Raw genomic sequence first — 72089 nt, 5'->3', positions numbered from 1 at the left:
AAGGCCACCTGGGTAAAGTAATAACAGGATACAAAACAAAAAGTCTCTCCCGCTGATTAATTTTGTTGTCATCAGCTTTGAGCTATTAATAACATGAATCATATTGATTCGGTGTTAAAAGATTTCTAAATTATTTACCTTCTTGTTCACCGAAGGCGGACAGGCACTTTTTCTGTCAGTTGCCTTTTAATTAACTGAGCAGTTTCCAAGGCATCTAAAGTTTCTACTTCAGCCCTGGTTAATCTCCAGAATTTAGTATCAACCTCGCTATCCAACAAACATTTAATATGTGTATGCTGCAGGGGCACGTTTTTTAACTGTTCTTATTTTCAAGATTAACCCAACCAACTTGGATCAGATTCTCTTCTCTAAACCAAGTATTGCATCCAAGGGAATGGGATCACGTGGGTTAGTATAGTTCTGAGCTAGAGGCTCGACTCTCCATGCCTGGATTTTCTGTGAAGTCAGACCCTCCTGGGACACACAGGGGAGGGCAAGCCCGCCCTCCCACCCCGTGAAGATTGGAGGGACACAAATGCCTTGGTGGCCCAGATGACTGATGTTGACCGAAAGAAAGGAGATAATACCTATTCAAGGGAGAACCGTAACCGCTAATTAACCTCTCCACAAATAACCCTTCCTCAGGGCCAGAATGGATGTGAGTGTGGGCGTGCTAGACCCGGGGAGGGCGGGCGATGGGCAAATCTTCCTGAGGGTGAGACCTGGGCCTGCTTGAGCCGGACAGCCTGGAAGGAAGGAGCCAGACGGAGAAGGGAGGAAGGTGTTATAAAGAGGAGAGATCGTGGGTGACAATGTGTGATGTGCCATATCCTTAGCAGGACATGTTAAAAAAAAAACAACCGCCTGAGGTTCTATGTGGCTAGGGTGAAGAGGGAGGGTCAGGGGAAGAAGACGAGCAGGTGGGTGGGACCACATCATCAGGAATATGGTCAATGTTTATCAGGAAGGTGAGCGCCATCAGGACAGGGACCTCTTTGTCTTCCCAGTAGTTAGAGCAGCGTCCGCCACATGGTAGGCGAATATGCTCTCAGGTGAAGGGACGAGAGTCTGACTTTCTATTCTATCCCTATTGTAATCAGCAGTTGCCGATGGAGCCTGGGAGAGGTACTGACCTGTACAATTTCTTAGGAGGAGCAGAAGAGAGAATATAAATGGAGGTGCTCTGTAAAGTAGACGCTGCAGGAGACCGTGCGGAAGCAATGCGTCCTTGTCTGTGTGTATAAGGAAGCCACTAGCTGTCTTGCCAGAGGCACACAGTGAACAGCTGTTTTCCCACCTGACCTGTCAGTGCAGACTGTCTGATGCTTCTCACAGCCTAGAATGTGCATTTTTGAGGAGAGTGATATAAAAGTTCATAGCAGGTGCTCAGTAAATGAATGGATGTGTCAATAAAGGATCAACTATGTCCATGCTGATTCACCCACCAAATATTTTCTTTTTTTAAAGTTTATTTATTTTGAGAGAGAGGGAGAGAGAGAGAGACAGGGTGAGCAGTGTAGTGGGTAGAGAGAGAGGGACACAGAGAATCCCAAGCAAGCTCTGCACGGTACCATGCGGGGAGCCCAAGGAAGGGCTCGAACCCATGAAACCGTGAGATCATGACCTGAGCCTAAATCAAGAGTTGGACGCTTAACCGACTGAGCCACTCAGGTGCCCGTTGGTCAACAAATACTCTTACTGATTGCCTACCCTGGGCCAGACTCTATTTAGGCCCTGCTCTCCATTTGTCTTAGTTCTTTTATTTGTTTATTTATGTATTTATTTATTTAAAATACATTTTTTAATGTTTATTTATTTTTGAGAGAGAAAGACAGCCTGAGTGGGGGAGGGGCAGAGAGCAAGGGAGACACAGAATCTGAAGCAGGCTCCAGTCTCTAAGCCGTCAGCACAGAACCTGAAGTGGGGCTTGAACCCAAGAAATGTGAGATCATGACCTGAGCCAAAGTCAAACGCTTAACTGACTGACCCACTCAAGTGCCCCTTACTTTGGATTTAATATGCTTTTTTTTTTTCGAGTTTCCTAAGGTGGGGACTTAGATTATTGATTTGAGGTAGAGGGTGACACAGAATCCAAAGCAGACTCCAGGCTCTGAACTGTCAGCACAGAGCCTGACATGGGGCTTGGACTCACCAACGGAGAGTTCATGACCTGAGTCAAAGTTGGATGCTTAACCGACTGAGCCACCCAGGCGCCCCTGGTATTATTATATTAAACAAACTTTTTTGTTAGATCAACTATGAATGAGATCTTTCTGATCTTTATTATTTTGCTTCTCCCCAAAGAACTTTTAATGTTTCTTGCAAAGCAGGCCTACTGACATACAAATTCCTTCAATTTCTGTTTGCTTACGAAAGCCTTTATTTCTGCCTCATTTTTGTAGGAGAATATCACATGGTACAAAATTCTAGCTTGGTGGCTTTTATTTCTCTCTCACACTTTAAATATTTCACTCCATTCACTCTTCTTGCTAGCATGTTTTGAAAAAGTGGATGTGACTCTTATCTTTATTTTTCTGATATCTTTTGGGATTTTTTTCTTTATCTTTGATTTGTGTAGTTTGGAAAATAATCTGTCTAGGTGTAGCTTTTAGGGGATTTTTGTGGTGGTGTTCTCTGAGCTCCCTGGATTTGCGTTCTCGTGCCTGACATTAATTTGGGGGAAATTCTCATTCACTGTTGTTTCAAATATTTCTTCTGTTCCTTTCTCTGTTTCTTGCCTTCTGGTGTTCCTACTATGCATATGTTACACTTTTTGTAGCTGCCTAATAGTCCTTGGATATTCCGTCTGGTTTTCTGTCTTTGTTCTCTTTGATTTTTACGTATTTATTTCTATTGAGAAAGAGAGAGAGGATGTGTGCAAGCAGGGGAGAGGCAGACAGGGAGAGAGAGAATCCCAAGCAGGCTCTGGGCTGCAGGTGAACACATGAAAGCATGAAATCATGATCTGTACCAAAACCAAAAGATCAGAGATTCTTTCCTTAGCTGTGTCTAGTCTACTGGTGAGCCAATCAAAGGCATTCTTTATTTCTATTTCAGTGTTGAGTTGTTGTTTTTTTAAATATCTAGTGTTTCTTTCTGGTTCTTTCTTAGGACTTCTGTCTCTTTATCTTGCTCAGCTTGTTTTGAGCATATATTATTCTTGCATGCTGTCTACTTTATCCATTACAGCTTTTAGTACATTAGTCATAGTTATTTCAAATTCCTGGCCTGAAAATTCCAATAGCCCTGGCATACCTGGCTCTGATGTTTACTCTGTCTCTTCAAATTGTATTTTTTGGGGCACCTGTGTGGCTCAGTCAGTTAAGCATTTGAGTCTTGATTTTGGCTCAGGTCATAAGCTCATGGTTGTGGGTTTGAGCCCTGAGTCAGGCTCTGTACTGAGTGTGGAGCCTGCTTAAGATTCTCTCTCTTTCTGTCTCTCTCTCTCTCCCACTGCCCCTCTCCCACTCATGCTTTCTCCCTGTGTCTCAAAAAGAAAAGAAGGGAAGGGAAGGGAAGGGAAGGGAAGGGAAGAAGAGGAGAGGAGAGGAGAAGGGAAGGGAAGGGAAGGGAAGGGAAGGGAAGAGAGAAGAGAAGAGAAGAAAAAAGAAAAAATATTTCTTTGCTCCTTCCCCTTCCAAAAGGACAAGGAGATTTTTCTCCATATTTATTGAGAGAATCTGGTCAAGCTCCTGGAGGTAAATCTCACAAACTATGAGGCCCCTCTGTGACTGGGCCCCCCTGAAGTCTTTAACTCTTAGAGTTGTCCACACTAAGGCTTCTACCACTCCTTAGTCACAATTCAGGTTTTCCTCATCTGGCCCTGCTTCCCACTGGTGTTTCCACTTAAGAGTCTCCACTCTGAAAAGCCACGATTGCCAGTATTTATTTATGTGTCTCTCCAGTCTTGGGGGCTGCTGTTTGCTCTGCATCCTCACTTCTCCTACAGATGCTGAAAGAGTTTTCGCTCTAAGGCCACCAGCATCACAAACGTTGACCACTCCTGCCTCGAAAGTCTCTCCTCTGTGGGCTTCCATAACCCAGCTCTTTAACTAAGTGATTTATCTTCTCTTCCATCTTTTTTTTTTTTCAAGGACTCACCTCTTTCTTCCTGTCCCTCTCCTTGAGAGAAATCAGGTTCTCTCAGCCTTGGCAGTATTGACATTTTGGACTAGAAGATTCATTGTTGTGGAGGACTGTCCTGTGCTTTGCTGACATGAGCAGCACCAGTGGCTCTGTCACCAGAGCTAGTAGTACCAACCCCCACACCCCAGAAGCGACAACCAAAATAATGTCTCCAGATCTTGTCAAATGCCTCTGGGTGTGATNTGGAGGACTGTCCTGTGCTTTGCTGACATGAGCAGCACCAGTGGCTCTGTCACCAGAGCTAGTAGTACTAACCCCCACACCCCAGAAGCGACAACCAAAATGTCTCCAGATCTTGTCAAATGCCTCTGGGTGTGACGTTTCCCCCAGCTGAGAGCCACTGTCCTTGGCCAAAGGTCTCCCTAAGGTTAAGAAATAAAGACCATCCTGTGGATTTAGTATCTGCTGTGTTAGAATCTCTGGCTCTTGAGCTTTAGCTTATTTCCGGCTCCCCAGAAGACTGGTGGACCATCATGTCTCATTCTCATCTCACATTCAACCCAAGCGAAACCTAAGTCACCATCGATAGCCTCCTGCAACTTCTCCAGCTCTGGTTACTCTCTCCCCATTTAGTCTGGTTTTAAAACATTGTCATTTTCTTTTTTTTTTTTTTTTATTTCTAGGAGAGAGAGAGACAGTGTGAGCAGGGGAGGGTCAGAGAGAGAGGGAGTCACAGACTCTGAAACAGGCTCCAGGCTCTGAGCTGGCAGTGAGCACAGAGCCCGACGCGGGGCTCGAACCCACGAACCGCGAGATCATGACCCAAGCGAAAGTCGGACGCTTAACCGACTGAGCCACCCAGGTGCCCCAAACATTGTCGTTTTCAAAGCCTCTTTTCCCATAAGCCCCACATTCAGTCACACCTACTAAATGTAGGTGAACAGAAAACTGTTATAGTTTTCTATTGGGGTCATTCCTTTTCCCTCTTCCTTCTCTAAGCCCACATAGCTTTAAAAGTGCATTAGCATTATTATGACAGTCTAACTCTTCAGTCTGGCTCCAGGCATCCTGTTTTATCCAGCACATCACAGCTGAATATGTTTTTAAGTAACTGCTAAATTTATGGCTAGCCCAACTTTCTTTCCAGAACTCTACGCTCACTCCTGCACCCAAGTATTTTTTTTAATTGTCATCAAATACACAGAACACAAAATGTATTCACCTGAACCCTTTCTAAGTGTTGGGTTCAGTGCCATTAAGTACATTTACAGTGTTACACTACCATCACCACAGTCTGTTTCCAGAACTTTCTCATCACCCCACATAGAAACTCTGTCCCTATGAAACCATAACCCACTCTTCTGTCCCCGCTTTGTCCCTGGTAACCTCTATGCTCTGTCTGTCCCTGTAAACTTGTCTTTTCTAGGCACCTCACATATATAGAATCATATGATACTTGTCTTTCTGCGTGGCTTAGTTCACTCAGTATAATGTTTTCAAGGTTTATCCACGTAGCAGGTGTCAGAATTGCATTCCTTTTTAAGTTGAAAATGTTCCATTTTATAGATATCTAGCATTTATGCATTGACTATGCTGTTCCTTGTCCAGAGATGGCTTTCTCTTCCTCTTCACTTATCCACCCTTCAATGCTCTTCTCAAATAGCAATTTGTCTACAAAACCTGCCATGAAGCTCAAGTGCACATTAACTCCTATTTGGTATACGTTTTACATGGAAATTTTTGTAACACACAACTGATTACATATTTTCTTATTCTTGTGCCATATAATTTGGGAGTTTATGACTCTCCACTTCCTTTCAGTATTTTGTTGTAAATGTCTATTTCCAGTAGACTAGCGGATAGACAGCTGTTTCTGAAACACCGGTTGATTGACTGCTTGTTTTCAGGAAATAAGTCTGTCTCTTCGGAAAAGGTGTATATTCCAGAAGCTAGTTTGGTGTAAGCAAGCATGTGGTTCTTTTCATTTGATCAACAGACATTTTGCTAAGTCCGTCGTTATGTTCTTTCTTAGTCATTCAAAAAATAAAAGAATGTAGTCTGTCATGAAGAAAGTAATTCATTTTCTTCTAGCATTTCTTGAGGGTCCTTTCTCATTTCTGAATCTCTATGCTGTACGCACTTGGACTCTATCCCTTCCTCTTTGTTACTCTCTTCGTTTCTTATCCATTCTCCATCCCTACCCATAATGTACCCCACACAGCCACACACAGCCACACACACACACACACACACACACACACACACATTCCCATCCCTACCCTCCTGCTCACTCAATACTTGGGTTTATGTTGCCCTGAAAGAACACTTAGAGGCATTGCTAAAAAGATTTTCACTCTTATAGAAAACTGGGTTAATAGCAGTGGTTTTGTTAATCAGTTAAAGTAAGTACCTTTCTTTTTTCTTTTTTTAAAAATCTATTTATTTATTTTTGAGGGGGGTGTGTGTTTGGGGAGGGGCAGAGAGAGAGGGAGACAGAGGATCTGAAGCAGGCTCTATACTGAGAGCAGAGAGCCTGACACACAGGGCTTGAAGTCACAAACTGTGAGATCATGACCTGAGCTGAAGTCAGGTGCTTCACCCACTGAGCCACCCAGGCGTCCCCCCACCCCCAACTTTTTTTTTTTTGGTAAGTACCTTTACTTTAAAAAACAATTAATAGGAAGACAGTAGTTTCAACTCTTAAGTAAGCAAGTCTGGAAATGTTTGGTGGGGGGGGGGGGCTTTTATTATCTGCATCATTTGTTTCCATTTGTTTTTTTTCCCACAGTTTAGGAGAAATTCTCTTATCTCTTGCAATCATTTTTAGTAAGAGACGATCTTATTTTCCTTTCATGATGTGAATCTGTTCTTTAACAGCTTAATCATTTTTTAATGCTGTATATTCTCTTGTTTCTCAAGTATTTAGAATCAAATGAATGACACATGATTTTCCTATTCATCAAGATAACTGCCAGTGTTCTCTGAAACTTGAAAAAGCTAGTTCTCAATTTGTAACATTTTACAAATATTTCTTGGAAAGATGAGCACTAAATGATCAGCATTCCTACAAATGTATTTTAATTTGTTTTTTTGGCAAGAGGAGTCTTTCTCCCCCAAAGGATTTCTCTCAATCACTCAGTATTATGTTTCTCCTGGAAATTCCTCACCATAACTGCACACAACTGCATTTCTACATTAATAATGTTGCACTCACTTGAGGTCTGTGGTCTAAGGATCTTAGACCTCTCTTTAAGAAAGAAAAGTTACAGTTCCTTCTCTTAAAATGTTTGCAGAAATGGCCAACCATATGAGGAAAGTCATTTTGAATTGTCTTTTTGTAAAAAATTTTTTCATGTTTATTTATTTTTTAGAGAGAGAGGCAGAATGGAAGCAAGGGAGGGGCAGAGAGAGAGGGAGACACAGAATCTGAAGCAGGCTCCAGGCTCTGAGCTGTCAGCACAGAGCCCGACACGAGGCTCAAGCCCACGAACAATGAGATCACGACCTGAGCCAAAGTCGGATGCTTAACCGACCAAGCCACCCAGGCACCCCTGAATTTTACTTAAAAGGCTTTAGATCTACCTGATATCAAATAATTAGGGGCCCAATACATGATTCTGCATCTCCATACCTTTATACATGTAAAAATGTACATTTTGTTAGGTGCTAAGCTTTCCTCATGTATCCAAAAGACATCTAGTGATTAGTTACCATGTGCTAGACACTATGCGAGATACTGGAGATACAGTGATGGAGATGAATATAACCCTTATTCAAGATGGCAAGTTCAGAGGCAGATACAGAGAGGTGGACAAGTGCCTAACGGTGTGATAACTACTATGATATGGAAGTACAGGCTGCTAGGAGATCTAGTAGTACTACTACACTATGATAATGACCAACTCATATTCAGCAGTGTTATGTCCCAGCCACTGTTATCATTTAATCTTTCAATAACTCTGTGGTGCTGGTACTTATTATTATCTCCTTTTATAGTTGAAGAAGCTGAGGTGTAGGAAGATTAGGTAACTTCTCTAAAGTCTAATGACTAATAAGTAGCAGAGCCAATATTTAGGGGACCTAACCCAGATTCATTGATATCAAGAAAGCCTCGGGGCGCCTGGGTGGTTTAGTCGGTTAAGTGTCCGACTTTGGCCCAGGTCATGATCTCACCGTTCGTGGGTTCGAGCCCCGCGTCGGGCTCTGTGCTCACAGCTAGCTCAGAGCCTGGATCCTGCTTCAGATTCTGTGTCTCCCTCTCTCTCTGACTCTCCCCTGCTCACACAGTTGCTCTCTCTCTCTCAAAAATAAATAAAATATCTTAAAAATTAAAAAAAAAAAAAAAAGAAAAGAAAGCCTCCAAGAGGGAATGATGCAGAACTGGGGTTGATCATGGGTTTTTAGGGAAAAAGGTTAGAAGAGACATATCCCAGACCGAGGAAATGGTATACACAAACACTGGAAATGGTATACACAAAGAGCAAGTAATGTCCAAAGACATTGGATTTGGGCAAGTGGAGGCTGAAAGGGGGAAAGTGGTTGAATGACCAAGTTGGAGGAAGAAGGGGCAAACTGTGGAGGGTGTGACATGTCATATTAAAGGACTTAAGTTTTTATCTCAAGAAGAGTAGGGAGCCATCTGAATTAGAAGGGTGACATGATGAAAACTGTGTTTGAAGCTCTTTATGTAGAGGAGTAGAGGAGAGGCTGGAGGAGGTAAGAGCCCCCATGTGGGCCTCATCATATGGCTGTTGCAGTAATTCAGACGAGAGATGGCAAGAGCCTACCTTAGGGTTAATGGCATTGGACACGGAGGGAGATATGGGAAGACCCGAGAGATCTTTGGGAGGTGCAGTCCATGGGAGTGGATGACACAGGGAGGAAGAAGGGGAAATGATGCTCTTGCTTGGCTAACATGGGGCTAATGTGTTTGAAGAAAGGGAAAAGACTAAAGAGACAGGAATTAGCATGAGTAGGGAAATGAGTTCAGTTTTGAACATGACGAGTTTGAGGAGCTGGTGGCTGGACGACAGCTGGATAGACAAGTGTGAGGCTTATAAGACAGATCTGAGCTCTAGTTATGCTATGGGGAGCCTTCATCATTTACATAGTAATTGAAGCTTTCAGAAAAAAAAAAGAAAGAAAGAAAGACTTCAAATGTAAAGGAGAAAGGTCAGCCTTGTAAAATGCAACCAGAGCTCAAGTAACAATGAATGACAAGGAAGCTGATTGTGGATGATCTTGACAAGAGCAATCTCAGTGGATTGGGAGGAGGGAGAGTCAGTGCCATTGGGTAGAGGGAAATAAGAGGAAGTTCGTAGGATAAATGAATGTGAACAAATTTTATAGAGAGGCTTGACCGTGAAGGAGAGGAGAGAGAGAGCTGGAGGGGAAGAGGGTGAAGGAATGCATTTATTCAAGACAGACTTGAGCAGGTTTAATTGTTGTTGTAAAGGAGCAGGCAGAGCAAGGGGAAGAGAGAAAGATGGAGAAACAAGATAACAAAGTGGGAGAAAATGAATCACTGGTAAGTTGGGGGTGTCCAGGAAGGCAGGATGCATTGGAATTCACAGAGCAGATACCTGTCCCTTTCCCTGTGGGGAGGATGATGACTTTGCAGGTACGTCTGATGGCAGGCAGCGGAGAGTTGCTGATGGCTTTTGTTTTCTCCCTAATCTAGATGGCGAGACCTTCTGCCGGGGGAGGGGGTGTGCTTGTCCACTGAAGGTCAGATCAGAAGGTTTGAAGCAGCTGACAGTTGGCTCAGGAAACAAGACCCACGGGGAGCCTGGGCCAAGTCAGACACCGCACCTTCATAGTGATGCAAAGTTCAAGGCACAAGTTCAGAGACTGCAGGCACGCGGATGGAAGCGCGAGTAGCCAGGTCTTGAGGGAGGCTGTGACAGAAAGAAAGGGAGTGGCGGAGAGGAGCCGGAGGTATTGGCGAGGACATGGTTGAAGTGATGAGGGCCTTTGGACTCCAGTTGACATGGAAGGAGGTGTTGATGTGGAAGAGCTGATGTAACAGAACTGAGTGCTGGAGCAGGAAAGAGCGCTCTGGGGTCCCTGGGAGGTGGAACACTGCCGTGGGGGAAGGCCCAGGGGAGGGGCTAGGGGGCCGGGTAAGCAGAGCTGAGGGGGGCGTGACTACAGACCATACCCTGAGAGGCACTTCTGGCTGCTGAAGGTGTCTGGATGGTGGCTTCCGGATCGGTTTTGTTCTGACCTGAGATTGACTTCCGGGGATGAGGGGGAACATAGGCTTCTCTTTCTATTCAGGATTGGTAGAAAATTAGATAGGATTCCCAGAGCCAAACCGGTGGATTTCCTCCTCCAGACTGGACAGTCTAATCCCAACCCTGAGTGATTTCTGAATATGGAGATCACCATGCCATTTTCCATTTCCAGAAGAAGAAGACTTCACTGGATCAAGTAAAAAGGTAGATTATAATGTCAAATGATTCTCTGGGAGGCAAGCCGGCGGCTCAGCTGTCCAACCAACTCGGGGAGTTTTCTCTCCCTGGGAAAGGAGACCCCAGCTTACATCCGGGAGATAGTCTATTTCCCTCTGATTTTGAAAGATTGAAGTAATGAAGGAGTTGTGTTCTTTGGAGAGGGAGAACTTGGGGTCACTTGAGGGTGGAGTTGGGGAGAAGCCTTTACTTTTAATTTTATACACTTATACAATTAAATTGGCTTTACAGTGAGCCATCACTATTTTTTGCTCTATTTTTATTATCAGAAATTATTACATGAATAGTGTCATAAAGTAACACTGGGTGAAAGGAAAAATGAAGGACAGAGAGCCAGGGAAGGGCAGGGGAGGCAGGAGGAATTAGAGAGACGGCAAAGGCAGATTAGGCAACGGAATGACCAGAGATGTAGATCGGAAGGTCAGCCTTACACACTGAGACTCACGGTGACTATGATAGCGGGCTGCCGCGGGAGCCCCACGTTTTCTGGGTCTATGGCCACACTTCTTAACCTTTACTGTGCATTAGAATCACCCGGGGACATTGAACAATTCCTCAGGCCCAGGTGGCGGCCAGACCAACGAAATTAAACCGTCCCAGGGTGGGAGCCAGGTGTCAGTGTTTTAAAGCCCCCCGGGGATCCCAGTGTGCAGCCAAGTTTGGGGACAGACATTTCTCCTCTGGGTTCGCACACAGGACACGTCCTGGGATATAGCGGCCATCCCTTTGGGGGTGTCCTGACTAGAGGCGGCTGGGATGCTGACGGAGGCTCCCCCACCCTTCCCCGGTGGTGGGCGGGGTGGGGGAAGGGGGCGTGGCTCAGGGGAAGCACCTGTGGGGGAGATTTCAGGTTCTGTGCACTGGCTTGGTCCAGAGGCGGAATTACGGAGATTGCAGAATAGGAATTTTCAAACTGTGTTCTGGGGAGCCTTAGGGACCTGGTGAGTGGGTTCAGCCCCCCAGCGGGACAGGGCGTCGTTGGGAGAGCAAAGGAGGGCCCCGCAGGCTTCAACCAGGGCTGCCCTGAGTCCACCTCGTATCTGAGGATTCCAGGAAAGATTCTGCTTGAAAGCAGTGTTGGAGTGGGAGGGGAAGAGCGGGAATTGGGGAGGGAGGAATCATTGTGTGTGGTTTTGTTTTTTTTTTTTCCTATAGCAGTGATCAGCCAAGCATGGGCCCCCAGGAGCTAAGAATAGTTTTTCCATTTTTAAATGGTTGGGGGGAAAATGTCATGACACATGAAAAGTACACAAGATTGAAACCCAGTCACACCCATTTGTCTCACTGTCTGCAGCTGCTTTGTCTCGCAGAGTCGAGTAACTGCAATAAAGACCTTAGGTCCACGAGGCCTCAATGCATCATATGGCTCTTTACAGAGAATATTTGCCAGCTTCTGTGCCAAAGGAATTAATGGAAACAACTTTTTCACTTTTTGCGGTTTGGTAACGGTCACTTTGCCATTTCTATCAGAGAGAAAATTGGGGGCTGGGCATACATGTGTATCATTTAGGTAAACAAATACCGGATGCACATGTGTGGTGATCCAGTCGTTTCTGGACCTGCTTTCTTACTGTTCTGATTTCTTCCTTCTTGTCTGGTGAGATAAATACGTACCATTCTTTTTTATTTTCTTTTAATCAACCTAAAAACATTTTTTTAAGAGCAGCGTTAAGTCCACAGCAAAGCAGAGTGACAAGTCCGAAGAATCCCGTAGGCTCCCCTACCCCTCACAGGTACCGCCTCCCCTCTGTCAGCATCCCACTGCTCACAGTCAATGAGCCCGCATACACACGTCATTATGGCCCAAAGTCCACAGTTTATATTACGTTTCACTCAATGTGTTACAGATAGAANCCACTGTAGTATCATACAGAGTACTTCACTGCCTTAAAAATCCTCTGTGCCCTGCCTGTTCATCTCTCTCTCCCCTCTAACGCCTGGCAACCACTAACCTTTCTTTCTTTCTTTTTTCTTTTTTTTAACGTTTATTCAATTTTTGAGAGACAGAGTGTGAGCAAAGGAGGGGTTGAGAGAGAGGGAGACACAGAATTCAAAGCAGGCTCCAGGCTCTGGGCTGTCAGCACAGAGCCCGACGTGGGGCTCGAACTTAGGAACTGTGAGATCATGACCTGAGCCGAAGTCTGCCACTTAACCGACTTAGCCACCCAGGCGCCCCTCATTTTTTTTCCCTTTGTATGGTCTCCATAGCTTTGCCTTTTCCAGAATGTCATATTGTCGCAATCATACAATATGTAGACTTTTCAGATGGGCTTCTTTCACTTAGTAAATGTATTTATGGTTCTTTTGTGCCATTCTTTTCCATATTTGATTAAGGGCAGGGCCAGGCAGGGGCGGGCCCTGGATACCAATTTCTAAGGGCTACTGACAAGATAGAGAACATTATCTCTTCCAGAGTGTTGTGTAAGGAGTAGGAGATGAGACTCCCAAGAGTCCAAGGATACGAGATGGGACAGTGAATTCCATTCTGCAGAGGGAGACAGCAGTATAGTCTAGCGTGGGAGTTCTACTGCGTAGAGCCTGTAAGTTTGCAACCAGAATGGAACTGCTATGGATTAAGATAAAACAGCTCCCTCCTTTCTTTGTTTTCAACACGACACTAGGCCTGTGCTATAAATAAATGGCGTCCCCCAATTTAAAGAATACTGGCTTAAAAGATGTTCAATTATTACTCTGCTGGAGTGCCCACATGTCTTACAGTAGCTCAAGATATATATCATTGGCATGATCTAAAAGAATTACCAACTTTAGGGGCGCCTGGGTGGCTCAGTCGGCTAAGCGCCCAACTTCGGCTCAGGTCATGATCTCATGGTTCAAGCCCCGCGTCGGGCTCTGTGATGACAGCTCAGAGCCTGGATCCTGCTTCAGATTCTGGGTCTCCCTCTCTCTCTGCCCCTCCCCCACTTACATTCTGTGTCTCTCTCTCTGAAAGGTAAATAAAGGTTAAAAAAATTTTATAAAAAGAACTACCAATGTTGAAGCCTTGAATTCTTATTCCAGCATTTATCTGGACTCTAACCACACGTTTGGGTGGCTTTTTATTTTTATTTTTATTGCGTAGCTGATAATACATCATTTGCAACTTCCAGTGAGGCCACCAAATAACATCTATGACCACCTTTGTGTCATTTGAACAACATGATCTATGAGAACTGTGTTGTTGTCAAGCGGTCATTTGATTCTCAGAATCTTAACCTTAGTCACATGTTAGTTTTTAGGGAGTCTGAAAGAGGGAGAGATGTGTGAAGCTGAATACTAATACATCTCCTAACTGGATTGGACTTATTACTTCAAGTCAACTGGCTTTATTGCAAGTCCACTGTGGGCACAGCATGGCAAAAGATGAACGGGACATGGTCTGCTCTTGGCACGTAGTTAATGGAAAACAACTGTTGAATTTGTTTCTTGTTCCCTTGTCCCTTAGGTCCAATCTAACCCAAGACTCGATGTTAGGAATGATGAGCTGTCCTTTCCGAATGGCACTGTGGGAGCCAACACATTTCCGCAGGGCTCCAGACTGATCCCTGTCTCCCCAAGGAAGACACTAGAGCCCAGGTGCCAAAGAAGCCGGGCCAGGAGGTCCAAGGTGGGCTCTCCAGAGTGCCCAGTGCCCAGTGAATGCCCAGTGTCAGACAGCTTTCGTGGAACTTTGTGGAAAAGCCCTGGTTGTTCTTCCCAGGACAGCAGCTCAGCCATGGGTGCCCAGATGCATCTGCCTTCTCCTCACCGCCAGCCTGGGGCCAGAGCAAAGGTCCTCAGCCCGGAAAAGAGCTTTGAGAAGCTGGAGGCAGAAACGAACGTTGACACAGGGCACACCACGGTCAGTTGTGAACCCAGGCAATCTTTTCCGAGCAGATTTCCAAGGGACTTCCGGGCCAGCCGGCCACCAGCCTGCTTGCCAGACTCCTCCATAGGGTCAACCCCTGCCTCCAAGAACAATAAACTCTCTAAGGAAAGGATCCATTGTTTGTCACTTGCCGGGCAAAGGGATCTTGGTGCAAGGAAGACAATGTCAAAGAGCCTCCTTCACCTGCCAGCCCAGGGTGAAGAAAAAGAAGAAGAAGAATTCTTTATATAGCACAAAACAAACGTGGTTTCCTAAAACACAAGATCAGATACGGTGTTCTACGAATGGAGCCCTCGGACCTAGAGTCAGGCTTGTTTCTTGTTCATGGGAGGGGACCTGAGTGCTAGCCATGCATGGATCTGTACTGCGTGTATTTCAAATGTTCCCAATCTAACGGTGCTGTGAATGGTTATTTGCTATCACGGTCACGAAGGAACACAGCCAACGTGTGGGGGGAAAGCCCTTGGAGAAACACTAACCCAGCTGGGTGTGATGAGTTCAGCACCTATCAGGAATAATTGCATTGTGTGCAAATGAGTCAGGTGTGTTACCCAGTGCCGATGAGTGTATGCGGTTTGGTTTTAATTTTTACTTGGATTGTATAGCTCATCCCCCTGGACAACATGGACTATTTACTCTTTAGTGTTTTTTAATTTTTACGTGACCTCCTTTGGTAACTATGCTCTGTACACCACATAGCCTCTAGTGATTTTACCTTTAAAGTTGTTTGTGTCTAGAATGAGTTAACATGCAAGTGTTTTTGACAATTACAAACCATTTATTTTTTTCCTGTTTAATGAAGAGAAACACTGGAAGCCAAGAAATCAGGTGAAAAATGAAAGCTAGGCTCTGGGACTTCTCCGCTTCTCCGTTTCTTATTTGTTTCTGCCCTACTCCAAAGGGGCCAGTGGTTCATGTTTCTGACCAGAGAGGAAACGATTGGATGATTGGATGATTCTAGATCTTGACTCAACGTGGCAAGAAGGTTGGACTGGATGGGTCATTGGAGCAGGACTTTTGTTCTTCTGGCCATATTCAAATTCCTAAATTTCTTTGCAATACTCATTCATTCATTTATACACTCATTCATTTAGCAAGTATTTATTGATCACCTACGTTTGAATGAGACATTGACATATGGTCCACATACATTCGGTGGCCATCCAACCCCAAAAGTATTTCTGGTCTCACCAGAATAGATTCATTCTATCAACACTTGAGAATATGTTGAAGTCTTAATTCCTCTGGAACCCTTTCCCACAACTGATTTTCACACTTGCTGCACAAGGCTGTAGTAACCATTCACCACCTGCAGGTGGAGACCGGGCATATTATAAATTGTAATTATAACTATAATGGACAAATTCTCCGTTGCTCAAAGACTGTATTTTTTTGTTGGGTCTGTACACACATTTTTAAAACATCTGAGACCTCTGTATTGTGGTTAATTTATAACGTAATTTGACTCCATGAACTTTATTCTCCAGAACAGATGTTAAATAACCCTATGAATGCTCATTTGGCTGGATCTTTGTGGTGATCCCGACACTTAGTATACCCACTTGGAAAGAAGGATGAGCTCAGGTTCAAGCACGAGTCTCAGGGAAGAGACACCTGGCTGAGTTTGGGTGTTTTGCTGACTTTGAAGGATAGAAATGAAGAAGAGTTGCAAATAGGCAAAGATAAGATTTCTAGCTTGATTTTATATTTCTAAGCACGCGACATCAATATATTCTCATTCTCGTTTTCCTTCTCTCCCCCAGACTAAAGTTAGATTTTAGGATATGGAAGAACTTAATTTTGGTATGATTTTCTATAATAAGAGTTTAAAATAATGAAAGTCTTACTTAAATTGAGCTCTTGAGCTGCCTTGGAAAGCACAACAGGCGGGCAGTTCCAATATTTCTTTCCTGCTTCTTTTGAGGTTACCTGAATTCTTTAACATAATACATAGGCAAGGATATAAGTACACGGAAATTATGAAGAATATTGATAAACGTGAAGGAGTATTTTACAAAATTGATTGGTCAAATAACACACTCTTAAAATGACACTGACTAGATCCTTCTCAACACAGGAATCCAATTTAGAACATTATGGGAGGGAAATTCCAGTGGGCCAGGGTGCCAAAGTCCCCACTTTGGGCCCTAGCTTTTAAATGGTCTATTTGCGGGAACTTGAACTGTCAGCCCTTTGATCCTCTGTTGCCTACTGTAACAAACGGTTGTTAAGAGAATCAAGATTATGCACGTGAAAGTATTTGGATATTGTTAAGCACAATAAATACGTAAGATAGTATTATTATTACAAATGGTCCTTCAGACCCTTGTTTTTTTAAAAATGTCATGGCAACAAAAGTATTTTTTTGAAACAACTTTTAGTAAAATCAATGATTCAATTAAAAAAAAAAAATCAAACCCAGGAGCGCCTGGGTGGTTCACTTGGTTATGCGTCCAACTCTTGATTTCAGCTCAAGTCATGATCTAATGGTTCCTGTGTTCAAACCCCAAATCCGCTGACAGCATGGAGCCTGCTTCGGATTCTCTCTCTCCCCATTTCTCTCTGCCCTTCTGCTTGGAGTGCCCAGCCTCTCTCTCTCCAAAATAAATAAATGAACGCTAAAACAAAACAAAACAAAAACACAGCTCTCTAAGATTTTTGCTATGTGTGCCATTTGTTTACCTTCATGTATCCAGGAGGGAAATTACAGATGGAAAGAATCAAACATATCTTAATGTTCAAAATTGCATGAGATTGTATGTAACAGGAATAAACTATGAAGTAGTTTAACCCAACTTATCATATTAACCAGACTCTTGACTTGGTTATGCTGTATTTTAAAAAAATATATCACTTTTATTTTAATTCATTTATTTTTATTTATTGTTTAGTGTTTATTTTTGAGAGAGAGAGAGAGCAGGGAAGGGGCAGAGAGAGAGGGGGAGAGAGGATCTGAAGAGGGTTCAGCGCTGAGGGTGGAGAGCCCAACACGGGGCTCGAACTCAGGAGCCAGGAGTTCATTACCTGAGCTGAAGTTGGATGCTTAACTGCACCACCCAGGTGCCCTCTTTCACTTTTTAAATCGGAGGGACTCCTGAGAATCAGATTACTTTATATATCTTTATAGGTACATTAAGAATCAGTTGCACTGCACTTGTTTAGCTGTTTTTAACCTTATTAATAGTATATCATACTTTTTTGCAACTGTTATTGGGACATTGCTAAACATTACTAGAAATGGTAGCCTTCAGAAGCTTTCAAATGTGTTTTTCCATTAAGGGAAGTAGAGCAGGGGATGTGGGGGTGGAGAGGGGGAAGGGACGACACCCCTCGATTTCCAAAGGGAGGTGGGGCAGGACCCCCGGCTGCTTCCCAATCCACCCTCGGCTCTGATGGGATTTGTAGTGGAAGCCCCAACACTCTGCTCTCCCCTTTCCAGAGAAAGTCAGGGAAAGGGGAAGGGAAGCCAAAGAGAAAAGAATGGAGCCCATTTCCTGTCGATTAGAAACTTAAATTTCATCTCCATGTTATAAAACCTTTCAGAGAGTCCTGAGGTAACTTAATATTGTCTGCCTTTCTTGAATCTTCTCTAAGCCTTCATGCTTGGGCTTTCTCTCCCTTCTCCCTTTCCTTTCCTTTCCTTTCCTTTCCTTTCCTTTCCTTTCCTTTCCTTTCCTTTCCTTTCCTTCTTGTCTCTTTCCTCCTTCTGGTCCTCCCTCCTTTCCACCCACCCCCCAGGCAAGGATTTGATACCCCTTCATTCTTTGTTCTGTTTTAAAATACTCTGCCTTGGGGAGGTGCCTGGATGGCTCAGTCAGTTAAGCATCTGAATTCAGCTCAGATCATGATTTCAAGGTTGATAGGTTTGAGCCCTGCATCGGGCTCTGTCCTGACAGCTAGGAGCCTGCTTGGGATTCTCTCTCTCCCTCTCTCCGTCCCTTCCCCACTCCCTCTTCTTCAGTACAAATAAACATTAATGGGAAAGCAGAGGTGGCTCCTGCTCCCGGGACACGCTCCCCACTTTCCAGCGCGTGCAGGCCCCTGCCCTGGGACCACCAGCCCCAGCCGCTGAGGAGGATGGAGGTCTCTCCACCCACGTTGCTCTCCTCTCACACCCACTGGACCTTTCTTGGAGGTCTGAGATATTTCTGGAGCATTTCTCACAGTTAGCAGTAGATGATAGCCAACCAGCAGGCGCTGATGGCCCCAGAGGGCACATCGTTAGGATTTATGCTATCAAGACCTCAGTCCTCATAAACTTTATTTTCAAATATATCATTTCAAAGTCAAGTTATTCCAGAAAATCTGTCTGGGCTCCTGGAGACACGACAAGGTCTCTGCGGAGCATGAGAAGAAATGTGTTGTTTTTACAAGTCCCACGTCGGCCAGGGATCTTTCTTTTAAGGACAATAAATCTCAAGAGGGCCAATAACATTGAATCTGATAATGAGGGCTGACCTGTGCAGCCCGTCCTACATGTGAGGTGCTCTCCTAAGTACTTAAGTCTTAACACCAATCCTTGGAGGTAATTATCCCCATTTTACAGGTGAGGAAACGGAGGCGCAAAGAGGCCAAGAGCCTAGTCCAGAATTGCACAATGAGTTAGTGGCATGGCTGGGGTTAGAACGCAGGCTGTCTGGCTGGGGTCTGTGCCCGTAGGCCAGCACCCTGCCCCCACTGGGGGGTACAAGAGGGGAGACCTCAGCTCCTACACGGTGCCCACACTCTCTCCACACCATGCACCTGGACAATGGCATGCTGCCTCAGTTTCCTTTCTGCTCCTCAAGCACACCCTACTTGTGCTGTCTGCCCCAGACCTGTCCTGGGGCGGGAGTGGGGAATCTCCTTCTCATCAGTTAGGGTTCAGGTTAAAATTCCTGTTGTGGGGGACCTGACCAGATAGCACCCTGTTGAAGCAATTCTGGAATCCAGCCCCGAGGCCAGTGCCGGGACCGGAGCAGATGCTTTTACAAATACTTAGTTCAATGAATGCATGGGATTGGGAGGGACACAGACAAGGTGTCCATTCTCTAGATGCCAACAATAAGAGATTGTTCTGGTCAGCTAGGACTTCTATAACAAAGTACCACACACTGAGTGGCTTCAGCCGGAGATTTATATCTCACTGCTCTGGAGGCCTGGAAGGCCACGACCAAGATGCTAATGTGGTCGCATTGTGGTGAGAGGTCTCCTGGTTGGCGGGGGGGGGGCTTCCAGTGTCTCTTAAACTTTAAAAAAATTTTTTTATTGTTGAGAGAGAGAGACAGGACAAGCAGAGGACGGAGAGAGAGAGAGAGAGAGAGAGAAAGAGAGAGAGAGAGAGAGAGAGACTCCGAAGCAGGCTCTAGGCTCTGAGCTGTCAGCACAGAGCCCAGCGTGGGGCTAGAACTCAGGGACCGTGAGATCATGAATGACCTGAGCCGAAGTCGGACACCCAACTGACTGAGCCACCCAGGCACCCCAGTTATGGTCCCTTTTATTGCTTCTCACAGGATATCGTTTGCATCTCGGAATTTTCTCTTGCTTTACACAGGGGTCTGATTCACAGAACCAGAACATGGTTGAATTTCAGCAGGACATTTTATTTATTTATTTATTTATTTATTTATTTATTTATTTTGAATTTCAGCAGGACATTTTAATGAGGTGTGTGATTTACCAGGTTTCCACCCTATCACAAGTCTGCCATAGAGGGCACTCGTGACAATCTAATCTCTGTGGGGGCACCTCCAACCCCTTTTCCCCTCCTCTGCTTCACGCCAAGAGAGGACAAATAGATATTTTTAAATTAACTTATGTTCAGGAAATTTCCCCATAGGTGTCTCAGGAGGAGGCACACTCACCAGAAGCACGACCCATGTTTTGTGGCTTATTGTTTGTTTGCTTTTGTTAGTTTTTCAGCTTTGGCTGAAGGGAATAAACTTGAACTCCATAGTGGTGCCTCAGAGCGTAACAAGGTGGCCACATGCGGCCAGGAGCCCTATCAGAGCAGGACCGATACCGCAAAGCTGGCAGGTGGTGGCGAACATCCCCAACACCCAGTAGAAGCACTTCACCATGCAGAGCGCTTGGCCATGCATTGTAAAAACGGGATCCCTTCACACCTGACAGAGGGGACATGCGACATAGATTTGGCCTGGGGAGAAGTGATGTCTGGTGCTTGGCTGAGCCCTTCGCCCAGATTGGTTCTGGGGCCTCATTTTGGTTGTGATTTTGCCTGTTCATCTTCCTATTGTTCTTGTGCTTTTTCTGAGTCCTGTTCTCCAGCCTTCTGATACATTAATTCTCGGCTTACATCAGCCAGAATCAGTTCGGTTTATGCACCAAATAGCTGAGATTGATACAGAGTGAAACGCTAATAGGGGTTAAGGCCAAGTACAAAATTGGGGCACTGTATTAGGGAATTGGAACTTTCAAAGGGATAAACAAAGATGTTTGAAACTATTCATTGGGGGGTTCGGTGTCTCTTTGAAGTTTTCTTAGCTTTGATTCTTTTGACTCTTTTTCTTTTCGACTGCTTCTTTCTTCTCCCTCCTGGCCGTGGCAGTGAGAAGACCAGCCCCCTCCCCTTTCCCACGCTAGGAGGGGAGCAGGATGGGATCCACAGAAAGGGGGCAGGACCCCTTTTGAGACGTACCTCTGTCTCTATACTTGTCCAGGCTAGACAAAAAGAATCCTATGGGCTACATGTGGTCTGGCACAGGGCACCAGGATGGGGCCTTGAATTTGAACCCTTTTCTTCACAAGCAAGAGAGACTGGGAACTAATTTAAACAAAAAAAGGGGTGGGGGGGGAGGAAAGCTATCGTGTCATGCAACTAAAAGACGCTGTCAGGGAACCACAGCCTCAGGGTCCCATCCCCTCAGCTGGCTCCCTAGAGAAGAGAAGGTCTTTTCTCAGTGCTCTGGAAGAAAACTCCCAGAAAGGCCTCTGATTGGCCTGACCTGAGTCACACGCTCATCCCTGAGCCAATCACAGCAGGCGGATGATGGCGTTCACTGGTGAGGCCACAGTTCTCAGCCCATTTGTGTGAATGAGATTTGGGAGAGACAAGAGGAAGGGGCGTCGCCCCACCTGAGCAACGGGAAAGGGTCCCACAGGAGAGACTTGCTGTTAGTCAGAGGAAGTGAGAAGACATGTCCGCAGGCAACCAAAACAGGTGTCCACTCCTGGCCCGAACCCTAGCTGCTAGTAAAGGAGGAGCGCCTTCCACGTGGCCCCCGTGAGGAGGACCCTGGACGCGGCTCCTGGTCACCTCTTTCTTACAAAGAACATGCCTTTTGACAACGTGAGACTTAAAAGAGTATCAGGCCTCCATCAGTTCTGTGTTCTTTAGAGCCTGCATGAGTTTCCTAGCGCTGTCTACAAATGACCATAAATGTCGTCGTGGCTTAAAACAACAGAAAGGTGTACTGTCCCAGCTCTGGAGGCCACAAGCCTGACATCAGTCAAGGTGTTGAAGGGGTCACCCCACCTCTGGAGGCCCGAGTAGAGAATCCTTTATGGCCTCTTACGGCTTCTCCCCGCGTTCCATGGCTTGTGGCTGAACAATGCCAATCATTGCCTCCACCTTCCCGTCGCCTTCTCCTTCTTTTTATGCCTCTATCTCTTATAATCACACCTGTCCTCGAATTTAGGGCTCATCAGAATGACCCAGGATGATCTCATCTCAAGATCCTTAACTTCGTTACATTTTTAAAGACCCTTTTACCAAATGAGGCCACATTTGTTATTCGAATTGTCTGTCACCCCTCCTTAGCCCACCCTCCTTCTCTCTCTCTCTTTCCCTCTCTCTCTCTCTCTTTCTTACACACACACACACACACACACACACACACACACACCCTCCATCAGAATTAGGACCTTTCTGTCACCTTCATATCTGTATCCATAAAGCCTAAAACAGTACCTGAACCAGAGTAGACACTCTGTGAATGTTGGTTGATTGAATAAAAGAAAGAAAGAATTGATCTCCTTGGAGTGTGTCTCTTAGTACTCCATCCACACAGTTAGTACCGCTCCAGACCGGTTCTTTAGTGTTGAGTATGTCTGTATCTCTGTTCCTCATTAAAATACGTGCTCCTTGAGTCCTCGTTTTCCTAATTCTGGATGATCATTTGTGCCCTTTAACTCAGAGCAATGAAATTTCTGTGCTAAATATTGTGCCAGATGCACCCTAGGAATTCACAGCAGATGAAGACAGATACAAATGCATATTGCATAGCTTTGGTTTTATTTTCATTGCCTGTCTAGCTGTAAATCATTTTGGTTTTTCTCCCTCCTCCTGATAAGTTTCTTTACAGGTGAACAGGTGAAGCCGGCAGTCACCGGACCCTGTGTGCCAGAACCCTTAACTATATTTCCCACCTGCCTCTTCTTTTTCAAGCCAGTCACCTTCCTCAATTTTTATTTCCTTAACTTGGCCCTGGGCATGGACAACTGAGGCATGAAAAGGAAGCTTCAGATGGACCCTAAACAGACTCCAACAGGCTGAAGAGAAGGAGGCTGACACTTGACGTTGACTGCCTTAAATCTAATTTAAAAAATCATAATTAACACGCTCTGCTTCCTGAGCACCTGCCGTATCAGGCTGAAACACCTACTGGGACAGAAGTATTAGTGCAGTAATTTCTACTGAGACGCTTCACAGCCACAAAGATAATTAAATGACAGCAGTGGTGCCCCGCAGCTTTGAGGGCTGGTGTGTGCCCGCCCACGTGTGTGTGGCAGCTTCCCAAGCACTCTCCACAGGACTTTCTCGAACCTCTACCACCAAGCAGCACTGGGCTCGACACTTAGGAGACATGTGCCCGGTTTGCGGCCAGAGAGGTCTCAATTGATTCCGGCAGCTTTCCCATGGGAGAGGAGTTCTCGCATTATTACAGAAAGTAATCCGCGTGCGCCAGAGAACCAGGTTTCAATTACTTTGCACATTGCTGTGCTAAATGAGCAAGCTTTAAAGTGGCCCCGCAGACACCACAAAAGTGTTCCCCAAGTGCAAAAGCATAAAGACATAACGGTCTTGCTGTAGCTGCTGCCCTACAAAACCTATCCCATGGCTCCCAAGGAATGAAAACCAGACTGGGAGCAGATCAACGAGATACATAATGAGCGAGGAAATCACCTCCTTAAATGGTTCCTCATCGAGTTTGACCACACCGGTGCGGGCCACGGTTGGTTCTCAATTATACTTGTGAAAGTCTCCGGGAGGCTAAGTTCACGCAGACTTTGACTTCGGGAATATTTGCAGTTTGCACATAAAAAGGGGCTACGCCAATAAGGTGGTTGGAGGCGACCTCATGGGACAATGAGACGATCTTTTCCCTTCTGTCGTGAGCATAACTTAGGAAAGAGGCGAACAAGTAGAACTGTGTCCTGCTAGTCTTTATGAAGCCTGAAACGCGTCCCCGTAAATTTAGTACGTTAAATGTAATATGTTGGGCACCATTCAGTTACACTACAGGCGTATTTCTGTTCTACGGTGTGCTAAAATTAAGACGGTAATTTCTGTGCCTCTGTTCAGTTTTGTAAGGTTACTTCTACAGAAAGCCTACAGAGCTGGATGAAAATAGGGACATAAATGAACATTCTCTTAGCTGCCACATGAGGCTGTGACCACTTCCCTCGCTCCAAGTGGAGCGAAGAGGAGGGGGTCCAGGAATGGATAAAAATGAGAGGTATTTTTAAATTCATTAAGAAAGAGGGCCCAGGATCTCAGTTTTTACACCAAGGTGAAGGCTTCATCTCTCAAAGTCCATGGCTCCATAGTTTCTGCCTGATTATCCGTGGGTCACAATCTCACAAAGATCCAGTGAGGTCCGCTGCCACAGGGTGAGGGAGCACCTTGGGAGCCGGGAGAGACTCTGGGTGCAGTTCTGTCCCATGAGGAAGAATGAGGGAAGAAGGGAGGGTGGGTCTCTGGTCAGGGATGTGGAGTGGCCAGTGGGGAAGCAAGGGTGAGTCAGCCACAGGAGCACTAGCAAGGCGGGAACCAGTCCAGGACCTTGCTCTTGGTTACTGGTGGCCCCGGAAACATGACCTTTCAGTTAGTGTGACAAGAGCTGAACCAAGCTCCCTGGTGCCCCACGGATGAGTTGCCGTGAGAAGTGTAGGACCCTGAACATCTTAGATATGAGGCCGTAGCCAGCAGTGCCAGAGCCCATGGGCTTTGGGCCTGGAATGCAGGTAAGGCCCTTGGAGAAAAGGGAAAGAGAAAGTAAGATTGACGTGTGTGTGTGTGTGTGTGTGTGTGCGCGCGCGCGTGTGCGCGCGCCCGTGCACCTGCGGGACCTTCAGGTCTTTAGAAGGATTAATAATAATCATCATGAGTGCACATTACGCCTCAGGCACTGTTCTCAGATTTCTGTTCTAAGATTACAATTCAAGTTCTAAGATTTTTACATATATTAACTCATTTAATCCTCACAATGACCCTATGAGGGAGGTACTATTATTATCTACATTAAACAAATCAGGAAACGGAAACAAACAGAGTAAGTAACAGGTACGGCCAGTTGGTGGAGCCCAGGCTGGCTGACTCCAAAGTCCCAACCCCTCATTACCTCACTGGATGTGGTCTGCCCCAGAGATGTCCAGTCCCCAGTCCCTGGAGTCTATGAATGTCCCTGCATCTGATGAAAGGGTCGTGCAACTGTAAGTACGTTGGGACCCCGAGAGGGGGAGACTACCACCCACCCACCCGGGTTGTCTGGGGGGGCCCTACATGTAACCACAAGTGCCTTTTGCAAGAGGGAGGCACAGGAGACTCGACCGCAGGGGAGGCAGAAGGTGACGTGACGACAAAGGCCAGGTGAGGTACTGTGAGGAAGCAGTCAGGAGCCAAGGAGTGCAGGCACCTTCCAGAAGGTACAAAGGCAAAGAAAGGGACTCTTCCCTCATGCCCACAGGAGGAGCCACCGTTTCCAACCCCTTGGTTTTAGCTCTGACTAGAACCATTTCAGACTCTGGCCACCAGAATTTTAAGGTAATAAATTCGTGTTGTTTTAAGTCACTAAGTTTACGGAAATCTGTTAAAGTAGCTGTAGGAAACTAATACACGATAGTTCTCAACTCTTTTCATAGAAACACAGAGAGATGATGTCCTCTGGCGAGACATGTGTTTATAAGCGTGCTCACATTTCAACCCCATCAGCTTCCACCAAATTAAGTGTGTGTGTGTTTGTGTGTGTGTTTGGTGACGCCAAGGCATAATAAACATGTATAGGTCTGTGATTCAGTAATAGATCAGTATAGATAAAGTTTATTAGATAAAAATAGATACAGAAAAAATTTATTGTTAAAGAAAATGTTAATATCATAAATCTAATGCACTATTTTAAACCATATTACTCTGACTCCACAAAGATTATTAACAAGTAGGTAGTACTGAAGGATAAACCTTATTTGATTCGTTATGATGATATATATCATTATTTNACAGCCGCAGAAATGTTCATCGCGTTATTCTGCACTCCAAAAATGTAGATGGGACTGCCCCAACTCATGCCCTTACATCTATCTTTCCTTGTCCCTTTCTTAATAAAAATGTAGCCATAGTTAGAAGGAGAGGGAGAAGGATGTAAAAACCAAATGGCCTCTCAGCACGCAAGTCGCAGCCCACCACCAGTGGCTGGCGACTGGGGACACTTCTATCCTGGAAGCTGCAGCGTCGTCCTTTGTGCTCTTGTTCAGAGAGTTGGTCAGGACGTAAGTGACAGGAAGTGAGGGTATGATCGGAATAACTGGGGTTATAATAAATAATATATTTATATTANAAACACTAGCAAATTTGTGTAACAATCATGGAAACAGGTACCCATGTTAATGGGGGAAGGAAGGTACGTCTCTCCTTTACGAACATAAGCAGGGGCGTATAGTATGGGGCACAGGAGTGGTGGGCTTGTTAGGACAGATCCCCAGCGGCAGCCCTGAGAGTTGAGGGTGAAGGTGCCATTGGTCTCATTCACTGGGGGCACCAGATGGGTTCGAGGGGCCCTCAGCAGCATTTGCACAGGTGCAGAAGGAAGGGTCAGTGGATTGGGGAGTCATGTCCTGTCAGGGTTATTTTGATCTCAAACGGGTGAAGACTGCACCTGAGAAGAGGCAGGAGAACACTTATCGCTGGGGGGGTGAGCCTCAAGAAGAAGTCTGTGGCCACCTAGAAATCCTATTCTGGAAATCTCCACGGTCATTTTATGTGAGATGTAAGATGGCTTCCAGACATCATAGGGACATGCGGATGCTTGATTGGTACAGATGTTAAATGAATGTTCACATTTGCATACTGTTTTATTCATCATAAAAATCACCCTTACATGAAAAGAGAGATAATCTAAGGAAGCAACAGAAGGTAACAGAAGGCTTAAAAAAATTTTTTCTAAATGCTTCTGCTAATTTTCGTTGCTAGGTAAACTTTCTGCTGAACAGATAACGTAACCTACGAGGTCGTCACTGGGCCTGGTGAGTTGGTAACCAAAGACAAGTTGCTCACATATGTAATTGAGTTTTCCATGTATAGACAAGTTCTGACACTTCATTTCTGTCTTAGAAGGAATTGTCTGCAGTAAAGATTCATAATCTGCTTTGTAGCAACATAAAAATCTTGTCAGGTAATCTTGGTTTACTTGAATTAATGAAGAACATGCTAGTCTTTTTCTTTTTCTTTTTTTTTATTTCAATTCAGGTTAGTTAACATACAGTTTAGTACTGGTTTCAAGGGTAGAATCTAATGATTCATTATTTCCATATGACACCCAGTGTTCATCCCAACAGGTGCCCTCCTTAATGCCCATCCCCCATTTAGCCCATCCCCCCACCCAACACCCCTCCAGCAACCCTCAGTTTGTTCTATGTATTTAAGAGTCTCTTAATACTCTTAAGCTGCCTCCCTCTCTGTTTTCATCTTATTTTTCCTTTTCTCCCCCTATGTTCATCTGTCTGGTTCTTAAATTGTGTGAGTCTGTTTTAAAGAGTGGTTTTTACATGGAAAGAGCCTAAGTGTCCATCAACAGATGAATGGATCAAGAAGATGTGGTTTATCTATACCATGGAATACTACATGGCAATGAGAAACAATGAAATCTGGCCACGTGTAGCAACATGGATGGACCTTGAGGGTGTTATGCTGAGCGAAATCAGTCAGGCAGAGAAGGACAAATATCATATGTTTGCACGTATAGGAGGATTAGGAGGAACTTAATGGAGGACCATGAGGAAGAAGAAGGGGGGAAATGGTGGGTGAAAGGGAGAGAGTAAACCATGAGAGACTCTTGAATGCTGACAAAAACTGAGGACTGATGGATGTGGGGGGAGGGGGGGATGGGCATGGAGGAGGACACTTGTGGGGAGGAGCACTGGGTGTTATGTGGAAACTAATTTGACAATAAACTATTTGTAAAAAATAAATAAATAAATAAAAGAAAACTAAAAAAACAATAAATAAATAGTGGTTTTTAAGTCTATTCATGTCCATGTCAACAATGAAAAGGCTTAGTTATATGGAATAAAGAAATGTGAGAAATAAGAGAAAATAGAAATGTTGGATTCCATCAACAACAGCAATCTTGTCCTAGAATAAATCTTCACTTTTACTGGCCTCCCATGATTTCCTTGTGCCTCTATAATGGCAGTGACTGTGGTGTGTCCTGTGATTTCTGTCATTTACGTTACACACGTATCTGATTCCACTAAGTGGTGGTGAAATCAGCAAAAGATTGTCTGTCTGGAATTGTATTCCCCAAAATCACAGAGTAGGGTGTTTATCTCACAATAGATATTAAATAATAATTCTATGCATTTTATTGGCAATTCTGTCTATAGGTACAATTTTATTCTAACAATATTGAAAATCATCACTATTTCAAGGCTGCCTTGAACCTTGTTAAATGGTATTTTTTTAAGTTTATTTGTTTATTCTGAGAGAGAGACAAAGATTGGGAGGGGCAATGAGAAAGGGAGAGAGAGAGAGAGAGAGAGAGAGAACCCCAAGCAGGCTCTGCACTGTCAGTACAGAGCCTGATTCAGGGCTGGAACTCATGAACCGAGAGATCATGACCTGAGCCAAAACCAAGAGTCAGATGCTTAACTGACTGAACCACCCAGACGCCCCTATAATGATATTTTAAATGTAGGCCTTATTATCATCAGGAGCTGATTGTCATTGAACAGAGAGTTTGTTACGCACAGTCCCCAAGAGGAGGGGACATGCCTGGCAATGTAGGCCATGTGGGGACACACCAGAGTTGGTCAGGAGGCAGAAAGGGACAGGCAAAAAGGTGAGCTAGAGCCTTCTCTGGGAAGGACTGGGCAAGGCAGGGCGTGCGGATTCAGGATTGGCAAGTTTGAATGATTTCAGCAGGCTGTATCCAGCTGTCTGCTACCTGTCTTTGAGGTAAATTGGGCAGTGAGGGGGAGGGCGAAAGGGGGGACGGATGGGGGAATAGAACCCTAGGTGAGCCAGCAAGGAGGTAGTTGGGATGTGGGCTTTGGATTGGTTGGTTTGCATGTGAAAGGCATGCTCTCAGGGGAGTCTTTAACTACCTCTAGGAACTGGCCAACCCTGAGAGTCACAGTCCCGCCAGGGTCAGCAAGGCTCCAGAAGTCAAGACATCAGAATAAAAAGACACTAATGAGTTTGGAGAAACCACTGCCAGAAGTACAGAAGGGTAAGAATGTGAATGGTGACGCCTATGCCACATGCTTTGCATGTATGAACTTGGAGTCGTCAGACCTGGTGCCCTTTTAGCTGAGTTAGGGCACTTGTGTGAGAACGTTCTGCTGGTAAGTTTCTAAAGTAGGGTTGTCAACGAGCCTGGCTCCCGAGAACCACAAAAGGGCCTGGTACGTTTTTAAGGGAGGTGGTGTGGAGCAGTTAAAAGAACACAGAAGTGCTAGAGAGAATGAACTTCAGGAGAAGGGGGATGCAGAATGATTTATATATTCTTCTCATTGGAGGGAATAATGAAAGACTGTGCACCGGATGAATGAAAAATACCTACACAAAATTTCATTGAGCTGAAAGACATATATACTCTTATTTATTTTTTAATGTTTATTTATTTTTGAGAGAGAGAAAGAGAAAGACAGAATGCTAGTGGAGGAAAAACAGAGAGAGAGGGAGACACAGAATCTGAAGCAGGCTTCATGCTTTGAGCTGTCAGCACAGAGTCGAACGTGTGGCTCGAACTCCCGAACCGCGAGATCATGACCGGAGCTAAATTCAGACACTCAACCGACTGAGCCCCACGAAATATATACTCCTAAAGTTTATTTATTTAGTTTGAGAGAGAGTGAGAGCATGCTTGAGCAAGAGAGAACAAAGGGAGAGGAAGAGAGAGAGAACCCCAAGCAAGCTCTGCGCTGTCAACACAGAGCCCAACGAAGGGCCCAACCTCCCGAACTGTGAGATCATGACCTGAGCAGAAAGCAGGAGACACTTAACTGACTGAGCCTCCCAGGCGCCCCTACTCTTAGTGATACTCTATTCTGGTATTTGTTCAAGATGGCCCAAGTTGATTGCCTTACGTTGAAATGCACTTTTTAAAGAAAAATGGAATTAAGGCTTGGCTTCAGCAAGTGGGTGGGCTTCCAGTGGGTGGGCTATCCCAACGTCCCCATTCAGCGAGCTGGCCGGGAACAGGAAGAGACAGCCCAGGAAGCAAGCATGGATGATGTTAAGGGAAGTGGGTGAGGAGCTATCACCCAGAGGGGTCCAGGCTGGCAGCCCCAAACCATTTCTCAAAGTACAACAGCCACTTACAAGTCAGGGAGGATATCAAGTGAGGGGCCAAAGTAGGGACCCCAGGGGGTGCAGTGTGACTGGGAGGAGGTTAGGTTCAAGCCAGGCCAGTGGAGGTTCAGTCAGCATCTGCAGCAGGAGAGAATGAGGCTGGTTTGAACGAAATCCTGTCATTCTGGTAATTTGCCACAAAGAGCCAATTTTAGATTATTCTGATCTGGGAAGCTTCCAGAACCATGCCTGATTGGAGAAGCCAGTACAACCCCAGGCGATGCTAGGGACTCAAGCTTCCATCTTGCTCTGGAAGCCTGGACTGTGTGTTGAAGTAATCCTGGAAGGTCAACATGGAAGCCAAGAATCCTCAGGCTTCCTTTAGAGTAACATGCAGTGAATATTCATCCAGTTAATTCAACTGAAAAAAATCTTGACCTGAACTGGGTTTCATGCACCTGCAATATACACCATCACCCTTTTAATGAGAGCAAATTCCTTGAGCATTGACGGCATCTATATTAAATGAGTAGGGTACTACTGCCACCTTGTGGTCAGAGGTAGAAGTGTTTTTATTCTCGGAGTTGATTATGTAACCCTTCATTTAACTAGGATTCGCTTCCCTCCTCTGCTTTTGATCAATTCTTTCATTTTCTTTTGTTGCTTTACATGGATTTACAAAAACTTGCACTAAACGTTTTGAAAAATCTGCATTAACCGAAAGTGAGGAAAAATCCCCCCAAAACAAAAACCAACAAACCCCAGCCCAAATCCTTAGAAGCAAGGAAGAGGTTAGGGTGCCTGGGTGGCTCAGTCGGTTAAGCATCCAACTTCAGCTCAGGTCATGATCTCATGGTTTGTGGGTTCGAGCCCCACGTCGGGCTCTGTGCTGACAGCCAGCTCAGTGCCTGGAGCCTGTTTCAGATTCTGTGTCTCCCTCTCTCTCTGACCCTCCCCTGCTCACACTGTCTCTCTCTCTCACTATCTCTCAGAAATAAATAAAACATTAAAAATTAAAAAAAAGGAAGAGGTCAGTGTCTCTAGTCACACGTATTCTTTTCAGATAAACTGGATCTGGCAGGTTCAAGGCCAGATACTGAAAAATTCAGGACACCTGTTAGATTAAATTGTAGGGGCTCCAAATGGTCATAGACATCCCTTCAAGGAAAATATTAAAAATTGCCCTGATTTTAGTGGTCAGAGATGATTGGAGCTTCCTTCTGGTTTGATGTTGTTTTTTTTTTGGATGAGAGAATTATTATAAAATCAAGCTAGGGGCACCTGGGTGGCTCAGTCAGGTAAGCGTCCGACTTCAGCTCAGGTCATGATCTCACAGATTGTGAGTTCGAGCCCCACGTCAGGCTCTGTGGCTCACAGTTGGAAGCCTGGACCCTGCTTCAGATTCTGTGTCTCCCTCTCTCTCTGCCCCTCTCCCCCACTTGCTCTCTGTCTCTCTCTCTCTCTTTCTCAAAATTAAATAAATATGGGGGCGCCTGGGTGGCTCAGTTGGTTAGGTGTCTGACTTTGGCTCAGATCAGGATCTCATGGTTTGTGGGTTCAAGCCCCCTGTCGGACTCTGTAATGACAGCTCAGAGCGTGGAGCCTGCTTTGAATTCTGTGTCTCCCTCTCTCTCTGCTCCTGCTCCACTCACTCACTCTCTCTCCCTCTCTAAGAATAAACATTAAAAAATTTTAAATAAAATAATAAATAAACATTAAAAAAATAAAATACAATCAGGCTAACTATTTTGTAAATCTTATCCAGAGAGAACATTCCAAACCATTAGAAATTCAAGTAAGCAGGGGCGCCTGGGTGGCTTAGTCGGTTAAGCGTCCGACTTTCGCTTAGGTCATGATCTCGCGGTTCATGGGTTCGAGCCCCACGTCGGGCTCTGTGCTGACTGCCAGCTCAGAGCCTGGAGCCTGTTTCAGTCTGTGACTCCCTCTCTCTCTGACCCTCCCCTCCTCACGCTGTGTCTCTCTCTCTCCTAGAAATAAATAAAAACATTTAAAAAAAAAAAAGAAAGAAAGAAATTCAAGTAAGCAAAATATTACTGGCAGGAAAGACTTCACATTGATTCTAAATGAACATCAACCATTTCTTACGCTTCAGAAACCAGCTCCCCAGCCACCCACAATAGGAAGATCATTAATTTAAATGCTATTTACCTCCTGTGTGATTTTCATTCATTTCTTTCTTGCCAGTTGACCCTGTAATTTGTCTGCTCCTTTAATTCTTTAAATGTTTATTTATTTGAGAGAGAGACAGAGAAAGAGAGGAAGAGGGAAAGTAGGGGAAGGGCAGACAGAGAGGGAGACAGAGGATCTGAAGTGGGCTCCATGCTAATGGCAGAGAGCCTGATGTAGGGATTGAACTCATGAACTGTGAGATCATGACCTGAGCCAAAGTCGGATGCTTAACCGACTGAGGCATCCAGGCGCTCCTAATTTGTCTACTTCTTGAAAGCTGTCCGTGGATGTCTTCATGAAAGGCTGTTGTCCTTATAATAGCTTTTCCTGGTCTATTATTAGCTCTGATTTGAGCCCTGTCCTCACTCTCTGTCCTTCATCTCCAGAGCCCATAACGTTTCGTGCTGTTATCTAATTTTGAGCAGAAACATTCTTTGCCAAGCATGGAAGGGGTGTGTATTTGCAGGAGACAAATCCAGCTCCGTTTGTTTTTGTTGGTTAGAAAGAAGAATCTATATCTCATTCAGATATTCTCAGCAATAGCTGAGAGAAGTAAAAAATAAACCAGGAACCTAAAATATATAAGCCACCTGGCACTTAAAAGAAAGAGCTGCCTAATCACAGGAGGGCATCTCAACTGTTAGTTTGAATGGCATCGTAAGCAACTACCTACTAGCCCTCATCTTCTGGGGAAGAACATGAGGGACTCAGTCCAGAAATTACATCCTGAAACTCATGTTAAAATGACTGCCTTCTGTTTTCTCGTGACTTGTCGGCACTTGTGTGGGATCAGGTCTGGGAAGACGGGAATCCGTCAGTTGCTCTGTGATTGTGTTTGGATGACACCTCCATTAGGGCTTCCTGGAGGTGTGCCATCCACGTTGCCATTCATCCAGCATATCCCCCCGCTCAGAGCAAGGTTGATTTCTTGGGGAGAGTTATTTATTTCTGGGTTAGTGCCGGGATAGCACATCTAAAGCTCTCCCTGAAATCATACCCTCTTATTCCATATAATTATGGCTCTGAAGAATTCCTTCAGCTCTGAAAAAATGCTGGCAATTGAGTGATGAAGAGGGAAGAATCCCTGCATCACTAAAAGCTTCCACGACCACCTTGACCTTTGAGCCTTCCCAATGACACTTCAACTTCCCTGAAGCCCTGGGCTGAGTTCCACCTGCTGGGAGATGGACAACTTTCTCCACCACTGTCCAAGGAGGCTTTAAATGCCCGAAGACTTAGGTGTCCTTCAAGGTTTCTACCCAACTTTCACTTGATGCTCAACACATGAGCCCTCGTTGCCTTACAACTTTTCATGGGGTTCTTATTCTCCCAACCAAATTGGAAAATCTTTCAGAAGCAGGGAATCTTCAACTGCCTGGAGCATTTAGGGAAGCCCTGGAAATTTCGATGGATGCAGCATGTGTGTGTGATTGATAATCAGATAGACAATGGAGAGTAAGAGGGGGAGGAGGGGGAGAAGTCAGAGAGAGACAGATACCAATAGAACTAATGGAATCTGAAGAGTGACACAAAGATCCAAGTACGGGAGCCCTGGATTCAAGCAGGACATGGCACCTATTGTAATCCTGGGCTAACGATGCCTTCGTTTGGGGTACCTGGGTGGCTCAGTCGGTTAAGTGTCCAACTTTGGCTCAGGTCATGATCTCATGGTTCATGAGTTCAAGCCCTGCATCGGGCTCTGTGCTGTTAGCAGGGAGCCTGCTTTGGGCCCTCTGTCCCCTTCTGTCTCTGCCCCTGGCCCCCTCACACTTTCCATCTCTCAAAAAGAAATAAACATTTAAAAAATTAAANAGAAATGAATAAGCCCCAGGGACCAGGGACAAAGTGCTGATGCCTGGGGGACCTGCATCAAAGTGGTCAGTGGTCGTTACAGGGGGAGTAGCAACGGGGTGAGCCCNTCCAACTTTGGCTCAGGTCATGATCTCATGGTTCATGAGTTCAAGCCCTGCATCGGGCTCTGTGCTGTTAGCAGGGAGCCTGCTTTGGGCCCTCTGTCCCCTTCTGTCTCTGCCCCTGGCCCCCTCACACTTTCCATCTCTCAAAAAGAAATAAACATTTAAAAAATTAAAAAACAAATATAAAAAATGATGCCTTCATTTGTATTTTCTCGTTTTATGTTTGGAGTCTTGGGATATCTCCCAGGAGGCAACAATAAGTGAGGCAAGATTGTTCATAGTTTACAAAAAAAAGCCAGGAAACCGTTCAGTGGAGGGCGGCAAGGAGTATCTCTTCATCTCCCTCTCTGAGCCTGGCGCCCACCCTCCGGGGCTCCCACAGCCTGTGGAACCACAGACAGAGTCTCCTCCAGGCAGAACTAGGGGAGAGGCCGCTCTCAGGCACATGTGGCCCTTGCTGATGGTCAACTTCCAGGTTTCGTTTCCCACATTGGGNGTGCTGATGCCTGGGGGACCTGCATCAAAGTGGTCAGTGGTCGTTACAGGGGGAGTAGCAACGGGGTGAGCCCTTTTCCGGGGGGGCGGGGGTCAACCAGGACCAAGCGCCTGGGGGGTCTGCTGTCCTTGGTGCTGCTTCTCTTCTCCCTCCCAGAGCTTCAACCCCACATGGATACGCCTGCTCCACCGCCTGCTGAGAAGGATGAAAATGGCCAATGGTTCCAGTGAGAGCTTGACCATTTTCGCAATGGCAACGGGCGAGTCCGATGACTGGTAAAAAGCAATGAGCAGGGCAGGGAGTGAGAGGTGGTGACAGGTGAGGGATGACATATGCCTGAAGCCTCATGGAAGGCGCCACAGAGATCCAGGAGGATGGAGAAAGGAACCAAAGTTTTCTGCGTGGCTCCTCTGGGCCCGGTTCTGAGCTCGCCATTTTGCATTGTTATCACACTGATTTATTTTGACTTTTAATTATGAAATATTTCAAATATGCAGAAGGGCACAGAAAATCACATCGTCGCTACTGATGTAAGCACACCTGGCTAGAAGAGGTGTCAACATGTTGTTGTGTTTCTTCCCATCCCTTCCCAGCTCTTTCTCAGCATCAGGACCTTCAATGCTTGAAGGGGTTGCTTGGAGGCCTATGGTAGAAGACCAACTACTACGGTTTTAAAAACAAATAAGCAAGCAAGTCAAAACAAATATTTGGTTTCCACCAAGGCCGATTGTGATATGATTCTTGTTTTTATTTTTTTAATGTATTTTTTAAGTTTTAATTTATTTAAGGAATTGCTATGCCCACCATGGGGCTTGAACTCGTGACCCTGAGATCCAGAGTCGTGTGGTCTTTAGACTGAGCCAGCCAGGCACCTCTCATTCTTGTTTTTAATATCTATCCATATACTGTGTTAGGTCATTTTCAAAAATATTTAAATGATTTTTTTATTATAGGAAATTTCACTCCTCATGCCCCTCCTGCACAACTGTTTGTTTCCTTGTATGTTTTCCTCCTTTTTATGAAGTTGCAATCACAGTTTCTATGTAATTCTGAATTCTATTTCCCCTCTGTCATGGCCACAAAATATTATTTCATAAACTTCCATTTTACTCCACGGTTAGCATCAGTAAATAGTAGTGCTTGCTGGCCATTCCCTTGAGCTTCTGTGCCCAGATTTCCTTTGGGGGAAATCTTATTTCCATTGGCTTTCAGCTTGCTCCCCTCTCAATTCCACATTATGATCATGAAGATCTATTAGATGCATAGAATCGAGCCGATCATGCTCCTAATCTCACGGCACGGAATCACCATCACTCTCTGCTGAAGTCCCTCTTTTCTTATTTTATTTTATTTTATTTTCCTGTCTTTTCACTTCTAGTCCCCAGTCTTATTCTCTTCCTTGCCTCTGGTGGATTTACTATATGCTTTCCCAAATGACTTTCAGTAAGTTTCTTTATACGTGTGTCCATGACAAACATATGGTATTGTTTTCTGTTTTAGAAAATGTACTGAAAAGGTATCGTGCCCCAAATCAATTCTGTTTCTTACTTTCTTTTCTCAGCCAACCCATGGGTTTGAAATCAGTCCATGTTGCCGTAGGTTCAGCCAACTCCTTCCTTCCCCTTTGCTTCTTTCTGCAATCTAGTTTGTGTGTGTGTGTGTGTGTGTGTGTGTGTGTGTGTCGGTTGTCTGTGTGTGCACATTTTACTTATCTTTACTTTCACATTTTTTTAACGTTAATCCATTTTTGAGAGGCAGAGAGAGACAAAGCATGAGCAGGAGAGGGCAGAGAGAGGGAGACACAGAATCTGAAGTAGACTCTGGGCTCTGAGCTGTCAGCACAGAGCCTGATGCAGGGCTCAAACCCACAAACTGTGAGATCATGGCCTGAGCTGAAGTTGAATTCTTAACCGAATGAGCCACCCAGGCACCCCTTTACTTTCACATTTTTTGATGGACATATTCATGTTTTCTAACTTATAGAGCCCCCAACGCCGTACTCAACCCACTAGTATATTGTCTGAGAGAGAATATTTAGGGGATATAGACTCAGGAGTAGAAAAACTGTGTNGCAAACCATGAGAGACTCTTGAATGATGAGAACAAACTGAGGGCAGATGGGGGTGGGGGTAGGGGAAGGAGGGCGATGGGCATGGAGGAGGGCACTTGTGGGGATGAGCCCTGGGTGTTATATGGAAACCAACTTGACAATAAACTATTTGTAAAAAAAAAAATCCCCCCCCCAAAAAAAAGAAAAAAAGAAAAACTGTGTCTGAGGGTGTTGGTGTGCTCAGTTTTAAAAAATCCTGCCAAATTCCTCTCCAAATGAACACACAAGCTATGTTTCCATTAGCAGCACCCAAGAGTTGTGTTTTTCTACATCCTCACCAACAAACGATTTCATCAAAATTCTGAAACTTTTGACAATCTGATGGATTAAAATAGTATTTCAGGGTTGTTTATATTTGCTTTTCTCTGATGCTAGTGAGGAATCAGTTTTCCTCTGTGAATCGCATAAAATTCAAGTCCATTTTCCATTTGTCAATTTGTCCATTTCCTTCATGTCTATTTTCCCACTGGGTGTCCGGTCTCTTTGATTCTTTCAATTGTAGGAGCTCTGCTGACATGCTGAAAGTACTAGACTTGCCTGATTCTTTTCTAGTCACATGAGAAATGAGCTATGAACAATATACCTATGTCCAGAAAAACGGACCTGTAAGGTCAAATATTTGTTGCTGTAACGTCACCTGTCAATTTCAAAGCCGGGAGAAGAGAAAAGGTCACAAGAGGGGAGATGCTCTGAGCTGCAAACACTTGAGCTTTTATTTGCAAGTGAGAAAAACTGAACTCATTAGTTTAAGCATAAAGGAGAATTGTATTGACTCACAAAAATTCAGAGCAGTCAGACTTTGGGCGATGGCGGGATACAGAGGTTTAAAGAGATCATCTTTTCATCTCTTGGTTCTGTCTTCTGCATTGACTGACTTTGCTCCTGGACCAACTTCCTCTCTAGTAGCCAATGGCCCCAGGGCCCTTCAGGCTGGTAGATCTTTGGTACTTGCCATCTCCAAGGCAGAGGGAGTGTTTCAATACCATTACTGGGGGAGGGGGAGTTTGTATTCAAACAAGATTACGCAGAGACTAATCAGCATAAACAAAATCAAAATGTGACTTTAGTAAAATTCGTAACTCTAATAAGTTATAAATTCCTTTCTAGTCACATTAGTGACTGTGGTAAGTTATAAATTCTATATTCTATGAAGCCCAGTTCCTCTTTATGCTTTACAAATTAAATTACAAATCCTATCATCTATTTATAAACCTAGCAAATTTTAACAGTCACTTTTAAGAGTGCGTGTATAATCTAATAAAATTCCCTTCAACATTTAAATGGCATTTATAAATTTAATAGATTTAATTTTCTTTGAAGTCCTTCAAATGTCTGATTAACAAACAAAGCTCCCCAAGTTCTTAGATACTATTCTGATAAATCGCGTACATTAAAACTGTACATCTGGGGAATCATAAATTCTCCTAAATGTTCTGTGAATGTTTACAACATGAGTCAACTTCTCTTGTTCCTTTCATCCTAAAAATGCAAGTCTAAATCAATTACCCAAATGCCTTTTTACTTTGGGGTGACTAGATTCATCTGTTCTATACTCAGATTCTCTTATGAATTGCCAATGCTTCAGATATATAGTGTGTACAGATTGCTTTTCTTTCCATATTTGATGAGCTTGTATACAACCTGAAGTCTTGGTCAGGACATAAGATCTGGCGTAGCATGCTGAAAGGGTATGTTTCTCACCATCCAGAGAGACAACCGGAGCCCTCTGATGACCCTTAAACCCAGAGAGACTTCAAGTCCAGGTGTGCCAAGTGGGGCGGCCTTATAGCCCTCTTCAAATTATACATTATTTAATTCTGAAATCAGATGAGAGATCCAAACCCCTGCCCAGATGCTTTCAAACAGTTGACTGGATTCGGTGAACTATTAACTTTGATTCTGTTCCGAATTCTTTTCATATCTTTCTCATTTAGCAGGACCAAAACTCTAACAATATTTTGTAAATACATTCCATTGGATTCTTCACGCCTCTAGCGTTTTGGTCAGGCCCTGCAGTCACAAATCTAAGGTCATACTAATGACATTCCACAGCAGAGAAAGCCTCTTTCCAAGTATAACCTACAATTCTAAGTGAGAGCACTGTGTCTACTCTGCTTGAGTCATGTGCCCACTTCTGAAATAATTTCTGTATCCTAGGCTATGAGATATTTGGAGTGGCCTATCTTGGGAAAGAAGCTTTCTCTCCCTGTGGTCCCATTAGGAGAAAAACATATATTTAATACAAATATTAACAATTAACTGCATATAACTATATATAGATGTAGTATATCGTGTAGGGAGTTTTATGGTACATAAAATCACAGTATGAAAATATCTGCATATTCTTTGATTTTTTAAAAGATAGATGTTGAATTTTTTTCTCATATTTTGAATTTTGACAATTGCCTTTCAGAAATCATAAAGACGATCATATTATTTTTCTATGATTTATTAAAGTACTAAGTTAGATTTCAAAATGGTAAATTATATCAGATTCTCTAATATTGAAACTTTCATCACTAAGTATGAATCCCATCTGGAATCGTGTGTTATTGCTTTAAAGTACTAACAGAATCCTCTGGCTAATATTTTCTTGTATTACATTGATAATTATCACTGAGATTCTCCTATAATTTTCTTGTCCATGCATTTTCTTTGTCAGGTTTTGGTATTATTTGTTAACTCTGATTTTCAAAAAAAGGAAGAGTTTCTCCTTACTCCATGCTCTGGCACAATTTAAACGAAATGGGAGCCATCTGTGCCTCAGAGTGTTGCTAGAACTATTTCCCTCTCATTCTCTCACTGTCTTTTCTTGCACCGTTCTCTATTGCTTCCATGATAATTTGCTTAGAAGCTCTATGTGGTCTATAGTTTCTTTTGGTAATTCACATTTTCCGAGAAAATCATTAATGACATACAGATTCTCACAGTGATTGGAGTAGATCTGAGTAGAGTGCTCTGTAATTTTTCAAGTATCTTTGAGTCAGATTATTTCTGCATCCTCCTTCTTACTTCTACGTAATTCCTATCCCTTTTATTGATTAGATCGGACCAGGGTTGGTCAACCTTGGCACCACTGATGTTTTGGGCCAAACAGACCTCTGTTGTAGGGCCTGCCCTGGTGTTGTTGGGGAGGCCCAGGCAAGCATGTGGTCCTCCTCCTCCTCCCCCATCTTTACTCCTTCCTGTCCTGACACTGGGGTCTGTTTTGCAACGTCCCCACCTCAATCCGCCAGGTACCCTTAGCACCAGCTGTTACCCTGTTGTGACGGTCAAAAATATCTCCAGATGTTGTCAAATGTCCCCTAGGGAAGGGGGCGGGCAAAATCACCCACACTGAGAACTGCCAGTTTAGACCATGGTTTTTCTAAATTTTTAAAATTTCATTTTGTGGGGCTCCTGGTTGGCTCAGTTGGCTAAGAACCCAACCTCAGCTCTGGTCATGATCTCACAGTTTGTGAGTTCGAGCCCCACGTCGGGCTCTGTGCTAACAGCTCAGAGCCGGGAGTCTGCTTTGGATTCTGGGTCTCTGTCTCTCCCCTCCCCTGCGTGTGCTCTGTTTTTTTCTGTATCAAAAATAAATAAACATTTAAAAAAATTTTTTAAATTTCCTTTTGTATTTAAAGAAACAACCATTGGATGCCTTAAACTTATGAAGAGGGAAAAATAATCATTCCGGGTGATGCCTGAATCCTCATTGCTAACATGGGACTAATTTTTGAGTGGGTAAAAGGTTGCCTCTAGGGGGACCCACCTGCTTTGCAGGGTGCCTTGGAGTTATGATGTGCTTGTCAGTCTTTAACCCTGAAAGAGTAGACGGGTATGAGGGTAATAAACGAGATGGAGAAGGGAAAACAACAGTAACAACAACAACGAACCCGTTGATTCATTCGTTTAGTTCTATCCGTCTTCGGTCTCCTGATGTATTAATTTCTGCTCTTATCTTTATTATTCTTGTTGGACTTTCTTTGGATCTATTTTGTTTGTTTTTCTAAATACCTGGGTGGGCCACTTCATTTATTACCATTCTTGCCTGTTCCACTCCGTGGAGTCAAGTGGGAAGCACGGGGGTGTCTGTATCCTCAGCCCAGCCCAGCCACGCCCATAGACCTTTTAGTTCCCCACTAGTGGTCATTGGCTTGTTCCACGGAAGTTTCATTGCTGTGCAGAATCTGTGTTTTTCTAGCTCTTCCTGAAGCTCCCAGCTCTCTCCATGATTTGGATTATTAGTGTTTTCTATTTTCCTTGCAGACTGAGTTGCCATTATTAATTTGTTTTCCTTTGTGCGTTTGGTTCATTTCAGAGTGGGAAAAAGGGCAGAGTCACCTTTGATCCATGGTTTAATCCCAAATCCAATTTAGTAATTATGTAGCATTTGATTTGGGCAAACTATATTGTGGGCTGCTAATTTCAAAAGCTATGCGAAATTCGGAGGAATGGCTACCATGTCACCTGCTTAGACTAGACTCAGAACCATGAAACAAATCTTTATTTTGACAAACTAAATTGCCCTACCTCTCTACCATTAGAAATGGCAACAGGCAAATCCCAGTTTGATGCATTAATGATTTAAAATAATGCCTTTCTGTCCACAGAGGCATTTCATGAGTGATGACTCCTATATTCCTGGTGGCTCAATGTTTCTCATGATTGGATGTGAAAGTGCCCCCAGCAAAATGTGGATGTCAAGGAGCACTACCTGGATGGAAAACCGTGAGAAATGAGAGCTCTCTGCTTCTCTGTGGAGGCAGACACGTTACGGACAAGGCCCGCCAACCTCACACACTTGCAAGTTGTTTGTACACTTTTGTAAATAAAATCATACTCTTCATGCCCTTCAACTACAATATCACATTCAGAATGTAAGCTTGCAATGATATGTACACTGTCAGTCTCAAAATTCTCTCCCGTTAGGCTGAAAGGACTTGAAATTAATGAAATTTAAACTCTGAAAATGACCCACCACTCAGAGGCAGTAGCGACCATTTTATTAAAAACAGTTTGTCATTGTTAGGGGAAATGTCACATTTTAGCTTGTGGTGGTAATACAGGGACAGGGTAAAGAGATCTAGCTGTTCTCCAAGAGCTTACTCTTCCCACTTAGTATTATTGTGTTTTGTGCAGTGGAAAAATGTGATTTTTTTTAACATACTTATAATTACTATGTACAATCAGACCAAATGAATTACAAGGTGCTCTAAAAGTTTTAAAAATACCAAATATTTGCTGCCAAGAGTGTGACTCTCTTTTTAAAGGGAACACGCATTGCCTTTTTACAGCCCTGAGCATTCCATTAATGTCAGTGAAATGATACCTTTATTATATGAGTCATAATTCTTGGTACCATTTAACAGTAGAAAACTATTAATAACTTTAGGTTAATAGCATAGGTCTCTTCCTACCTTCAAAAAAAGTGATTGTGGAATTCAAAGTCACTGACTATTTTATGATGTGGTGACAGTCCAGTAATGTCACGAGCTCTGCTTTTCTTCCTTAGAAACTATGATTTGAGTGTGGGTGTTGTCAGAATTCCGTTACTCCATAAAATAACATTTTTCTTTCAGAAATGGAAGTATTTGTCTTGATAAAAGTCACAGCTTGTATGGATGAAGTCAGGAACAATGGTCGACTAATACTCTCCATGTACTTAACCTGTAACCCATCAAAGGGATCCAATCACTTGTCTAGGGGGTGGAGTTCCTTGTTACTTGCTGGGGCAAAACTCATTCACCCTAAATGTTTACAGTACCCCTCCCTACCCTATTTGCTCCAGAAAATCCGTTATTAGCCAGGTCACTATCTCCCCTGTGTCCTTTCTACCTTCTAATCATGAAGGAGGAGAACACCTCGTTGGCTGGGAAGGAGATTAGTTGTCGCCACACAAGGAAAAAATTCTGGCAAGGGGGAAACAATGATGCTTGAGTTGGTGTGAAGAAGAGAGTAAGGGTTTGGTGCATGAGTTTCCTCAACAGAATTAGGAAGCAGAAGGGACTGAGGTAGGTTATGACCTTTAACTCTTTTGAGTGCTTTGAGGTGAACCTGCCGAGAAAAAACTTCCCTGTTCATTACCATTGGTTGTTGGATTGTGATTCTTTATATTTATTTCTTTATTTTTTAAACATTTAATTATTTATTTATTTTGATAGAGGGAGGAGAGAGCACAAGTGGTGGTGACGGGGTGCGGTACAGGGAGAGAGGGAGATAGAGTCCCAAGCAGGTTCCCCGCTGTCAGAGCAGAGACCGACATAAACCCTCATAAACCCTGAGATCATCACCTGAGCTGAAATCAAGAGTTGGAAGCTTAACTGACTGAAGCACCCAGGTGCCCCTGGACTGTGCTTCTTTACATGTGACATCATAAAGTAGACCCTAAGCAATGTGAAACCCCTCCTCACCATTTATTCAGGGTATCTCCCTAGCTATCTGGAATGTAAATTTTAAGCTGATAGTGATTAAGAAACCACTATTAACTTTGAAACAATAACTTTTAAAATAAACATTTAAAAAGCAACATTCTTAGCATGCATTGCTTTGTCCTGGACTTCTATTCGTCATGCTGTTATGGTATATGATTGTCATGTAATATGATAGGGACTCTTACTGTATTAATACTTGTATAACGTGTGAGTCATATAAGCCTCTGTTTTAAGTTTATGTATTTATTTTGAGAGAGAGTGCATGCATGTGCACATACAATCAAAGGAGGGGCAGAGATAGAGGGAGAGAGAATCCCAAGCAGACTCCTTGCTGTCAGCCCAGAGCCCGATGTGCAACCCAGTCTAACAACCCATGAAATCATGACCTCAGCCGAAATCAAGTCAGACCCTTAACCTACTAAACCACCCAAACCTCAGTGTTTTAGTGGTATTTTTTTGATAATTTTTTTCTAGTTTTAAAATTGGTATATTTTAGGGGAAAGTATAGAAGATTGTAAAGAAAGAAATGTTATTCATTATCTGACCTATTAGATTGTAGCTAAAATCTCGGCTTTCAAAACAAGATGTATCTAAGGTTCTATATCTTGGTTTTTTTCTCTAATAATATTGTTGTGTCGGGGAAATATAGTTTTCATTCTATGAGCGAAGTTGAACTTTTTTCTAAGAGAAGCTAGTGAGAATGGATATTTGGGGACAGCTAGCATTCTCTGTCACAGGCTCCTAGTAGTAAAATATTGGGTCAAAACTCCTTTGCCTTCCAGAAGATCCTGGTATGGGCCCAGTGTGCTCCTCAGAAATGTTCTAGTTTATTCTCTCCAGTAGTGCACTGGAATTCCTGCTTCATTTGGCTCTTGGCAACATTTATCATTGACACAGGTGTTTGACAGTTTGATAGGTGAAAAAACTAAATCATTACCATATTTTCATTTTTATGATTAGTAGGACTAAATTTTCGTTCATGTGTTCATTGGCTATGCGTATTTCTTCCATGTGAGGTGTCTTTTTACATCTTTAGTCCCTATTTGATGTTTACATTCAGCCACTTGGGGTATTATTCTGCTTGAAATTAGGAGTTCCAGCATGGAAAGAAAGGGTAACTTTGCTTTTGTTCTTTGGTGAAACAACCTTAACACAAACAACAGATTTCCTTAGGCTTACAGAAAACCCTACTGAAAAACGACAAAATGGTAAAGTGTTATTTGGCTCCCTTATAACTTAGGCAATCCAAGCTCATCTTGGCTTTATCTGGATGCAACAGGCACACCAAGAAGACTAGAAAATACCCTCCACGTGATTAACCATGGGTCCTCTAAATTCTCAGAAAAGTAGTGAAACAATGCCGACTCCTCTCTTTCCAATAGAGCTATGTTTGGAGTCATGCCGATAGCTTATAATGTGGTGTGGCCAGTGAGACCAGTGCCTGAGGGAAGTGTCTCCATCTTGCCATGGAGGCATGTCTGGAGCTCCTACCAGGAGCCCAGGTTGGGAAGGACAAATGCAAATGAGACTTGAAAAATAGAAACTCCTCCTCCACTGCCTTCCTTTATAAGTGTCACTATTCACCAGAATGTCCCTCTGCCCATTTTCATTCAAACGTTCCAAGTGGAATGGCGGTAAAAATCTTAACGTGCTTTCAACATTTGCATTTTGGCCTCCTGGTCAAGCATGTATTAAACCATGTCATTTTGCTCTAATTGTTGTCAGAAGAAAGTGTGATTGCATTTTAATTATAGAGACCTACGCACATACAGCCTCCACTATCTCCACAGCAGGCAAGCCCTGCCAACTTCTAAAGCATCATGGCGGAGAAAATGGGGCTTGCTAACAATACGTGGGTCTCGTTTGGTGGTTCTCAGGCAGGATTCCTTACAGTATGGTTGAGAATAAATACCCCAAGCTGTTTGCTGCAGCGGTGGGTAACAGTAGAATGATCCAAGCAAAAGCTAACCTTTCTGGTGAGTATACGTTTTCTATAGAAAGATATTTCTGTAAGTGGGTGAACTACTTCCTGTCAGTTGATTGCTCATGGGGTCATCTAATTTGAGCTGTGTCTTCCCCAACCCCACTGTTGGCTACACCTCTGAGAGAGACACCCAGGCTACACACAGTTGATAATTGTTTTATCCATTTCTAAAGGCAGCTGAGTGGGTTGGCTTTAACTGGGTGATCTCAATTGCGATGAAGAGTGAAATAAATTGTCATCTAGAATTTCTGAAGAATTAAAAGAAAAGCACTTATTTTTGATGGGTATAACTTTCAGATTTCTGAGTCACCTTTTAATTTTTCTCTTTTCAATAACCTGCAGCAATTAACTATTTAATGGTAAATTATATATAATTACTGTCTTGGGATTTGGGGTGGTATGTGACCAAATACCCATCATTCACATGAGACTGGGAAAGGCATTAAAATTCTTCTGATCAGATAAATACTTCAGAAACAAACAATCTCAGATTGCACTTTAGGTAGGATTTGCTATGATATTTGAATGTTAAATGTTCAGTGGTGAACAAGTATTGAATTTCCAGCCTTACTACGTGCATATTCTCCTCTAAGCCTATAATGCCCCCAAATTGTATCTGTATTCTCCTGTCTCTTATAGACAGCAGGGCTGTGTCCCAGTTGATTACTAGATCAAAACTTGCAGAATATGACTACACTTCTCAACTCTTATACTGACTTTTTGCTCCATCCTGACAAAAGTCACTTAATTTTTCAAGTTATAGATCTCTATATAAAATGGAGGTCACAGAACACTTACAAGAATTGCATGGTTCTGGTGCTTGAAGTATCAAAATTAAACCCTATTAAACGACCTTGAGTAATTTTTTTCTATATTCTAGAATACCTTGAAGCCATTCAAAATTCTCTGGCTGCACATAATAGGGAACCCCAAGAAATGGTGACAGCACTGGAAGCCACCAAAAGGCTTCCAAGATCATGATGGAGATGCCAGAAAGCCCGGAAGATGATGGCAACGTTTTTCAAGTTAAGTGAAGGTTTGTGCATGAGAATACAGAGTCTCAGTCCTGAACTTGAACTTGATGTGAACTTGAATTTTCCACTATTACCAACATTTCCCTTAGTTAAGGCCTATTGCTTTGAGGCAACTTACTGAGGTATAGCGCTACTAAATAATTTGGATAGTTTATCACCATCATATAAGGTCCCAGACTTCATAGATACTTTTCAGCTGGGTGGGGGTGAATATTGGAGAGAGAAATGTTGGTTCCCACAGCAGAAAGCTCAAAGAGGGCAGGTGAGAGTAGGTACAAAGGAGGAGCACCTGAAAGTTCCCCAAAGAAAGAGCAAGGATCATGAGGGAAGGGGACATCCCTGGTCACCAGCCACACAGTATTTCTCTTGTATTAAGTGTGAGGACTTGGGGTTATTGAAACCATGATGTGGGTCTAAGAGTCTCTCAGGGGCTCAGCACAAGTATCTTTTCCACTGGAGATGGTTTTCTTCTTGTACTGGAAAGTCTTGTGTATGATTTCTTGCGTTGAGTGTGACTTTAAATGAAAGTAAAAGAGGTTCTCCTCAGGAAATAAGAGAATTCTATTGAAGAGAAGAATGTGGAAGGAGAAAATAAGATCAAATCACAGGATAGAAAGTAGCGATTCTTAACATGTACTTGAAAACCGATCGTGTGTCTGTCCTGTGAGGTAACTCCTCAAAGGCTACATGGGTTGTAGGATTAAGATAAAAAGGGGGAGACAGTTTCTTATTTCAAATGCTAAGGAGAGTCAAGAGGCAGTTTGGAAAGTGTNGGGGGGGGGGGGGGGGGGGGGGGAGGAGACATAGAAACCTTGTGTTCAGACTTTATCAACTATCACTCACAATTTTGTACCTCCCTTGGTTTCCCAAGGGTTAATTTTCATAATCAAATCCACTACTGTGGAAGGCGAGGAATTGGAGTCAGGTAGGTCATTTCCTTAAATACTGCTTTCTAGGTGGCAAAGGTCACCTGACAGTTAACTAAGGGCCAAATCGAAGGTTCTAGAACTTAGCAGAACAAACTGTGGGAAGTGGATTGATATATTTTGGGGGAGGCTCATGAAATCACTTGACTGCTGTGATCAGCTGGCTTTGATTGTATAAGTTAGGGGTAACTTAAAACATTCACAAAATGTAGGTAAGAAAGTCTACAGTGAGGGAAGGAGGTCCCCAGTGCATTGGAAGATCATTTTCAAGGCACTTCACAGCTGTTCTAAACCAATCACTCTAGCATTTAATATGGCAGAATTGTAATGGACAGCATTTTCTTTTAATTAGATGAAGCTCCTTGCTATTTTGTTTTTAAATTTCTATACACTTTAAAATAGTATCATGACCAATTAAAACTCCATAGGTAGAAGCAATTTTTAACTTCTACTGGTATTTAAATCATAGTTTCTAGTTACCTTTTTTGGAATTCCTTAACACTTGACTTGATGTATTGGAAACCAGGGTCTGATGGAACCTGTAAGAGTTGTAAGAGATGTAAGAGTCTCATCCTAATGAGATTCGGAGCATGAGAGGTGCTCTGTTTTGCGCCCCAAAAGAACTTCTAGCCCCATCAACTATGAATGCAATGATGTAAATCCAGCACCTCTAATGAGAAGTTGGCTTAAAATACACAGCCTGCCAATGGTGAATCAGCAGCAGCAGAGGCATATATGGAAAGAGCAGTGTGGGGGGTGGTGGGGAGATGAAGCTTTTTGGTAGAAGCTGCACCAAGTCTTTCAGGTGCGGGAAAACCATCCCGAGTCCTGACGGTTGCTTCCTGAAGGTTATAACCACCCCTCGGTTTCTTCTGTCCATGGCTAATGCCCCACGGAATCCTAGAAGTCAGACCTGGCCAGGATCTTAGAGAATGTTTTGTCTGGTTTGGAACTAAGGAAACTGAAGCCCAGAGATGTTTGACCGTAAGGTTCCAATATGGCCAATTGGAGGTTAAGAGTTTAATCAGAGGCCAAGGGACAGTTTGTTCCTAGGTATGAAGGACATGGCATCAAGGCCACAACTAGGTCATGTTCGCCACAACCAAACTCGCATTTTAAGATGTTTGTTTATGTTTGAGAAAGAGAGCACAAGCCGGGGAGGGGACAGAGGATCTGAAGCAGGCTGCACGCTGGCAGAAGAGAGGCCAATGCAGGTCTCCGACTCACGAACCGTGAGATCATGACCTGAGCTGGAGTTGGAGACACTTAACCGACTGAGCCACCCAGGCACCCCAAACCTGCATTTAGTATGGCAAATCCACAATGAATAGAGAAACCCATGGCAGTAAACACAGCTTCTAAAAGATAATTGCTAGGGGTGACTGGGTGGCTCGGCTGGTTAAGCGTCCCACTTCGGCTCAGGTCATGATCTCATGGTTGGTGAATGAATCTCTGCTTTCTCTCTCTCTCTGGACCCCTCCCACCCCCCACACCTGCACTGTCTCTCTCAAAATAAATAAAAACTTTAAAGACCCTTATCCCATAATTCTGTTTGTTTATTTGTTTCATTTTGGTAAAAGCTATTTCTCCACAACATTCAGAGATTTGCTAAACAATGTTTTCCACTTTATTCTTCATTCAAAGGGTCAGGCCTTTTGAACTCTAATGTCCGGTATCTACAGCTTGCATGTATCCTGACACAGAATGCTTTCGCTTCATATTCCAAAGAAACATTCAGAAAGGATCCTATGCCTAGGAGCCGAAGCAACGCTCTATCATTAAAAAATAGATTTTTCTACCAAATTGTTGTAGAAAGAAATTGTAACTGCAGTGATTATCTGATTATGAGACAGACAATAGATTTTATACTGGATTTTAGATTGGAAGACATTTTATATCCCCAAAGCATCTACAACATTAATCAGGAGATTTATATTTGGGATAGAAGCGTGCTTCTTTTTTCTATACAAAATTTACTGGACAAAACAAAGGGATTAACAGAGAGTCAATCCTTGAAATTAAAAACAAAATCTGGAAAAAAAAATGAGGATTTTGTCTTTGGTTTCATGTCTGTGTAGTACTCCCTATACCATTACTACCATCTTTATTTAGTACTGTTGATGTACAGGAGCTCTTTATTTGCTCTGTGTGTTGGGTATCAGACGGGTTTACTGCGGTCACCTTAACAACATGGCACACAATGGACATCTTAGGCAGCAGAAATGGACTTTCTCACGGTTCTGGAAGCTGGAAGTCCTAGATCAAGGTGCAAACAGCATCAGCTTCCTCTGAGGGCCTCTCTCCTTGGCTTGCCAATGACTGCCTTCTTGGAAGAGCACCCTGTGTCTCTTCTGCTGATAAGGACATCAGTCATTGTGGGTTGGGGTCCCACCCTAACAGCCTCATTTACCTTAATCACCTCTTTAACTGTTATCTCTAAATACAATAACACCCTGAAGTACTAGGAGTCAAGATTTCAACATCTGAATTTGGAGGGTGGGGACAAATCAGCCTATAATAGGTGCCAACTCCATTTTACAGTGGAGGAAACTGAGGTCCAGGCAAATGGGTCACCAAATTCTTACTACGCCAATTCTACCTAAATACGTAAGAAATGTAGAAACTTGTGTGACCGTGAAAAATGATATTAGACTCAGTCTCCTATTTCAAATTACAGAGAGTCTTTTCTTTTCTTTCTTTCTTTCTTTTTTTATTTTTGGGAGAGAGAGAGAGAGAGAGAGAGAGAAACCAGTGGGGTAGGGGCAGGGGAAAGTAAAGAAAGAATCTTAAGCAGGCTCCATGCCTGGCTAGAAACGGGGCTCGATCTCACGACTGTGAAATCATGACCTGATCTGAGATCAAGAGTCTGACACTTAACAGACTGAGCCACCTAGTCACCCCACGTAGAATCTACCTTTAAACCAATACTGGAATTTTGCAACAACCTTACCTTCCATAGTTATTGACTTTATAGGTTTTTAAATTATTTAGGACAAAAGAATCTGAGGCTTAACTCATCAAAGATAACTTATCTTCAAACTATAGAATTCACTTAAGGTATAAAAGAAAGCATTTAATGTATTAGTATTTCTAATATTATATATTCTAAAATTCTACGATTTAGTTTAGGAGTTAGTTACATATATGTACATCCATATATATGTAGTTTCTTTTTTCTATGCTTATAAAGCCATAATGATTCCTGTTCTGCCACTTACTAGCTGTGTGACCTGGGGCAAGTTATTTAATAACTTGGTGTGTCAGCTTCTTCATCCATAGAACAGCGATATTAATAATTTCTGCATTTGAGGGTTATTATAAAAAGCAAATGAGTTGGGACCCCTGGGTGGCTCAGTCAGTTGAACATCTGACTTTGGCTCAGGTCATGACCTCGTGGTTTGTGAGTTCAAGCCCTGCATTGGGCTTGCTGCTGTCAGCCTGTCAGCATGGAGCCCACTTTGGATCCTTGGTCTCCCTCTCCCTCTGCCCCTCCACGACTTGCACTCTTTCTTTCAAAAAATAAATAAAACATGAGAAAAAAAAGCAAATGAATTAATACATGCAAAATACTTACAGTACCTCTTGGCAGGCAGAATAAATACGTAAGTGCGAATGAAGAATATCTATGCACGTAAATCATGTATACCATTTTATTTACAAAAGCAAGACTAGTGCACTTTACCAGTGTCAGTCAATGTAGTCTCCATCAGGTGCAAATCCACACTTTCCCTGCTTAGTGTCACTGTAGCTATGCCCTATAACAATATCTCCTTTGCCAGGTGCCATAACTTTAGGCTTTGCTAATAGAGGGGACTGGAGATACAGCACAGGCATGGTAGAGGAAGGGGTTTCCCTTTCATTGAAAAGCGCATCAAAAGCAGATAATCCAGTTAAAAAAATGAACAGAAGACACAAATAGACATCTTTCCAAAGACGACATCCAGATGGCCAACAGACACATGAAAAGATGCTCAACATCACTCAATCAGGACAATACAAATCAAAACTACAATGAGCTATCACCTCATACCGGTCAGAATGGCTAAAATTAACAAGACAGGAAACAACAGGTGTTGGCGGGGATGCGGAGAAGGGGGAACCCTCTTGCACTGCTGGCGGGGATGCAAACTGGCACAGCCACCCTGGGAAACAGCGTGGAGTTTCCTCAAAAAGTTAAAGGCAGAACTACCTTACGATCTAGCAATAGCACTACTAGGCATTTACCCAAAGCAGACAAAAATACTCATTAGAAAGGACACACACACCCTGCAGCATTATCAACAATCGTCAAATTACGGAAAGAGCCCAAATGTCCATCGATTGATGAATGGATAAAGAAGATGCGGCACATATACACAATGGAATATTACTCAGCCATAAAAAAGAATGAAATCTTGCCATTTGCAATGACATGGATGGAGCCAGAGAGTATCATGCTAAGCAAAAAGAGTCAGTCAGAGAAAGACAAACACCATATGATTTCATTCTATGTGGAATTTAGCAAACAAAACAAATGAACATAGGGGGAGAAAAGAGGCAAACCAAGAAACAGACTTGTTTTTTTAAGCTTATTTATTTTATTTATTTTTGAGAAAGAGAGAGAGAGAGAGAGAGAGCACGTGCACTATCAGGGGAGGGGCAGAGAGAGAAGGAGACACAGAATCTGAAGCAGGCTCTAGGCTCTGCTGGAGGCTTCCTTCCCCCCAGGACACCACCCCGCCCAAGATACCCCAGTGAACTTCCCCACCATCAGTGGGAACAACCACATCTTCTTCAGCCAGTTCCAATTCCCAGCCTTGCTGTGCTGGTGGGGAGAGGAATCTCACATTTGTTTCTTCCTTGGGTACTAATAAATATATTTGTTATGAACTTATATTACTTTCCTGTCGCTGTTGTAACAAAGCACCACCGACTTAGTGACTGAATACACACTAATTTCTTATCTAACAGTTCTGGAGGTGGGATGACCAGAATTCACATGATTGGGCTGAAATCAAGATATCCGTGAGCCTCCCTTCCTTTGTGGAGGCTGCGGGGACAATAGGATCGCTTGCTTTTTCCAGCCTCCAGTGCCTGCCCCGTTCCCTGTGGCCCCGCCCATCTTCCAATCCCCAAGGCCAGGCTGGTGGTCCCTCTTACTGGTACCCGTTGGGTTCTGTCTGGTCGGCGTGTTTCTCTCAATTATAAAGACTGTTGTGGTTACATCGGGCCCATCAGGATAATCCAGGGTACTCTCCCCACCTCAGAGTGAAAGCAGACTCCCTTGCAAGGCCACCTTCATGCCCCTTTGCCAAGGGACCCTAACTTACTGTGTTTTCTGGGGATTACGACATGGGCATCTTTGGAAGCTGCCTATTCTGGTACCATAGCTTTTTGGGTTACTTCATCTGCCTGTTCTTTTTGTGTATGTGTGTCTGACGCTTCCCCATGACAGTCTCCTTGGAGGGGTGGTCTGCAGCTGGTTTCTAACCCTCGTTATGTTTATGGGTCTATGGGAACATGGTTTTTATGGAGGTTGATACTTCATTAAATATTTAAGCGGACCATGCTGCCATTTTTCTAGAAATGAAGACTACATTAGATATAAATTCAACTAAAGACATTTTTTTGACATGAGAAAAGCCCATGATATATCTTTAAATGGGAAAAAACAGATTGCAAGGCAGTAACATAACTTAGAAGAGTGAAATTATTTATTACTTTGGCATAGAGTCAGGGATCTTAACTCACCACCTCTCTGACGTTTGTTAAATGTCTACCTCTAGCTGAACTTGAATATTGATTTTTTTTTTTTTTTACTGTTGCTAAACAAATATTATTCCATTATGGTTACACAGGAAAAGCTGTCCGAACAAGCTGAAATAGCTCAGTTGGGAGAGCGTTAGACTGAAGATCTAAAGGTCCCTGGTTCAATCCCGGGTTTCAGCAGTGTTTTTGATGTCTATGCTATGTGTACTTTCTGGCAGTCTTCACCAAAATGTAAGCTGTAAGGGGAATGTGAGGTTCTCATGCCTTGGGTGGATCATTGGCTTTTCAGAAAGGGGTGATATCACATATCTTGGGGGGCCCTTTTTCTATAAACCCACCAGCAACATTGTACTTCTTGACTGTAATAATAACAGCTGACTTATCTAAGGTACTTACTATATGTCAAGGTTTCTTCTAAGCTCTATGTATTTAAAATGGCCCCTAAAATTCTTGGTAAGTACTTGTTAACTCAGTGATGCTTGTGCTGAAGGCCTGGAATGTGGTAGCTACACAGTTAATGATTTATATTTTGACCATCATTATTATTCATATTGGCTAGGAACTTCCCAAGCTAGAGCTATGAGATGTGAGTTATTTCTAAGGACCTTTCACCCCGCTGTCTGATAAGAGAGTATTCAACATTATCATTTCCCTCCTGATTATTTCTAAATTCTGCATAAACACTTCCTTGCTTTTATATGGTCCCCTGAAAGGGTATTTTCCCACTAGGCTTTAACTTTGCAGNAGGGGGGGGGGGGGGGGGTGGCCTTGAAGTCTCTGAAACTGAATGCAGACTTGAGTGTTCATGTGCCCATTTCCCTGGGAAGAATGTCAACGGGATCAGATTCTAGGTTCGTGATCTAGGAAAGATTTAGAAAATTTAGATGTGAAAGATTTCCTGATCACAAATATTTGCTAGTCATTTATGATTTTGCCGAGGTGCTGAGCGATAGGGCTTTTCTTGTGTTTGTCTCTTGCTCAATGCTGTGTCTACTGTGAGGTGGATTTCAGGAGGAGCTCAGAATGCCAGCAAACTTTCCTTTGTCTGGGTGGTGGTCTTGAAGGCAAATTTCCTATAGTGAAACAAACTTGACCATTTTTGGAGGCCACCCCTGTTACTTTGGGGCACCTTCCATGACCCAACCCCAACAATGTATTTACTCTGCAGAGGTGGGTCCCACTCCACCTAATTGTCTCTTTTCTGGGAAGGTTAAGGATGAAGTCCCCTCATTACCTTTATTATTCTACTTCTTAAAAATCTCTAATTCCTGTTGATGGCATTCGTAGACAATCTGGATGTCCAAAAGAAATACCAGGCAATGACTCCCTGTTCTTCCATCATCACATTATTTCATGTCTATCACCTGAATAGCATCACCATGACTTGGCTGTGCTTTGGTCAAGAAGTAGTGTTTCCAGTTAAGGAGCACCTGGGTGGCTCAGTCATTTGAGCGTTTGATTTCAGCTCAGGTCATGATCTCACTGTTCTTGAGTTTGAGCCCCATGTCGGGTTCTGTGCTGACAACTTAGAGCTTGGAGCCTGCTCCAGATTCTGTGTCTCTCCCTCTCTCTGCCTCTCTCCTGCTCATGCTCTGTCTCTCTCTCTCTCTCAATAATTAAAACATTAGGGGCACCTGGGTGGCTCAGTTGGTTAAGTGTCAGACTTCAGCTCAGGTCATGATCTCACGGTTCGTGGGTTTGAGCCCCACGTCAGGCTCTGTGCTGGTGGCTAGCTCAGAGCCTGGAGCCTGCTTTGGATTCTGTGTATCCCCCTCTCTCTGATCCCCCCCTGCTCATGCGCTCTCTCTCTCTCTCTCTCTCTCAGAAGTAAATTAAAAAACATTAAAAATTTTTTTTAAAACATTAAAAAGTTTTAAAGAAGACGTAGCATTTCCAGTTAAAGCTAGGTGTTCTCCAGGCTTCCAGTATTTACAGAAAGCATAAATGCTGAAGATTATCCTGTTTTGATTCCTCATTTCTCCAAGAATTTAACTACACTTCCAGAAAATCTGCCCCTTGAAGAATGAATTGGTTCAGGAATGGAGTTCTCATGATTAGGCTGGAGCTAGGGAATGGGTTCCCGAAATATCTGACAGCTAAAGGAGTGAGCCAAGTGCATGGAGAAACATCTAAGGTCCAACGTCACAATCCACTTCCAAACGCAAAGTCCACCGGGATAGAGGCAGGATCTGGGTCAAAATGATGAGACCAAGTGTTCTAGGCCAGGCCGGAGTTAGAGGAGGCAAGTCTCAGGGAAGCAGATGGGGAGCAAGCTTTAGTGGACAACAGGGTTAGGGTGGTGTGAAGGGCTCTGGACAAGATGGAAAGCACTTTTAATTCTTCCCAATAGTCTCTGCACCGTTATTACATGGGATTGGGCTCCTTACTATTTGTACATACGTGTGTATACACACATGTACACACACACAAACACACACAGTAGTGTTGGTGCCTAATTATACTGAACACTATAATTGGAAAGAGAATCAAGTATTTTTGAAAACACTTTTTATTGTTTTTATGATTATAAAAAAGTATAAACTACTGAAACGTTAAAAATTTTATAGACCTATATTGCTTACAAAGCGAAGATAGGTCTACTCTAATCCAGCCCTGGAGATAACCATTATTAACAATCTGGAATCTATACTTTTTCCAGATTTTTTTCTACACACTGTTAATATAAAATTAACATATATGCACATAAATGGACTTATGTTTTACATGGAATTAGACCATTAGGTCCTAATATTTTTCCATAATTTCTAAACAGCAGGACTGAATGCCTGAAACAATAACGGAAGTTTATTTTCTTTGGTATGTTTTCTTTTCACGTTTCTTTTAATGGAAATAAAGTAAAATATTAAAAGAGGCTAAGACATGAAAACGCAAGCCCTCACTATAGCATAAGCCAAATTTTAAAAAATCACACTTCTACAAAATTTTTATTTTTAATGTTTATTTTTGAGAGAGAGTGCACAAGTGATGGAGGGGCAGAAAGAAGTATATAGAGGATCCAAAACCGGCTCTGTGTTGACAGCAGAGAGCCCAACACGGGGCTCGAACTCCAACTGTGAGATCATGACCTGAGCTGAAGTCAGATGCTTAGCCAACTGAGCCACTAAGGCTCCCTGTACTTTTATAAAATATTAAGTGAGGGAGGCAAAGGAGTCTCATTAGTAGCAATGATGAGAAAAGTAAGAGGAAATAGTTATTGGGTGTTTACTCTGGGTCAAGCCCCATTTTGTGCAATTTACAGGAATTAGTTCATTTAATCAGTGATGAAGAAATCTAAAAAGCAAGCAGCAAATAGACATTTGTAGCAATTTGAGAGTATTGCGAAGAGAGCAGCCTCTATTCTGTGGTGTTTTATGGAGGAGTAGGTAGTTCACAGTGTCACAAAGTCAAAGTAAGAACTGATGGGGACTGGCCGGGTGCAGAGCATTTCAAGAAAATGCTGCCATTATCTTTGGAGGCCAGAGATCATAAACTGCCTGTATGAGTACAATCTGTTCAGTAATATATATATATAAATATAACTTATTTAGTTATATTTATATATATATACACATAACTAAATAAGTGGTGATAGCTTATATATCTGTCATTTAACTCATACTGATCCTAAAACTACCAAATTTGCTCCCTTAATTTTTCATTCTTAGTGTGGTGTTCAATTCACAATGATACAAACCACTTTTACAATCTTTATTATTAATGATTACAATTTGCATGAAATTTCTTTAAAAACTCCAACGATACATAGAGTAAGCTGGAATTACAGTTATAACTCTATCTCTTTGAAAACATAAGTGTTGGCCAGAACCGATAACGTGGCCAATATAAACCTGTTGGGAATGGTATAGACTGTTTAAAATCTAGTATTTCTTCCAGCACGAGTTCATTGTGCTTCCACATTTGGGGTCTGCAGTCAGTGGAATGGAAATTAATTTCCTTTCCCCCAGAGTCTGTGAAACTCTCCAAATGAACTCCCAAATGTATTCAACCTATTTCCTGAAAAGTCTGGCGGGTAATTTTGAGGAGGTCGGTCAGTGTAACAGATACCACAGAACTTTTCAGGTAAGCTAATGGAGAAAGAGAAGGACTGGGAAATGGAGAAAGCACTGGATAGAAAAAGTGGATACCCTCTTATGAAAGGGCTCAGAAATTAGGCGTAGGTTAGAAAAAGTAGGCTAGGAGGGTCTGGGTGGCTCAGTCGCATTGAGTGTCCAGCTTCAGCTCAGATCATGATCTCATGGTTCGTGGGTTCGAGCCCCCCATCAGGCTCCATTCTTGTACCTTGGAGCCTGCTTGGGACTCTCTCTTCTTCTCTCTCTCCCCCTCCTCCTCTGCTCTCTGTCTCTCTCAAAATAAATAAATAAATATACATATAAGAAAAAAAAGAAAAATTAAGCAGAAGAGTCTACCTTTCCTACTTTTCCAGGTACACAGGATGTGGGCTTCTCCTTAGAAAACTAAGGCACATGGACCTCCAGTCTTGAGAACCTCTAACGGTTTGGTGTAGAATTGGCAAAAGTTCAAGGATGAACACATCTTTTCCCACCTTATTTTAAAACTCTACATTTCCACACTTTATCATCTTTTATATTAACATCTATGAAAGCCAGGGTGCCTGGCTGGCTTAGTCAGTAGAGCATGCAACTTTTGACGTCAAGGCTGTGAGTTTGAGCCCCATGTTGGNTGTGAGAAAATGATCTAGTTTCATTCTTCTGCATGTTGCTGTCCAATAAGAGAAAATCTTCTTAAAAAGAAGAAATTTAAATCTATAAAAGCTATTTCAAAACATACAACAGTGATTGCTGTATGCCAAAATTCAGCCACTTCTTGGATTAAAAAACTTTAGAAAGTGGTCCTGACTGAATGTGAAGCCACAGACTTAACGCTGTATTTTTTTCCCCTTTATTCTGTCTTTCAAATAATTTCCATGTTTGGGTTCCTTTCAGAAGAAACTTTATAGGAACAATCAGATCTAGCTAATGGAAAACAATTATTGTATAGAGACTGGTACTATCTACCCAACCCTCTCAAGAACCTCACTCCAAAAATACAGTTTCAGGGCACCTGAGTGGCTCAGTAGGTTAAGTGTCTGACTCTTGATTTCAGCTCAGGTCATGATTTCACGGTTCATGGGATCAAGCCCCGAATCGGGCTTGCCCTGAGCTTGGAGCCTGCTTAAGATTCTCTCTCTCTCCCTCCCTCTCTCTCTCACTCTCAAAATAAAATAAATAAACTAAAAAAATAGAGTTTCAAAAGTTCTAAAATGTGTGAAACACCTATGCTTACTTTCATTCCTAATGAAATACATCTGAATAATTTTGTGTAACTGACAAAGATCACAATTATTCTTTTTTCTTTTAGAAGTAGCCTTGATATTTTTCTTCTAGGAGAATTAAGGGAAGATTTGACAATGCTGTATAATTTGTATATTTTTCACTTAGTTTGCATGGTTGGCCAGAGTCTTCCTGTCAGTTTAAAGAAGGGATTGACTAAATATGCCTTTTCATGTCTTTAGGAAGATGTAAGGTCGATAACTACCATCAATGCCTTTCCCTGTCAGTTACACAGGGGGAGATTCTTAGCTTCTTTTACCCACATTTGATGCCCATCAATCTTGCCTTCTGTTGAAGAGGAAAGGTGAGAGTCCCTTACTTTTCTCTGGGACATCACATTTCCCATTCACCTGGAAGGAATTCTCTGCAAAGATGACAATCCATCCCGGACTTACTGGCTAGCCTACGGTGATCTGGACAACTTTTCAGAGGTTATTTTGCAGAGCTGATAAAATTGTTCTACCAGAAGACCAAGAATATGCACCTTGATCTTTTGCCAATTTATCGAATTTGTAAAAAATAAATAATTTGCTGAGAAATGAACATTTATGCTCCCTGCATATTTCTGGGAATGACACCTTCCATGAACCAGGGCTTAGCTGGCCTCAGCCCTATCTTAAGTAGTTTCTGTTCTTTCTTTCATGTAATCCTCATAGCATCCCCATGTGAGCCCCATTTTACACAAGAGGAACCCAGATGCAAAGGAGTTTCAGTGGCTTGCTGGACATCACCTGGGCAAAGGATCAGGTCAGTATTTAAATTTGCCTGACCTCCAAACCCTGGCTTATCTGCCCTGCTTTGTCCCTTCTTGGATGAGTGGTCTGTTGATCAATTCCACATGTCATCGGATTAGATTAAAGAGTTCATATTAACTGCATAATTTCCTCCTTACTTTCTTTTCCTAAATTAAAAGCTCATACAGTCATGGAGACAGCATTGATGTACTGGTACTGATTATGTGCCAGGCACTGAGCTGGACTGTTCCACATACTTCCATTTACTGTTAATGACAGTCTTGGAGGTAAGCATTATTACCACCTCGGCTCTGGGGTGAAGACATTGATGTGCAGAGAGGTAATCTATCCGTGGTCATTCAGCAAACTAGGCACAGAGCCAGGATTCAGTCTTTCCCTGCTGATACCACAATAAAGTCTTCCAGGAGCTGCTACTGTCATTTGATGACAACCAATGTTCTAGTTCACACTTACACTTTGCCCTTGACCAACCAACCAGATTCTTTTGTCTGGCCCACACTAACATGTTTTTGTTGTTGTTGTTTTAAACAAACCACACCCCATGGTTCTGGTTGAAATCTTATGGAAAGTAACGAAAAGTGATATTTTGGAGGACTAGGTTTTTCTCTTTGATCCTTAATTTTTTTTTTTCTAATCTGCTAAGGACTCCTCCTCCTTCTTTTTCTCCTTCTTTTTTCTTAAGGACTTTTATCTTTTGCTTTAGGTCACATAGATCTCAGAACAGTCTTGAACATGTATGCGTCAGTAATGGCAAATTTCAAACCTCCACAAAAAAATAAAAATTTGGGGTGCGTGGGTGGCTCAGTGGATTCAACATCTGACTCTTGATTTTAGCTCGGGTCATGATCTCATGGTTCTGAGTTTGAGATCTTTTTGGGCTCTGTGCTGATGGTGCAGACCTTGCTTGGGATTCTCCCTGTCTCTCTCTCTTTCTCTGTCCCTCCTCTGCTCACACATCACTCTCTCTCAAAAATAAAATGAATAAACATCTTAAAAAATAAAAACAATAAAAACTAATCTTTCATTTGACAACAAACTAAAGTTAAATACGAAAGTTCCTCTTGCGCTAAAGGGTAGAAAGGAGTTTGAATATCTTATGGTTTTCTTTATCTTGACCTGAATGTGTAATTTCTACTGTGAAAGTTGACTTTTGTGTTTGGAGAGCCTCAGAGAACCTAGGGAATGACACTTATCCCCAGACGCCTCACAGAGTGCCATGACTCATTATGTGCTGGGCAGATATGTTACTGAAGCCTTCTTCCCTTTGTTCAATCAAACGCATCTAACCTGTGCCTTGTCATAATGGGGCATCAGTCATACTTTGTCAACCAACTCTGTGGAGCCCCCTGATTATGTAAGCTCTTGGGGGGCTGTGAACTTGGCTGCAGTTAGGTTTGGCAGCTGAACCCCCCTGACTGTAGGCAAGCCAAGCTTCAGGCTTCAGGTTGTGCCAGACCCATTAAACCCCAGATTTATCCCTTAGCTGTACAGACCTTACTTTATTTCTCAGATGAAAGACAGCTTTGGTGCCAAGTGTTTACTTCCCTTCCCCTCTTTTGACTGTCTTTAGACACTGATCATTACTGCTGCCAGAAATGTACTCTTTTGTGGTCTCTGCACAAACTTTGAGATTCAGCTCCATTCTTGGCTCCCCCAGAAAGCTCTGAGAATTATTCACCCCCACATTGATCTCTGAGTGGCAGTGTTCTGTCAGCAGCTAATTTTCATGGGTTCGTTGTTATTTGGCCTGTCATTTCATCTAGATAGGCTTTCCCAGGGACACACATGCTGCCTGGTATGTGCCACTGTCTTGAGGATATAGCAATGACAGTCCACGCCTTACAACCTTAGAATCTCTTACAGATACACTAGTTACTCACATGCCAAAATGCCAGGGACCCTGTGCCATTGCCAAAGCAAATTAGCGGTTGGAAGAAATGTCTCACACAAGGGGATTTTCAACTTCTTCTTCTTTTTTTTTAAGTAGGCTTCATGCCCAGCGTGGAGCCCATTGCAGGACTTGAGCTCCAACCGTGAGATCGAGACCTGAGCTCATATCAAGAGTCCGATGCTTAACCGACTGAGGCACTCAGGGGGCTCTCAACTTGTTTTTTAATATGCCCTGCAATCTGCTTGGATGAATTGAGACCTTTTTGGGTAATCTTTTACAAGGGAAAAACCAAATAAGTCATTTCCAGGTCATATGGCCTGGAATCCCGTCCTATAGGATTTGTGTTTTTTAAATTTGTATCTTCCTTGAACAACAGAAATTCCTTTAGACATCTGCAAGTAAGTTTCACATTTACATTTGGCTTAGACTTGAGACCAGTCCCATGTATAGTCTTAAAGTTTATTTATTTATTTTTGAGAGAGAGAGGATAAGCTGAGGAGGGGCAAACAGAGAGGGAAACACAGAATCCAAACCAGGCTCCAGGCTCTGAGCTGTCAGCACAGAACCCAATGCAGGACTCGAACCCAATGATCTCGGTGAGATCATGACCTGAGCCGAAGTTGGATGCTCAAACAGCTGAGCCACCCAGTTGCCCCAGTGCCTTGTATATTCTTTTAAAAAATGTTCTAAAGTTGAGGTATAATTCACATACAGTAAACTCACTCTTTTTAGTGTACAGTTTTGAATTGGACCCACAGGCAGTCAGGTAACCACAACCACAACTAAGGTACAGAACCCTTCCATCACCACCCACCAAATTCTCTCAGTCCTTCAGAGTTAACCCCTTCTCCCCTGTCCAGGCAACCACTAATCAGTTTTCTGTCCCTATAGTTTCTGGCTTTTCCAAAACTACAGTAGAATCATGCAGTATGGAGCCCTTTGAATCTGTCTTCTTTCACTTAGCATAATGCATTTGAGATTCATTCATGCCATAGTGTGTATGAAAAGTTTATACCCTTCTATTGCTAAGCATGCATTTTCCTTAATGGGATTTTGGAATGTTGATTTTACAGCTGATAGGGGAAAATCTGTTATAAGATGGCCAACAGGGAAATTGGGAAATTTCCTTTTCCAACTGATAGGGAAATTCCTGTCCCTGACCAAAGACTCCCCTTTCTGGGTTCTTCTTCCCACCCTGCTTGGCATGCGCCAAATTACTACTAACGAGGAATGCGGAAGTAACAGACTATAGACTGTTCCCTCTGCTTATGTTCAAGGCTCAGACCTCTGAAGAGTGATCTCCTCTGAGCCCACTGGTGTAAAATAAACTTCCTGCCTTCCAAGATCTCCAAGGGCCACTTGGTTCTTCAGTCTGGTGATCCAGACCAGATTCCATAACACAGCGAGTGCAGGGATCTGAGATCACTATTGATAACCCATGTACAGCCATGACCAGTGCCTCCTTTGGTTCTCCGTCTGTATGATAGATAGGCAGTGGCTGCGTGTCTAATGCTTAACAAGTACAGCCTTCCATGCCAGGACCCACGTTATAAGAAATACATGGACAGATGCAAGAAGACAGGTAAATAAAATGTTGCCTGCTGACATTAGGATTTTACATTTGGAGGTTGGGAAATGTGAGCCCATTTCACCATGTTGTGTGTTAATCAATCCCTGTATGCCTGTGAGGTGGGAATAGTCTTTTATTTTTTTAACCTTCTTTACTGTAGCTTGATTGCATGTCCCTGTCAAATTGTACAAATATAAACATAAAAAGATAATTATGGGGAAGGAAGTTGACAGGAAAATAAGAGATGCTTTGATGCTTCTAATATACTTGCCACACATCAGAGTTTCCAAATATCTAAGTAAGAGCTAGCAGATTTCTCAAGATGATTTTCCAAGGACATATGTGCTTGGAAAATCCCAAATCTGTTTCCAAGACTGTTTTCAGTCTTTCTGGAGCCACGATTTCCCAGACTCCCGCTCTTCTCTGCTCAGCCTCTGTGGCTGTACCTGCTCTCAGGTGGGTTATTAGAAGAGCCCCCTCCCTGGCCTCTGAGCCTCGCCCTGGCCCCTACATCTGTTCTAACCCTGCAGCTGCAGTGATCCCTAATGAACAAAGCAGATCTCTCATTCTCCTGCTCAAAACTGTTCCACGATTGCCATTTCTCTTAGATGAGAGCCAAGCAGGGCCCCCCTGGCCTGGCCTCACTCTCACTATATTCACCCCACTTGCCCTGGGGCGGGCACACTGGCGCTGAGATATTCCAGTGCTTTTCTCCACTTCCTCCATCTCCTCCAATCTCTGCTCAAGCCACCTTCTCAGTGATGCCCATTCCATCCTCCCCATTAAAACTGTAATCTGTCTCTCACCCCATTCCAGCCTTCTGGATCACTTGTACTGTGTTTTTCCCTATCTCCCAAAAGCTATAAACTCGTATGATGATACCTAGATTCTTGATATAGATGCCAGACTTTAGAGGAGTCCCATTTCTAAACTGTTATTCATAGTTCCGATTTGTTGATGTAGTTTCCAGCCCGGTACTGTGGCAGGGGCCTGGGAATGAGTGCTTTCACGGGAACATGTGCAGCGATGCGGGTGGGAGGGGGAAGTATCTGAAAACGAAGCAGGAAGACAACGCGGAAAGATTAGGGGAAAGGTTCAGAAGAAGCAATCTATGAGTTGAGCCAGAAGGGTGAGCAGGAGTTTGCCAATCAGATGAGGAGAGGCTTTTCTTTGCAGATAAGAACAGAAGTGCAGAGCCTGGAGTTGTGCAGTTACCCTGAGGCTGGACCACTGCTTGAGCCATGGGCAGAGTAGGCATGATACCTCCGTGGCCTGAGATAAGGCTGGAGCAGTGAGCAGGACCAGAGCGTTGAAGGCTTGACACCCTATCAAGGAGTCTGCACTTGACCACATAGGGTCACGAACGCAACTTCATTTAGAAAGTTTAGCATTACTCAAACACGGACTTATGTCATACCCTAGTATTTATGGTAGCTGGACTGTGACTTCTTGGACTGAGAAATGTTTAATTTTCTCTGCTTAGCTGGAACCCAACATCTCTGATGTACACAGGAAGCTGAGGATCCAGGCAACAGGGTCTCAGTCCATTCAGTCCATGCTTTCAGCTAAGGAAGAAAGAACATTATGTATATACACATTCTTGTGTAAATATATGCACAGGTCAAGTGAAAAGCTATTTTCTTCTATCATACTATCTTTAGGCGTGGGGCCAAGAAATCAGACTTTAACATATTGAAGAGATTTCCCCATGAGAAATAACCATACTGAAGTCATTGAGTTTTCAAGAATGTCTTTCTTAAATTGCAGAAGTTCCTTTCGCCATTTCAATAAATCAAAATTCTCGGAAGAAAACAAAGCCAAAAAAAATCAATCCCTACAATCTTTTCCCGTTATACTTTCTCATTTCTGTTCTCTGGGATCTAAAATGTAGTCTTTTCCCAGCACCCATACTGGTTTTTTGTTGTTGTTGTTGTTGTTTTTGTTTTGTTTTGTTTTGTTTTGTTTTGCAGTTCTTAAATTCAGCAATGTTCAGGTATCTTTGGCCCCGAGTTTTAGTAGCTCACACTTCTCTGGATACAAATGAGTTCTGCGGTGGTAAGCCAAACTATCTTTGCCCCATGATTCCATTGATCCTTGGACACATCAAAGGTGTCAGTGAAGATTTGCTAGCTCGTTACATTGAAGGTGACATAGTCATGAATATCCAGAGATACAAAACGAACCATTTGGTTCACTGTTGGGCTTAAAAGTTTCCTAAAAGCGCTTTCAGTACTCAAGTGACATGAAGTTACATTCTTTCAGGAACCTTATTACTTATTAAAATAAGCTGTTTTGTTTAAGTAAGTTTGGATGTTAAGCAAAAAGCAAACAATGTGTCCAATGATCGATACCCAATGATGTATCTGCTTAGTTCTTAGTACAATAAATTCGTGGGGAATGCAAGGATCCATTGACTAAAAATAAACTTTTGCTTGTTGGAAGTTTCTGGTGAGCTTTATAGTAAACTACATAATTCGTTTTTAATACTTGATGAGATGTTCACGTTTTATCTACGGATAGAATCAAAATTTGCTGCTTATTATGTGAATGTGGTATTTGCAAAGCTCTCAGGGTGATTTTAGGCTCAAAGATCCCTCCCCGCCCTGCAGTGCTTGCAGATCAACCAGAGTAGTCAAGTATTCAATATTCATGAGGGAGTGTCCTCTATATCTCTAGGTCACTGTCAAGTCAAGACAGGTAAGATCCTAAGGCTTGATGAACTGGGTTCTAGCTCAGGCTTCATCAACAAACTGTCTTTTCAAGTCAATGGAAGTATCTGAGCCTTAGTTGTTTTCTGTAAAATAAAGAACCTAAACATACCTTATTTAAAACTAAATGTTAAGGCAGTGGGTGATTCAGTCAGCTGGACATCTTGACTCTTGACTTGAGCTCAAGTCATGATCTCATGGTCCTGTGATTGAGCCCCTCACTGGGCTCTATACTGGGCAAGAAGCCTGTTTGGGGTTCTCTCTCTTCTTTCTCTCTCTCTGTCCCTCATTCATGCACATGCATGAACAAAAGAAAATAAACTTAGAATATTAAATATCTTAAAATTCTACAAAACTATAAATCATTCTTTTGTTCTTATTCCCAGTAGTTGATAACTTTCTGCTTGTAACTTCCAGGGAATAAACTCATAGCCTGGGGGCTTAAATTATATTACACTCCTGAGTTAAAGAACGAGATTAATTAAAAACATTAATCTTTAAATTGACAAGCTTAGGTATTTTCCTGTAGCTTTCATTTATTTGTCCCACTTAATGATTAATAAAGAATAATAAGTATTCTTAATAAATATCAGACAATTAAATGAGAATTACTAGGGATTGGCCTGGGCATAAGTAATTTTAAAATATGTTAATATGCAGCCAGGGTTAAGAATACTTACTATATAGGTATCGTGATCTTTCTCTTCCACATTTTAGGTGACGCTCACTGTGCAAAAATGTATCCAGACCCAAATAATGATTCAGCTGAACTAACTCATGCACAAGAATAATCTTTGAGTTTCTGTAAAAGCAACTAATGAACATGAGAGCTTTGAGAAAGAAAAGCTCTCCTCCATGCACAATCTGCCCTCCAATTTGCTGCTAAAACACAGAACTGCAAGGGTGAAGTGAGAATGAATGGAAGGAAAATCATTTTAGATTTAGATAGAGCATGCACATGTATTTTATATAATATATATGTTTTTTCAGTTTATGTACTTTATGTTTTAAAGAGATTTCATCAAGTTCTTTGGGATGTTTACAAACACTAAATCATGACAACATGTGAAAAATTCATTATATTGGAGAATCAGGGCCATGGCCTATTTGTTGGTTGTCATAGAAACAGAAAGCATATAGACTAGATTTCCTGGGCTGGTGTCAATTTTGTGTAATTTTATTGTTTTTGATAAAGTCCCTTCTTGGAATGTACATGTGTGATTTGATAAACTCATTTTGTTAGCTGTCTATGTGCGTGTGTGCTTGTGTGTGTCTGATTAGAAAACAGTGTGGGCCTAGGGGAATGGGCCGTAGATGTCCTGTGATCACACCATTTGTTCAGAAAATAGTGCATAAAGCATGTTGGAATCTCTGAGGAACACTGGATCCTGGTCCTCTCGGAACCTGGAGAAGGAATGGTATAATACGTCCATCACACACTCCCAATGACACCAATGGGAATCCTTCATTAAAATTCTGTTCAGACCAATTTGTTTTCAGTTCTTCTGAAAATATACCTAGTTAACCAAAATGTTATTAATTTTTCAATTTGGAAAAAGTTGAATTTTTATAACACATAGTCTTCTACAAAGAGCAATACTTATTGCTAAGTTGCATGTATGCAAAATTCAAGAGTTAAGAGCAATCCTTCCAAAACAACATGTTTGAACACATGATTGGATTATTCTGCATTGCTCCTCAAAGATGCATTTCATTCAGGTTAATTTGTATCCTGAAAATAAATGGTCTCTAACTTCCATTTGAGCTGAGTCAGTAATTCCATGGCTTGCCATTGTTTTCAGGATGAGGGTGGATTTTGCTCATCTGGTTTACAGGACTCTGTCCAGTCATCTCTCTATTGACCTCCCGACCCTTGCTTTATAGCAGTTTCCTTTTATTTCTCCCTTCCAGTCACACTCTTCTTCAACCCCTCACACCCTCCAAGCTATTTGGGCCTCAAATATGCTATTATTCCACCTGGATGATTTCCTCTGCCTTTTGTGGTCTCATTAACTCCTATTTACCTTGAGATCTTAGCTCCAACATGATTTTCTCAGGGGAGACTTACCTGACCAACCTCACTAGATACAATTCCCACTCAGACACTCCAGGCTCCTTAATTCCACCAACAACCATAATTCTCTTTTGTATATAACCTGATATATTCACAGGATCTGGGAATTAGAATGTGGACATCTTCGGGCTCCATTATTTTGCTTGCCTATCACAGGTTCCTAGTATAAGCGGGGTCCTGCCCATAGAGTCTCTCCTGGAGATGTGCTATTTTCTTTTCTTTTTTTTTTTTAATGTTTTATTTATTTCTGAGAGAGAGAGAGAGAGCGTGAGCAGGGGAGGGTCAGAGAGAGAGGGAGACATAGAATCTGAAACAGGCTCCAGGCTCTGAGCTAGCTGTTAGCACAGAGCCCAATGCGGGGCTCAAACCTACAAATTGTGAGATCATGACCTGAGCCAAAGTTGAACGCTTAACCAACTGAGCCATCCAGGCACCCCGAGATGTGCTATTTTTATTTCTATATCTGTATCTCTCAGTTTATTGCCAGGTTGGATAACAGGACTACTTACAAGACTATGTAATTTATGATAGGCCAACATGTATTCTGAGGGCCAATCTTAGATGGACAATGAAAGAGGAAGGTAAAGCTTTACCTAAGCGGTTGACTCTTAGGATCTCAATTTTATTATTTCTGAGTGTAAGGATGGAATAAGGTATTTTACAAAGTACATTGAGGTCTGAATCCTAGGGATCTTCAAACATAGTGTAACCATATAAAGATTGTGAATTAGTCACCTTGAGATTCCTAAATTGCATTGTTCCTGAGCAAGGGGAACTTAAAAAATGCTAAATGTCTCTCAGACTTCTGATTTTGTCTGACCCTCTTTGCAAACTGATTCATGGAGAAATTTGGTAAAATAAATGAACATACTTGGAATCTAATTTTTAAAAGATGTTTAGGGGCGCCTGGGTGGCTTAGTCGGTTAAGCATCCGACTTTCGCTTATGTCATCTCGCGGTTTGTGGGTTCGGCCCCGCGTCGGGCTCTGTGCTGACTGCCAGCTCAGAGCCTGGAGCCTGTTTCAGTCTGTGACTCCCTCTCTCTGACCCTCCCCTGCTCACGCTGTCTCTCTCTCTCTCTCCTAGAAATAAATAAAACATTAAAAAAAATTTAAAAAAGATGTTTAGATAAGCCTCTAAATGAAGGAGGAATTTAGAAAACTTACGATATACCAGATACTGAGTTTTTAAGATCTTTTTTAGTCTGATATTAACTGGTTCTTTGACATACACAACTTCTTGATTAGCTCACACAACCTCCCACCACTAAATCTTAAATAAAAGAGATTCTACCCCAGCTAGACTCACAAGTCAGACACTGATTTTGTATCTCTTGTATTATTCACCAAACTCTCAAGGTTAAGTGCTTTTTGCCCACTGTTAGATTTCAAAGAACCTAGAGGTTTTATTCCTCGATATTTCTCCTATAGACTTTGAACAGAAGAGGTGCTTAAGCAAGATTTGTCAAATGAACACATTTATTTTAAATGGTATTTTAGGGAAAGCTGGAGGTAACAAAGAGGCACTTGATCTCAACTCCTGGTAGTTAATAGGGGTCACAGCCAGTGTCCAACCACCCATCAGTGCTCCCCAGTGGACAAAGTAAATGAAAATACCCATCAGGGGTGGATGAAGCCTGTAACTTAGTAGATTAAATAGTTCCCACTTTAAGGTGACAGGGGAGAAGCATTTCTTTAGATAAATATCATGGGTCATGGGCATTACTTTGTGAAACGATTTCTGCACACACATCACTGTCACAGCTGTTAGTGAAGCTTTTGCTCTGCCACTAGGTTTGTTCCTTCTGTCTGCAATAAATACCCNTGTCCTCAGCATTCAAGAGTCTCTCATGGTTTGCCTCCCTCCCTCTCCCCCACCATTTCCCCCCTTCTTCTCCCCCATGGTCCTCCGTTAAGTTCCTCCTAATCCTCCTATACGTGCAAACATATGACAAATATCACTTTTTAAGAGACACTGACCCTCACCACACCATGTAAAGTAGCTCCAGTACCGACCTGCTATGTAGCACACTGTAATTGTTTTTTGGTGTTTTGTTTAATTAATGGCATAGCCAAAGGTGGAAAGAGGAAAGAGCTTACATACCCTGGATGCCCAAAGCAAGCTGTGAGCCATTTCACAACTGTCGGGGGGCTGGCCCTCCACCTCCCACTCCCGGCTCTCTCTCCTCCTGCTGCTTCTCCTTTTCCCCGACCCCCCTGTCCTGTGCTTTCCTACCAGCTCTAAACAGAGCTAGACACACAACGTGTCTGGGCCCCTGCAAAGTGGAAATGTGGGGGTCCTGCTTCAAAGGTCGGATAAAGAGCATTTTCCTGTTTCCTGTTGTCTTTCTCTGCTGGTCCTAGTGTTCTTTACTTGCTAGTTACTGTTAAGACCCCTCAGTACCAGGATGCTTGAAGAGTGAGTGCCGGCCTCTCAGGAGCCAATCCCGGGAGGTGCATGCCCGATCCTGACTCTCCGGTGCCCGGTGTCAGCCCAAGCTCAGGTCCCCCAAGGGCAAGGGCAGCAGGCAGACAGCCCCAACACCTGTTCTTGGGAAGGACAAGAGGTGGAATGTGCCTGAGTGGAGGCCCTGGCCCTGGTGCACGCTCCTGTCCGACTCCACAGGAACTCAAATATAAGGCTATTAAGCATCTCAAAGCAGTGACTACAGACCGTCACACCCCAGGCTCAGAAGTCTACTTCTGAGCACGGAGCCCTGAGTCCGCCAAGCTGGCCCAGACTCTATACTTAACCCAGGTATGGAGGTTTCTCTCTATTCTCCCTGCCCCCCGCCACTCCCCTGCCTGGCCCCTCTCTTCCCCTCTCCCCTCCCCGCTTTGAGCAAAAGAGTACATTGGACTTAAGGCTAGAAGCCAAGTTTTATATTTGAAAATCACTCTTATGGTTTGCATTTCTCCTTCATCCAACTCTCACCTCCTGACTCTGAGAAGCTTACGGTGCAGCAGATCCACGATTCTCTCTCTGATGCTCGCAGAGAAGGGCTGCCCGGCACGGGGGGGCTGTGGGGGGTCAGGTTTTCCTGGGCCAGAAGATGCAGCCACACCTGTTCATGTCAACAAGGAAGAGGGTGTTTGAATTCCTGCAAATGCACATCACGCTGATTCAACTCTGTGGATCCACTGGTAGCTATTCTCCATCTTATATTCTATCAGAGAGTGTGCATCTTATTTTCTCTTGCTTCCCGCAGGGGTCTGTGAATGTCTGTCTTGTTTTTCCCACAAACTGTTTCTACCACGAAACTGTTACTGATGGGCACTGTTGACACACATTGGGGGGTAAATTCAAGACTAGTTTTTTCTCCTGGTTCTCCACTAGAGAGGATGAAGTAGGTATTGTTGATTCTTGTTTCCTGGGCCTCCCTTTCTCTCCTTTCTCCTACACAGGGAACTAACCCCAAAAGAAAGGGGGTGGAGCCAAGGCACAGCATACTTCCTGCTGCAAGAGCTGAGAATTTGAGATGCTTGTGTCTCCCTTTCCTGGCACAGAGGGCCGGGGACATGTCCCAGACTCGGTGGAACACAACTTCCACTGGAATGGTGAATCTGGAGCTAATGGTGGAAGGCTCTGGATCAGAGCAGCATGGTCCCTGAAGCTGGTCATAGTGGTGTGGGTGCCTCCATCCCCAGTGCAGGGCGGGGAGGGAAGCCCATGGGGTGCGATGCCCTTTGGGCCGCAAGGTCTCCAGCCCAAGTTGGTCTGTCATTCTGTTGTTTATCCTTGCTCACTTCTGGGCCTTTTCAAAGGCTTGTTTCCTGCCTTCGCTTCTGTGAGCTCCTCAATGTCTTTTTAAAAAAAACATTATTTTCAGCTTTTGACCACACTGGACTTATTATTCCTTAAATAGGTGAGGCACACTCTTGCCTTAGGGTCTTAATTCGCCCTTCCCTCTGCCTGGAAGGCTCTCTGTCCCCATCCTCCAGAGAGCCACATGGACTGGACTCCCTCACTCCTTTGAGTTTGCTCCACGTCACCGACTCAACAAGATCTACCCTGGCCACACTATACCCTCTTTAAAATTTGTAAACTGTGTCTCTGCCTGTAAATTCTCTCTCTCTCTCTTTTTTTTTTTAACGTTTATTTATTTTTGAAAGTGCAAGAGCAGGGGAGAGGCACAGAGAGAGGGGGACAGAGGATCTGAAGTGGGCACGGAACTGACAGCAGAGACCCAGATGCGAGGCTCGAACTCACAAACCACGAGATCGTGCCCTGAGCCAAAGTGGGGTGCTTAACCGACTGAGCCACCCAGGCGCCCCTGTAAATTCTGATCGCATCGCCCTGGTTTTCTTTTCATTTACCCTTAGCACTTATCAATTTCCGCTGTAGCCTCTATATACGTTAGGTTGAATCATATGAAATTGACAATAATTTTTGGTTTTGCCTACAAAACTGGCAATTTCACATGGTTCAGCTTAATACAATAGACTTATCTTTTCTTGTACCCACTTGCATGTAAGCTACAGAAAAGCAGAGAGCTACGCCTAATTTAACAACTTTATTGAGGTATAATTGAGGCCATAAACTACATCTGTTTAAAAGGCATAATTTCACAAGTTTGACATAGGAAACCATTGTCATAATCAAGATCACGAACATGCTCTTACCCCTGAAGGTTTTTTTGTGTTCTTTTGTTATGGGTGTCTTCCTGCCTTTCCCCACACCACGGCCCTCTCCTGCCCCCAGGCAGCCACCGATGTGCTTTCTGTCACTGCAGAGGTTTGTATTTCTAACATTTTATATGAATGGAATTAG

The 72089-nt window shown here is 43.2% G+C and overlaps 1 protein-coding gene and 2 non-coding genes across 3 annotated transcripts in view; all 3 read left to right on the top strand.

The window, feature by feature from the left end:
* Positions 1-16671, top strand: part of FAM124B (family with sequence similarity 124 member B) — a 19091-nt gene extending 2420 nt beyond the window's left edge. The window contains exon 2 of the mRNA XM_077748624.1: positions 14002-16671. Within this exon, the coding sequence (XP_077604750.1) occupies positions 14002-14655 (654 nt within the window). The 3' untranslated portion in view covers positions 14656-16671. The remainder of the gene's footprint in view (positions 1-14001) is intronic.
* Positions 16672-40502: 23831 nt separating this feature from the next.
* On the top strand, positions 40503-40654 carry LOC144218749 (U12 minor spliceosomal RNA). Its single transcript, XR_013331251.1, has one exon. It is a non-coding gene; the product is annotated as a U12 minor spliceosomal RNA (small nuclear RNA).
* Positions 40655-53078: 12424 nt separating this feature from the next.
* TRNAF-GAA (transfer RNA phenylalanine (anticodon GAA)) lies at positions 53079-53151 on the top strand. The gene has a single exon. It is a non-coding gene; the product is annotated as a tRNA-Phe (tRNA).
* The last annotated feature ends 18938 nt before the right edge of the window (positions 53152-72089 follow it).

Source organism: Crocuta crocuta, unplaced genomic scaffold, assembly GCF_008692635.1.
Source record: "Crocuta crocuta isolate KB4526 unplaced genomic scaffold, BGI_CrCroc_1.0 scaffold229, whole genome shotgun sequence".
NCBI classification, from domain to species: domain Eukaryota; kingdom Metazoa; phylum Chordata; class Mammalia; order Carnivora; family Hyaenidae; genus Crocuta; species Crocuta crocuta.
This window is presented reverse-complemented; position numbering and strand designations above follow the sequence as displayed.